The 72,089-nt window shown below is 37.2% G+C and overlaps 2 protein-coding genes across 3 annotated transcripts; both read right to left on the bottom strand.

The window, feature by feature from the left end:
• Window positions 1–5,623: 5,623 nt before the first annotated feature.
• LOC132124509 (gap junction delta-4 protein-like) lies at window positions 5,624–7,418 on the bottom strand. Its single transcript, XM_059535567.1, has 2 exons — window positions 7,225–7,418; window positions 5,624–6,798 (listed from the first exon to the last, which is right to left on the bottom strand). The coding sequence occupies exons 1-2, from the start codon at window positions 7,286–7,288 to the stop codon at window positions 5,624–5,626; spliced, it is 1,239 nt and encodes a 412-aa protein (XP_059391550.1). The 5' UTR covers window positions 7,289–7,418.
• A 9,753-nt stretch (window positions 7,419–17,171) lies between these two features.
• LOC132123941 (cyclin-Y) lies at window positions 17,172–69,898 on the bottom strand. Of its 2 annotated transcripts, XM_059534628.1 has the most exons (11): window positions 69,417–69,898; window positions 35,912–35,986; window positions 32,294–32,328; window positions 31,142–31,165; window positions 30,708–30,811; window positions 29,802–29,837; window positions 29,446–29,503; window positions 29,237–29,356; window positions 26,277–26,443; window positions 24,999–25,161; window positions 17,172–18,893 (listed from the first exon to the last, which is right to left on the bottom strand). In XM_059534628.1, exons 1-11 carry the CDS (start codon window positions 69,568–69,570, stop codon window positions 18,777–18,779), a joined length of 1,053 nt encoding a protein of 350 aa, XP_059390611.1. In that variant the 5' UTR covers window positions 69,571–69,898; the 3' UTR covers window positions 17,172–18,776. The 2 variants fall into 2 exon arrangements, with proteins under 2 accessions (XP_059390611.1, XP_059390612.1); XM_059534629.1 differs by lacking the exon at window positions 31,142–31,165 and having other exon boundaries at window positions 69,417–69,897.
• Window positions 69,899–72,089: the final 2,191 nt, after the last annotated feature.

Raw genomic sequence — 72,089 nt, 5'->3', positions numbered from 1 at the left:
ACCTCTGACAACAATAACTGTTTTTTTGTGCTATGTCTCTATCTAGCGGTCAATGTGAATAATTACAGATACTCTTTACAAAGTTAACTTGCAGGATTTTAAAGTCTAATTGTAAATATTGTAATAACTGCATATTATCAGATACTTTCTTAAGTTGTTTTCACCTAACAATTAGTTTGTAGCTGTATTTAATGTTTACATTTCTACACAAATCTGAGACATTGCTGAATCAGAAGCAACAAACTATATAAATACTGTTCAGTTTCTTGCACAGAATGATAGTTTTGTGTCTTCACACATCAATGTATCATAACGAGTCGCAGGGTTTAATTTTAATTTTTTATTATTATATTTATTAGACGTGATTCCCATCCACTTAGATTATAGAGTGATAGACTGCAACGGTTTGTGTTAAAATATCTTGGTTTGTGTTCTTCTCAAAAAACAAAGTCACCTACATCTTGGATGCCCTGTGAATAAGCAGATAAACATCAAATTAGATTTTTTGGGTGAACTTTCCCTTTAAGGTCACGAGACCGTAGGGTGTCTCATTTGTCATTTTAGCGTTCAGAAGGGTGCTCGCGAGCGCCCCCTCTGCGGCCGTCTCGATCCGCACTTCTACCGAGCGCGCACACGAGCGAGCTCCACAGAACACTTCTACCCGAAGGTCAAATGGGCATTACGTCACACAAGTGCAGACTCCGAGGAAGACCGTAGGTGCCATTTGGGACAAGGTCACAGTGATTTGCATTTAACTCAACAATGCTGAGAAAAGTAACAGATATCTCGTGGAAGTCATCCAGCTTTTTTCTTGAGCAGCTGTCTGGACAATAAATTACACATGAAAAAGAAGTCTGAGATGCTTAGCGATTTCATTAGAATATCCATTGAGGAGTTAAAAAATATTATTATTATTATTATTTATCCCAGTGTGACGTGATCAATCAAATACAACTCCCGGGGATCTACAACCCGAATTCCGGAAAAGTTGGGACGTTTTTTTAAATTTTAATAAAATGAAAACTAAAAGACTTTCAAATCACATGAGCCAATATTTTATTCACAATAGAACATAGATAACATAGCAAATGTTTAAACTGAGAAAGTTTACAATTTTATGCACAAAATGAGCTCATTTCAATTTTGATTTCTGCTACAGGTCTCAAAATAGTTGGGACGGGGCATGTTTACCATGGTGTAGCATCTCCTTTTCTTTTCAAAACAGTTTGAAGACGTCTGGGCATTGAGGCTATGAATGGCTGGAGTTTTGCTGTTGGAATTTGGTCCCATTCTTGCCTTATATAGATTTCCAGCTGCTGAAGAGTTCGTGGTCGTCTTTGACGTATTTTTCATTTAATAATGCGCCAAATGTTCTCTATAGGTGAAAGATCTGGACTGCAGGCAGGCCAGGTTAGCACCCGGACTCTTCTACGATGAAGCCATGCTGTTGTTATAGCTGCAGTATGTGGTTTTGCATTGTCCTGCTGAAATAAACAAGGCCTTCCCTGAAATAGGCGTTGTTTGGAGGGAAGCATATGTTGCTCTAAAACCTTTATATACCTTTCAGCATTCACAGAGCCTTCCAAAACATGCAAGCTGCCCATACCGTATGCACTTATGCACCCCCATACCATCAGAGATGCTGGCTTTTGAACTGAACGCTGATAACATGCTGGAAGGTCTCCCTCTTCTTTAGCCCGGAGGACACGGCGTCCGTGATTTCCAACAAGAATGTCAAATTTGGACTCGTCTGACCATAAAACACTATTCCACTTTGAAATAGTCCATTTTAAATGAGCCTTGGCCCACAGGACACGACGGCGCTTCTGGACCATGTTCACATATGGCTTCCTTTTTGCATGATAGGGCTTTAGTTGGCATCTGCTGATGGCACGGCGGATTGTGTTTACCGACAGTGGTTTCTGAAAGTATTCCTGGGCCCATTTAGTAATGTCATTGACACAATCATGCCGATGAGTGATGCAGTGTCGTCTGAGAGCCCGAAGACCACGGGCATCCAATAAAGGTCTCCGGCCTTGTCCCTTACGCACAGAGATTTCTCCAGTTTCTCTGAATCTTTTGATGATGTTATGCACTGTAGATGATGAGATTTGCAAAGCCTTTGCAATTTGACGTTGAGGAACATTGTTTATAAAGTTTTCCACAATTTTTTTACGCAGTCTTTCACAGATTGGAGAGCCTCTGCCCATCTTTACTTCTGAGAGACTCTGCTTCTCTAAGACAAAGCTTTTATAGCTAATCATGTTACAGACCTGATATCAATTAACTTAATTAATCACTAGATGTTCTCCCAGCTGAATCTTTTCAAAACTGCTTGCTTTTTTAGCCATTTGTTGCCCCCGTGCCAACTTTTTTGAGACCTGTAGCAGGCATTAAATTTTAAATGAGCTAATTAAGTGGATTAAAGTGTAAAATTTCTCAGTTTAAACATTTGCTACGTTATCTATGTTCTATTGTGAATAAAATATTGGCTCATGTGATTTGAAATTCCTTTAGTTTTCATTTTATTAAAATTTAAAAAAACGTCCCAACTTTTCCGGAATTCGGGTTGTACTACAATGCAACTGACCATTTCAATAAAGACTGATTGAAGCCAGAGGAGTGCAGTATCAACTCCTGGCAGCAGAGAGAGCAGTAACCTTAGTTACGAAAACATCTTTTATTTTAATATTAGATCTCACCGTGAATATTTCACATCAAGAACAAACTGAGTGTGCAATGTTCAAATAAAACTTTCATTTTTGTATTTATTTTAAAAACAAAATGTGCACTAAAATGTATTACTTTAGTTGCAATATGATAAACATTTATACAAATCTAAATCTCTTGCACTGTCTAACTTTACAGCAATAAGAGAACAATTCTCATACCCCAAAATAATCCTAATGATAATTGACAAACTGTAACTTTGTTGTAGTCTTTAAAAACACCATTAGCTTTCCTGTATGGTAATGATATGCAATGGTGTACAGTAAAAAGGTAAATTGTATTTTAGAATGATTACAATTACAGTGAAGTTCTAGTATTACAGTAGGCCTGCAGATACTTGCAGACAGTATATTTATATAAACAAATATATTAAAATACATTCCCCCAGTCTCCTGAAGAAATATCAAGAGACACTCAGTCTTGAAATAACTTAAATGTAAATGTAACAGGACACTGAAGTGCAAACATTTGCAGTAGTGAAGAATTGTCCATCTTCAGTCATGAGTTGTGTGCATGTCTGGCCACTAGAGGGAATGATCTGTCCATTTTTATTAGGATGTTACATATGTCACTCTATGGCAGGTTTTCCCAACCCTGTGTCTGGTGGCATACCGAAAATACAAATATTTCTAATCAAAAAACACCAGATTTGACTCCTCAGACCATTACTGGAATCTGAATGCCTTGCATTTTGAGATAAAGCAGTTCATGTTTCAAGATGTGTAATATATTAAATGTTAATAATAGTTCTCTGCCCTTTTAAGAGGAAGTGTGATTTGGTCAGGTAATGGAATTAAAACAATGCAAAAGAGTCAGTGACTTCCAAATCATTTGACATCAGAATAAAGATCCCTAGCTGCTTGCGGCAAAGGACAACAACAAATCATCATCAGCGATGTATAAGGAAACTTCGTAAATAGGCAATCCCAGAAGTCCCTGGTGTGTTTAATGAGACACATGACTTGAGGCATTGTGAGGACAGGAGGGCTGCAGTCTAGGTGACTGTCCAAAGCCAAAAGGACATATCATTTGCATGTAGCGGCTTGCTTCGTAGAGTCTGAAAGGCGCACCTCATCTTGCTCTCGTGTTACACCAGATTATTTTAAGTGTTTGTTCTAAAGCTCCGAACCATGCCCCAGTGGGTCCTTGAAATAGTGTTAAAAGCTACCTCCATAAATACGAAAGCAGCCTGGGCAGTAATTCCTTTATGATGGGGTCCAGTTGACTGACACTCGACAGTTCCTGAGATTTTGCAGGCTAGAGGATTTTGGAAGTCTTTTAAAGCACCTTCGTACCCTCTGGGTTGTTCTTGCTTGGCGGCCGGCCCTACTGAAGCAAAACGTATCTCAGTCTTGGCTTAACCTCAGAGACCCTGGGTGTTTTGCAACACACCTGTTTTTGGAAAGGCCTTCTGTGTCCCTTGATTGTAGCAGGGGGAAGGCAGGTCAAGGTCCGTCTGGTCTGTGAAAGAAAGACAGAATGCGCTAACACAAACATCAGTGGCAGGTGGATACTGATGGGTGTAGCTGATCCAAGTGTTAGCATTTATCCATGATGTTGACATCTAACAGGGGCGGACTGGGACCAAAAAGTGGCCCTGGAAATTCTGGCCCACAGCAGCCCACCACATCATAACGCATCTGCCCGTTTTGATGTCATTTATTAATTTAATATTTAAGTATACAGTTTGGGGATTTTAACCAATAGGGCAACTGATCCTCCGTTGAAAAAAATAAATAAATACCTGCGTGCAGCAGCTGTTCATTTAGCGACTCCTAGTGAGCCATATACTGTATGCTCATCATGACACAAACATTCTCCTAGAACTCACACCCAGTCAACAGATCCATACGAATCATGCATGAAATAGAAGTATATAAACTCAAATAATAGCTTCATGTGCTTTACAGATGAACTTGAAGTCTTTATTCATTCGAGATGTTCAATAATAGATCATCTTTGGCTCGGGAATATAACTTCATGATCGGATTAGTGAACCGATGATTCTTTTGGAGTCAATCTTTTAAAATAATAATTTATTTTGTTGAACGAAACCATTGTGGTAACTAATGGTTCACAAATTGGATAGATCTGAGTTGCACGGGTTCGTAAAACGATGGCTATCTTGAATAGTGATATAAAATTCCTAACTTGATTCGCGTTGTTCACTCACTCGAAGGGGTGAAATGGATCGTAGTAGATCATTTGCACTTGTTTCTAAATCTTGCCGATTCTAACATTTTAAACAATTTGCGCGCACTCATTCAAAGCACGCGCTGTGATCAGCGTTTCAGACAATGCGCATACACAGAATTAATTCATCTTTCGCGTATCGTAACTTCTGAATGATGACATACATAATTATCTCAAAATAATTGTCTCTGTAAATATTCTAGTAAACACAATCGGTTATGTTTTAAGTGAATGTATACAGTGGCCTGCTGCTCAGAGAAGTTCGCTGTACCGGATAAATCTGTCTCTCTCTCTCTGTAAATTTGACGACATGAAAGGGTGCATGTTTCAAGAGCAGACCAAACTAAACAGGGAGGGAGGTCAAAACACACTCCTTGTCGGCTGCACGATCGACTCACTCATCCATTTGCATGGAAAAGAGATGTAATATTATGATTTCCGTCATTTAAAAAAATATATAACTGTATTTGTGTACCGGGTGGGCCGGCCCACATTGGCCAGCGACCCACCAGGAAAAGTCCCGGTGCTCCAGATGGCCAGTCCGCCCCTGATATATAATAATACCTCTCATTTCACCTTGTTTCTCCAAGCAATCTATTCTAATCACGTCACTCCATTCCAGTCAACTCCCAATCAACTTTTCTTACAATGCTTCAAAATGAAAGCTAAAAGTCTAATTCTTAGTCATCTGGCAAGACAGTCAAACCCATTCCGACCTCTTCTCTTGTCCATCTCCATTGCAAGTTGGGATGTCCGCACCGGTGGTCATTTCTACCAGAGTATATTGCCCTAATCTTCTGGTGCACACAGCTGTTGCTCCCGAGACATCAATTGCAACTTGAGTAGCTAGTTTGTCTCTTCGTGGAGGCGGTGGAGGTTTGAGACGACTGCGTTTGCTAACTTTAATGGATCTAGGAGTCCCCAAAGGCTCTCTGGGGTACAGTGCCACTTCACTGCCCTCTCTTACCATCCCCTCTTCTTGGTTGGGTTGGTAGCTGTTGCTATCATCATTGTCGTTGGAACCAGGCATTCCTCCAAGAGGTGAGGTTGGTGGAGGGTCATCATCCAAAAAAATGGAAGCAGCTTCATAGCCACTTGATTTTCTGGTCCCTCTTTTGCTGTAACCTCCTGGTCCCATCACATCTTGAGTCGGCTGGATGCTGGCGTCCACTCCTTGATTTCCATTCCCTGACAAGTAGTACTGCTCCTCTGCGTACATCTTCTCTACTAGCATCTTTCCTTTGCTTTTTTGCTTCACGGAGCGCATGACGCCACAGATTAGGTCGCACACATTTAGCAACAAGGACAGAGTGGCTGCCCCCAACATGAAGTTCAACATGATGGTTTTCTCAGTGGGTCTAGAGATGTAGCAGTCCACTATTGTTGTGCAAGGTGACTGCTGACACATGAAGCGTTTGGGGATTTGAAAGCCAAACAAGTAATAATGTGCAGCTCCAAATCCAGCTTCTACAAGTATGCGAAGCAACAGATGCAAGATGTAGGCTCCTGTGAAGTACTGCACCCGGCCCTTCTCAGCTTTAACAACGGTCTTACAAAGAGATGATTTTCTGAATGGTTCTTGATGGATCTTATAGATAGAGTCCGCTTTTATGGACTCAGAAATTCCGCTATCAGCAGTCACTTTGTGGATCACATAGGTGACAAACATCACATAGGGAAGGCACAGGGTGATGAGCTGCACCAGCCAGAATCGGAAAAGGGAGAGACGGGCAAACATGTCGTAGCACACATTGGCACAACCAGGCTGAATGGTGTTACACACAAATCTTTCTTGCTCATCCTGGAAGAGCGGATAACCAGCAAACAGCAAGATCAGGATCCTTAGGAATATCACCAGGATGAGCCATGCTTTCCCTAAGGAGCAAAAACACACAGTTCTTTGTCAGTTTGACTTTATATTGGTCTAGAAATTTACTTAATGTCAAGTTAATTGAATAAACACTTAAAGTATTTTTTTTTGATGAATGGAACTTTGATATTACTTTAATGACAACATATAAGATATGCCCCAATGTTTTAGAGTATCTGTAGTAGAACATTGGCAGGATCATATCAGTTTTGCATTTGATTTTCAACTCTATATCTATTGTTTTAATATTTCAAATCTTACAGACGTTTCTGTGAAACGTTTTCAATGTACAGATGTGCTATCTTTAAAACAAATGTTTTGAAATTCAAATGCAATGTCGTTTAGACATTGAAGTTTTGCACTTAAGTGCTCAAATACTATCTTGAGCCACTATATGAATGCGTATTAAAATATCAGAAGCGTGCACATACCTATAAGGGTGACGTTGTGGTTCAGTGTTATGAAGATAATTTCAGATGCAGTCTGTTTAGCCATGCCAGCAGATTTAGGCCTCCAAGCCCGGAGACTACTGCACAGAATATCCTGGTCAACTCACACCCCACTTGATTCCACACAAGAAACAATATTTTGCAGTCTGTATTGAAATCAGTCCAAGCAGGCATTTAAAATAAGTGCTATTTACAAGCACTCAAATTCCTGGTCAGGTCCTACACAGCAGGTCAGCTGAAATCTGTAACTCACGCGTGTCCACCAACCTAGTTTCCCATCTTACCTCTGCTTCTGTCCTGACTCCTGACAACAACTGTTCTCAGACAACAGAAGGCGAGAGATGTGAACTCTATTGTGAGGCTATTCTTACCCACCAAAGGCATGTCAGTCTTGGTGTGGTGTTTGGGCTCTGTTTGTCCTTACAGGAGAATAACTAGCTGGATCAGATATCAAATTCAATTATCATGTCTGATGGAAAGCATTTCAATGACAGTTCAAAGTGAAGTGATGTGACATACAGCCAAGTACGGTGTTGGCGCAGTGGATAAGACACATGCCATTGGTGTGAGAGACCCAGGTTTGAATCCACTGTGAGACACCAATGTGTCCCTGATCAAGACACTTAACCCCTAGTTGCTCCAGAGGCATGCGACCTCTGACATATATAGCAATTGTAAGTTGCTTTGGATAAAAGCGTCAGCTAAATGAATAAATGTAATGTAATACTAAGAATTAGTGCTTTGCATTTAACCCATCAAAGTGCACACACACAGCAGTGAACACACACGGAGTAGTGGGCAGCCATTAATGCCCGAGACGCAAACCCACAACCTTAGGAGTCAAACTCTCTAACCATTAGGCCACGACTTCCCCTATGTCAGTCACATGAGGTCTTGGGCGGTAGAATCCTTAGGAATTTCAACATGGTGCATTTATTTGAACATTTGAGGATACTGAAGTCATTTACATACTTGTATCTAAGTGTTCTGTTGGGTGCTGAGGTCATGCAGCAAATTAATTAAACTTTTGATCTGAACTCTACAAGGACCTTTTTGGTTGGCTTCTATTAGTGATGCACTAGATTCTAATTCGAATGCATTATTTAAAAGAATCCCCTCTTTAGCCCTGTCCTTGAGGTGTTTGACATGACTGAATACCATGGGATCAGAAGAGATCATAGTGGAATCTCTAAAAGCTTTTAGCTCTGACTAAATGACTTCTGAATGAGGGACATCTGGACAGAGGGGTTGAAGGACTTGTTCTAATGAACAGAGGCTTAAGGGTACGCAAACTATACAGGCAGCTGCTTGGGTAGTGAACACTTACCGTAAAACTTTTTTGACATTAAATGAGAGTGAAATTGTAGTGGAGCTAAATTCAGTAAGTTAGAGAATTATTTTGCAATGAAAAAAAAAAAATGTAAATTTATTTTTTGACAAGAAATATTTGCAAAAATAAGGGCTACTTTGCATGCAGACTCTGGGTTCTGCATAAATATTATTATTAAACTGTCTTGGGAAGTCAAGTATGGACATTATTTCTTTTTTTTTGGATCATGTTTATAAGATTGATTACACTGGAGTACAGCAAATTGTATCCCGTTTTTAAAATTTGGTGGGCAAACAACATGATGCCTGGATGAAAGAGACAGCATTTGCAAGTCTAACCAAATATGTTTTTGGTTTTTAACAAATTACAGTTTTTCTCAGTCACTTTGGTGCATTTCTCAAATCAGAAATGAAATTCTCAAAACTACTTGTACAACCTCCACATCATCTAATCACTTGTGCACATCATAAAACCAGATTCTTGTTCTTTTGAACAAGTTGCGATTGCTTTTGTACATTCATGCAATTGATTACGCACATTTATCTGTGGTTTCCTACATTATCAGTTGCTAATGTCATGTTGCTCAAAATTTATTATATAGTTTTCTGTGCAACAGTCTTACCCCTCAGAACATCTAGTCTTTAGTTCATCGTATAGGTAATTAAATGCAAAATGGTTTATTTAGTCGTCATAAGATGCCAAGCACATATCTTTTTTATTATTATTATTTATTTTTTGGCAATTTGGCATGAATTGTGCAAGTGAATCTTGACTAATGAAGAGAATGTAGATGATAAACCAATGATAAACCATTTCTCTGAAATAGCTCAAAAGTCTTCAATCTTCAGTTGGAAGGCTTATACTGTATAGACAGAGGACAACACAAGAGTTACACATTCTGAAAATGGACTTATTTTCATCTTTGTGCCCATATTTTCTATATCACAATGACATTGTAAAGGGTTTTTTTATTGTTATTTTTTAGGTCTGACCACTTGAAAAATTGTAATTGGGAATTCTATCCAGTCTCTATCAATCAATATCCCACATACAGTAATGTGTAAATGTGTACTTTTAAATAGATATATGTCATGCATAAGCATATGTCATACTGTTCAATACAGTAACTGTCTTCTAAAATGTTGCCATAGTTTACATCAGAACATCTCTCCAGAGTACACTGTTATATTGACAACATGACTAAGCGATTTGACTCTCTTATCCGTAAACTATGACACAAGGACTTATTATTCTGATGGCACTGACATGTTCATTGACAGAGATATTTATTTTTGAGAGATGAAGGATTTTGAGCCAGAGACTGGCTTTTGCAGGTAATCCATGGTGTTTTGCTATTTGTACGAGTTGTTTTGAGAAATGCACTTACTGTTGATTCGAGAAATGTACCAAAGCGACTGAGAAAAACTGTAATACAGTTCCCACATTTGTGGTGATTGGCAACAGATACTGTATGTATGTAGACACTGTATGACCTATTACAGTCTAAAATATTTTAATAATTTTATCTTTTTCATCTCTGTATCCCTTTATCAGCCCCATGTCATCAAGCATATAACATACAGTATCAAACCAACTTGTATGCAACCCAGAAGGAAGTCAACACCACATTCACCTCCACTGAAGATTGTGGTTGTCCTGCTCTCCATTGGGGATTTCTGAGCTGCACTCGACTGATGACTACTGGGCAATGGAGACCAGGGACCCTCAAGTTGCAAACCTCATGTCGTCTAAGAGGCTGATCCGAGGGCTTGTCCACTTAAATGACAACACCCAGATCCCTGGCACCATCGACAGATTCTTCAAAGTCTGGCCACTGTTTAGCCTCCTGGTTACTGCCTTCAGGAGTGAGCCACAGACCCCCAAGCAGTCTGTGGGTCAGGTTATGTTTGCCTACAAAGGCAAGACAGCTGGCAACCCGAGGCAATACATCAAGAACAAGCCACCATTGTAACCCATTAAGGATATGGAAAACAACGCTGTTCTTCATGGTATAGATGAGTACGTCACCAGTGATGATGGGATCCTGGCCCTCAGGTGGAAGGACAACAGGGTCGTCACTCTGCTGTCACCATAGCCTCACCAAGAGGAAGGAACAGGGAAGCTGCGCTGCTGTCATTAAGAGCTACAATGCCAACATAGGGGGCAATGACAAGAGTGACATGCTGGTCCACCTCTACTGCACCACCATGAAATCCAAGAGGTGGTACATGTGGATGTTTGTATATGCAATAGATGTCAGCGAATGTCTGGATCATGTACAGACTGGACATCAAGCCTCTTGATGTGGATGGCCTGTCGTTAAAGAACTTCTGGATCCAGGTGTTCAGGAGTTGCAGCAGTCAGAAGCCAGTCAGGTCTCACCCCCGAAGGAGCACAGCACCTCTGCTGAAAGGTCCTGTAAGGTCCACCAGTGCCTCAATGCTGATCGCAACAGCTTAATCAAGTACCTTTATATATATATATATATATATATATATATATACAACCCGAATTCCGGAAAAGTTGGGACGTTTTTTAAATTTTAATAAAATGAAAACTAAAGGAATTTCAAATCACATGAGCCAATATTTTATTCACAATAGAACATAGATAACGTAGCAAATGTTTAAACTGAGAAATTTTACACTTTTATCCACTTAATTAGCTCATTTAAAATTTAATGCCTGCTACAGGTCTCAAAAAAGTTGGCACGGGGGCAACAAATGGCTGAAAAAGCAAGCAGTTTTGAAAAGATTCAGCTGGGAGAACATCTAGTGATTAATTAAGTTAATTGATATCAGGTCTGTAACATGATTAGCTATAAAAGCTTTGTCTTAGAGAAGCAGAGTCTCTCAGAAGTAAAGATGGGCAGAGGCTCTCCAATCTGTGAAAGACTGCGTAAAAAAATTGTGGAAAACTTTACAAACAATGTTCCTCAACGTCAAATTGCAAAGGCTTTGCAAATCTCATCATCTACAGTGCATAACATCATCAAAAGATTCAGAGAAACTGGAGAAATCTCTGTGCGTAAGGGACAAGGCCGGAGACCTTTATTGGATGCCGGTGGTCTTCGGGCTCTCAGACGACACTGCATCACTCATCGGCATGATTGTGTCAATGACATTACTAAATGGGCCCAGGAATACTTTCAGAAACCACTGTCGGTAAACACAATCCGCCGTGCCATCAGCAGATGCCAACTAAAGCTCTATCATGCAAAAAAGAAGCCATATGTGAACATGATCCAGAAGCGCTGTCGTGTCCTGTGGGCCAAGGCTCATTTAAAATGGACTATTTCAAAGTGGAATAGTGTTTTATGGTCAGACGAGTCCAAATTTGACATTCTTGTTGGAAATCACGGACGCCGTGTTATCCGGGCTAAAGAGGAGGGAGACCTTCCAGCATGTTATCAGCGTTCAGTTCAAAAGCCAGCATCTCTGATGGTGTGGGGGTGCATAAGTGCATACGGTATGGGCAGCTTGCATGTTTTGGAAGGCTCTGTGAATGCTGAAAGGTATATAAAGGTTTTAGAGCAACATATGCTTCCCTCCAAACAACGTCTATTTCAGGGAAGGCCTTGTTTATTTCAGCAGGACAATGCAAAACCACATACTGCAGCTATAACAACAGCATGGCTTCGTCGTAGAAGAGTCCGGGTGCTAACCTGGCCTGCCTGCAGTCCAGATCTTTCACCTATAGAGAACATTTGGCGCATCATTAAACGAAAAATACATCAAAGATGACCACGAACTCTTCAGCAGCTGGAAATCTATATAAGGCAAGAATGGGACCAAATTCCAACAGCAAAACTCCAGCAACTCATAGCCTCAATGCCCAGACGTCTTCAAACTGTTTTGAAAAGAAAAGGAGATGCTACACCATGGTAAAGATGCCCCGTCCCAACTATTTTGAGACCTGTAGCAGAAATCAAAATTGAAATGAGCTCATTTTGTGCATAAAATTGTAAACTTTCTCAGTTTAAACATTTGCTATGTTATCTATGTTCTATTGTGAATAAAATATTGGCTCATGTGATTTGAAAGTCTTTTAGTTTTCATTTTATTAAAATTTAAAAAACGTCCCAACTTTTTCGGAATTCGGGTTGTATATATTTATATATATAATTTATATTTTGTATATACCCACTTTTTGGAAAACAAATTACTGTTGTTCGTCAAAGTAGTTGCCTAAGTGACTTTGACGCATGAAAAAGAATCTTCCTAAATAAAAGAAAAAGAATATGATAAATATTCTATGCAGTTTATATAAGTTTTATGTATGTATTTACACTCACCTAAAGGATTATTAGGAACACCATACTAATACTGTGTTTGACCCCCTTTCACCTTCAGAACTGCCTTAATTCTACGTGGCATTGATTCAACAAGGTGCTGAAAGCATTCTTTAGAAATGTTGGCCCATATTGATAGGATAGCATCTTGCAGTTGATGGAGATTTGTGGGATGCACATCCAGGGCACGAAGCTCCCGTTCCACTACATCTCAAAGATGCTCTATTGGGTTGAGATCTGGTGACTGTGGGGGCCATTTGAGTACAGTGAACTCATTGTCATGTTCAAGAAACCAATTTGAAATGATTCGAGCTTTGTGACATGGTGCATTATCCTGCTGGAAGTAGCCATCAGAGGATGGGTACATGGTGGTCATAAAGGGATGGACATGGTCAGAAACAATGCTCAGGTACGCCGTGGAATTTAAATGAAAGTGAAAAGTGAAAGTGACGTGACATTCAGCCAAGTATAGTGACCCATACTCAGAATTTGTGCTCTGCATTTAACTCATCCGAAGTGCACACACACAGAGCAGTGAACACACACACACACTGTGAGCACACACCCAGAGCAGTGGGCAGCCATTTATGCTGCGGCGCCCGGGGAGCAGTTGGGGGTTCGGTGCCTTGCTCAAGGGCACCTCAGTCATGGTATTGCAGGTGGAGAGAGAACTGTACATGCACTCCCCCCACCCACAATTCCTGCCGGCCCAAGACTCGAACTCACAACCTTTCGATTGCCATTTCGACTCTCTAACCATTAGGCCACGACTTCCCTCCCAAATGATGCCCAAATGGCACTAAGGGGCCTAAAGTGTGCCAAGAAAACATCCCCCACACCATTACACCACCACCACCAGCCTGCACAGTGGTAACAAGGCATGATGGATCCATGTTCTCATTCTGTTTACGCCAAATTCCGACTCTACCATCTGAATGTCTCAACAGAAATCCAGACTCATCAGACCAGGCAACATTTTTCCAGTCTTCAACTGTCCAATTTTGGTGAGCTCGTGCAAATTGTAGCCTTTTTTTCCTATTTGTAGGAAATACTGGATGTTTTTCCGCATACTGGATGTTTTTCCCTTTTCACATCATTCTTTGTAAACCCTAGAAATGGTTGTGCGTGAAAATCCCAGTAACTGAGCAGATTGTTAAATACTCAGACCGGCCCGTCTGGCACCAACAACCATGCCACGCTCAAAATTGCTTAAATCACCTTTCTTACCCATTCTGACATTCATTTCGGAGTTCAGGAGGTTGTCTTGACCAGGACCACACCCCTAACTGCATTGAAGCAACTGCCATGTGATTGGTTGATTAGATAATTGCATTAATGAGAAATTGAACAGGGTTTTCTAATAATCCTTTAGGTTAGTGTATATTTATACGCATGTCTTATATTTTAAACATATATATACTTTTTGAAAGAAAAAAAAAAGACCTGTAGACCAAAAACATAGACCAGTGTGGAACCATATGGCAACTTCATTGACTTTGATTTGAAGCATAAAAATTATATATATATATATATATATATATATATATATATATATATATATATATATTAAGGCACAAAAGTTTAAAAGTCTTGTAACAACCTCCAATAACACTACAGGGTTGAAATTTGTAATTTCCACGTATTTGAATGAGTGAGCTATAAAGGGTCTGTAATAGGATTGGTATAGGCCGCTCTGCTGGATAAAGACATATTTTAAGGTAACTAGCATTGGTGTAGTTCACCAGGGACTTGGGATGGAAACACATGGAAACACCATATGCTCTCGGTTCAGAATGACTTGCTGGTATAGTTGATGCTTTAATTTTGGACGTCATTACTATTAATTTCATAAAATAGCATGCAATGCAGTTTATGACCGTATTAGTCGGGTTTTAAAGAAAATGCATCAAAACTTTCTAGCTCCAACATTTCATATCTACAAACAGTGAACAGTAAATTTGATTTTATATACAGTATTTATTGAATTCCATTCATAAAAAAATGAAACAATGGCTTATTTTCTGAATCACCCCGGGAAAGTTGACTGTTTCTAGAACATCTGTCAAAGCTTGTTTGGTTGTTTTTTTATTTTATTTTTTATAGTATCAATAAATACTATACTAAGTGTAAATTATATTAGAATTTTTATGGAAAAATAAACACCTTGAATAGTAAATTTATTTATGCGTGTATGTTTGTGCAGCTAATTTTGAAAATGAAAATATGTGGGTCAAACTACACCCCCCCCCCCCCCCAAGATGATAGAAATAACAATAAAAATAGTTGGGAACCATTCAATTTCTCACATATTTTATACTTATTAGTCTCTGATAAGCTTCAATAGAGATTTTCTGTTTTTACATTAATCTTCAGTGTCATCTTTTAAAAGATAACCTACCCTGAAGAAAACAAAACAACAACTATATATATATATAGAAATTCTTTAAATAAATTTAATACATTTTAAATTAATAAATTTTAATTCCAATTTAAAGGGTTCCTTTGGCTCAGTGGTAGAGCATTGCTTTAGAAACGCAAAGGGATGTGGGTTTGAACACGAGTTCCCCGAGAGATGCTTAGCACTTGTTGGCCCTTTTGCCTTCTGTCTGCGGTCCAGCTCACCCCTAAACCATCTCGATTGGGTTCAGGTCCGGTGACTGTGGAGGCCAGGTCATCTGGCGCAGCACCCCATCACTCTCCTTCTTGGTCAAATAGCCCTTGATGCCTTCAGTGTGACTCTACAATTTTCATAGTCATAAAAATAAAGAAAACTCTTTGAATGAGAAGGTGTGTCCAAACTTTTGGTCTGTACTGTATATATATATATGCTCCAGTCCTCTCTATACATCTTATATCATGTGATTGGACTCATTAAAAACACATCAAATCAGTTTTTATTGCAACTTTTAAAAGTTTATTCTTATGGCGGTCTCTAAACATTGCTTCTGAACTGGGAGCATCAGTTAAAATCATAAAAAAACAAAACAAAACCTGCATGCAACCACTGTAGCCTCCAGCTCCTGGACTGACTGGGTTCACTTAGTTAAACAAAGTAGAATCAAATAAGATAGGAGATAGGATTCAGCATTTGGCACACATTGAAAACAGATACTGAAGAAGGGTTTGACCTTCGGAACAGAAACAAATGACAAGAACAATGTATTATTTATAATAACAGGCATACAACCAGTGACCAAACATAGAAATAAAAAGTCACAACTAAAGCAATTTGCTTTCTTTTTACACAGGAAACCACTTATAGTATAAATGTTCTGAAAGATCTGAATTTGTAATTTCCTAGAAATTGCAATGAAAATGAGAAAGATTACAGAGAAACAGAGCAAGAGAGAGGTATTAAATAAGAAACAGACTCTATGAAGAGGTAGAGTTCAGTGCACACGGCTAAAACTCCTATCAGGACTCGAGTTTATAACACCGTCTTCAGATCCAACGCCGGGCCGCATCCTCACATGCTCACAGAAAATAAATAGAATAATACAATCTTCAAATGCTTTTTATCAGTCTTTTGATTCATGATTCCGTTTGTCTCCCCAAAGACACTTTTCTCGAAAGTTTTCCCTGATTTCAAACTATTTCCAACACTTAAAATGTGCAAAGGGAGTCTAAAGCACCACCATTTGCAAAGAACAGATCCTCCTTGAGAAGAACTTTGGTCGATATTCCTTAATCTTCAGGAAATAAACCAAAACAAACATCTGGGTTCACTGCCTTAGTTACATGTTTTGTATAGTATCACGTCTCTGACAAAAAGTTATCTAAACACGTGATTCACACAAAACACGTCTGGGTCATATTTCACCACAGAATCAAAAGGAAATTATATATTGGATATATTAGCATCACATAGCCTACACAAAAGACACAAAGTGTACACTACATTTAGATGAAACAATTTTAAGCAAATTGTTAAGACTTTTTTTGGGCATTGGAGATACAACAAAACAATGATTATAATTAATGCAATAATCAACATACTGCTTGAAAAAAAAATTGCCATATGGATGTTATCTTGAGTAAGTACTAAGAAAATTGTGTTTTTCATTGCTGCAAGAAAAATAAAATAATATTTTAACATTGTTAAATTGCTTTATGCAGAAAAAAATGTTTAAATCAACAGGAAATTCAATTGAAGACAAAAATTTACAATTAAAGAATGACACCGCTTAGAGACTTTTGGATCCCATGATTTACTTATTTCTGATAAAACAACTGACATTTTTATTTTTTAAAAATTGTGTCCATAATTTAGAAATTAGCTAAAGTAAATACCGGTCGCATATAAATATCTAAAGATTATAATTAAATTTATTTATGTATGTACAGTATACAACATCTATTTCTGGAAGTACTAATTCTCAAGGTGTTTCTGAATGAAGTGTCACAAAGGAAAAAGTCTCAGTTATTCTTAACAGAAAATATAACGAATCATCACATACATCTGATGGCATAATTAAACATAACTTTTACAACAGGGGAGAACTGATTTTAAAATTAACTTTGCTGTCTAAAAACATTATGTCTTAACGAGATTAATTTTAAATGTTGCTAATTTCATATTCTTCATCTAAGGCCATTTTCCCGCTAAATGCAGGCACCGCAGGTGATGGCAGTGGATACAGCAGGAATTCTTTTACTCTTTCAATTCAGTCTATGGTTTGATGCATTGTAATTGAGAAATAAAACGCTGCAAAACACTAAGAGCTTCACCTTTGTGTTTTGACTCAAAATCATCTAAAAGTTCGTTAGGAGCCTTTCAAATATTCACTTCAATCTTTCCAGCAGGTATTGTACGGAAAAGAGCACAGCGTATTGCTTTGAGAATTGGAAATGAGTGACACAGCATGTGTATATCTGGCATTCGAGGTTATATAAAAAAAAAAAAAAAAAATTTACGACAAGAATATGGAGCTTATACACGTTCATGGTCATTGATGATGGAATGTCAATGTTGGTTCTGCAGAAGAAAACCTTAGATTTCAGAATTAAAACTTCCAATTTCAGTCCATTTCAAGGCTCATCAAATCTTGTGTTTCAAAAGGAAAGTCCCAGGGACTTCATATCCCTGAAACCCTCCACAACACATTCCTTTTGGAAATACAAAGTTAACTTCAATTACTCTTGGATTATAAGACTAAATGGTGCAAACTGCCTTTATCGAGTATTACAAATTGGGAAAACAAAAACAACAACAACTACACAATAAAATATTCCAACTAAACAGAGAAGTCCAAAATGTATATTTTCCCATGATCTTGCATTGTTAGACTAATTTTAGATCAGTAAACCGTCATTAAGAATGTTTTAAATTTAAAATAAATCTTGAAGAGATAAAATGTTAAGCAACAGTTTGTAAGAACAGTGGTAATTTTATAGTTTAATCAGCTCACAGCCATTTGGAAAGAAATATTTTAAGGAATGGAGGAATATCTAGGGAATATCTTGAGAAATAGTTGATTTTGTCTCTTGATCTTGATACAACACATCCTTGAGCGTCCAAGTGGAATTTTTCTAACCATACAAAATCAATAAACAGTACGAATACTTCCTCACCTAGAATGGCAAACACATATGACAGAGCAGTTGGAATGTGGTTCCAGTCATTGGGCGTCTTTCTCCCTCGTTTTTCATCCTTTCATTCGCATCCTATAGTATTTCTGAACTGCAGTAGCAGTGTCCTCCTCTCTTTCCTCTAAGCCACAGGTTGGAAAGTGATCTTTGTGTGGGTGTCTTGTATATACAGCAGCCGTACGGCCAGCAAGAACACTCTTCTGACACACTCTGGCTCAAGAGTCTCATGGAGGTACTAAGCACATATGTGTCCTCTCAGAGAACGCTTCTTATGATAGTCTTTCTCTCTCAGTCTCTCGTGAAAGTCCTCAGTGTCCACCGTTATTAGGATATGATGGCCGGCGACCATCGGACCACTGTCAGGTTATCTGCGCTCACTGAGCGCTTCTTGGCAGCTTTTCTCAAGTCTTTATATTTGTCATCACAAAGCCTGGAGATTGCCTGTGAGAAACATGAGAAGGAGAGACAGACATTCACATTTTTTTGTGATTTATCTTTTTTACACTACCACTGGACTATTCAAAAAGTTTGGGATGAGTAAGATTTTTTATGTTTTTGAAAGAAGTCTCTTATGCTCACCAAGGCTGCATTTATACACTAAAAACAGTAATACTGTGAAATAGTGTTATAATATATATATATATATATATATATATATATATATATATATATATATATATATATATATATATATATATTTATTTATTTATTTATTTTTTAAGCTAATATATTCCTGTGATGGAAAGCTGAATTTTCAACATCAGTACTCCAGTCTTCAGTGGCACATGATCCTTCAGAAATCATTCTAATTTATGAAGAGTTTGGTTCCAAAACGTGATAAACGCCATAAAAAAAAAAAAAAAAAAAAAAAAAAAAAAAAGATCAGTATTGTATCTAGTTGGTCACTTTTTTTTTATTTTTCGCCAAAATGCGATATTCACAGAGTTATTAGGTCAAGGTTTCTACTATTTTTTTTTACGCGACAAACGCTAGCCTCCCTTTTTTGCAGAACGCGATATATCCGCTTAACCTATCAAAGCACACCATTCCACGCACTGTAAACGGTAACAACCAATCACAGCGAACCATGCCATTACCTCTAGACAGTAATGGTGGCACTTTGAATACACCTGGAATTCCTCATTTACTTTGTATTTTGTCTTCAACAAACAAGGGCTACATGATAAATCACATGTAATTGTCATGCACATTTCATCAGTAAAGCAGATTCTGTAATTAATAGTACCAGTAAATCTCCATCACGTGCTTTCAGATGGAAATTATTCAGATGCATTGAATACACAGAGCCGCAGATCACTGACAACCTACGCTATAACGCGTTCATTAGATGAATCGCATTCGGTTATGAACACAATATTGCGTAGCTTGTATTATATTAATGCCATTTATGTCATTAAATGGCATAAATAAAACTGAAAATAAAACTGAAAATAGGACTGGCCCCCCAACTGAGCCTGGTTTCTCCCAGAGTTTTGGTTCCTTGCCGCTGTCGCCTCTGACTTGCTTAGTTGGGGTCACTTAATTACCAGCGTTTTCGTTGACTTGATTGCACAGATACTATTTAAACTGAACTGAGCTGGATGTTGACATAATTGAATTCAATGATGAACTGCATTTTTGCTTTATTGACACACTATTTTCCTATTTAATGCTGTTCAGTTGCTTTGTTACAATCTATATTGTTAAAAGCGCTATATAAACAAAGGTGACTTGACTTAACTATGTTTTTGTGAATACAGCACACAGCACTAGTCACCTAAAGGAATGTAACATGGCAAAGATGAATGCACTTTTGGAAGTTGAATGTAAGGGAAATGTCATTTTGGAATTTCTGTGCTCTAATGTGATATTGTTGTTCATGTTCTTGTTCATGATGAAATAAAATTGTATTGCTGTAATTAATTTATAGCATTAACAAGATGACTCGTTGAATTCATTTAGGAAGCGATGACTGATGAATGTATTTTTAGTCCAGTGCCTGTATATAATATATATTGACCAAGTTAAGAGGCTGTCACATGTGGATCAAGTTACTATAGCCGCGTTTTCACAGCTGGAACTTTACCCAGGAACTAGGGACTTTGGGCTGGTACTCGGTGTGTTTCCATCGCAGGAACCAGGAACTAAAAGTTCTGGGTAAAAAAATGCCCCTCAGAAACTCCCTGCTGGTGAGGTAGTACTTTTTCAAAGTTCCAGAAATTCTGGGGGCGGGACTTGAGCGCTAAACATGCTGACTGGTTGAGTACACGCAGCATTGTGATTTCAATCACCATTTATTCGGATCATTTTCAAAATTTTACTGTTATTGTGGCATGAAATGTAATTGTAAAAGTATTTCAGGCAAGATTGTAGTTGTTTAAAACTCAAATCTTGCTTGTTTATTTATAATAATGTGTTTTTAAAAGTGTTTATCTATGTTGAAAACTGTGATTTTTTTAACAAGTTCAATGTAATGCACCCTTGCTAAATTTGTTTAATTTAAATGTAAAACCTGTTAAGCATTTTGTTCCAACCCTGCGCCAACACACATGCTCTCCTTACTTAAGGTGTTCCCCAGGGTTCTGTTCTTGGCCCTTTTCTACTTTATTTCTACATTATTATTGTTATTATTATCATTATTATTATTAAACTTATATTATATTATTAAGAGTTAACAATGTCATTGAGTAGATATAGATATAGCTAGATTCACATTTGATACAACTGAAAGTGTCACAGAAAGAGTATTGGGTAAACTTTTACTTTCTGATGCAAGAACCAAATTTCCAAGTCCCACCACCTCCAAAAAATGAGTGGTAAAAAGTTTAATTATTGAGATGATGCAACTTGTGTCCATTATTTTGAGAAGACAAATGATTGTTTGTGGGACCGTATAAAGAGGACCAGTGCAAGATGGCAGCAGGGGGGCTGGTCCTTATGAAAGAACTGGATCACAAACCACCGATCGACTGAGCTGTCCACCCAGACCACTGACTCTAAATGGGCTGGTGAGCTATTACACCACCAAAGGCAACTGTGTGCACAAACACACACAACTGAACTAACTAACATCATTATAGGCCTGGTCTTGTCAGGACTGTAATTGTGCAGCATGGAGGCTGAACGCTGGCATTAGACACACATTGGGATTCAGACAAGGTTATTATTCAGCCCTGCTGCTACTGAACCAATGGACCAATACAACATGTCACAATATTCTATGGCTGCAACTAACGATTATTTTGATAATCGATTAATCTGTCGATTATTTTTACGATTAATCGGTTTATGCACTTATATTTTAGTTTTTTTCCAATTTTTCCCCCCAAGTAAATTATTAATAAAGGGTCTTTATCATTCAGCATAGATTTTTAAGAGATTTTAACCATTTTGCATTGTCATATCCTCATCAAAAATATACCTGGAGTTGTTTTATTATGTGTTAGTAATCCTTTTGTTGAACTCTTCTGCAATCAAAACACTGACCCATACTCTAGCAAATTTCACAAGGAGATTTCAAATGTTTTCACCATGTCAGTCCTTAGGGCTCCTAAAGTAGTTTAACATCCCGAACAAAGCTTAAGGAATCTTTCAGAACATATTTTCACGAACAATAAGGATAAAACAGAATAAGATTGCAGTGCGTTGTATTTTATTATTTACTGGGAAACAGCTTTATAGCTTATGCTGTGAAATTGTAAACAATCATTCGAATAAAGTGACAATGGCATGAAACCTGAATGGAACTCAATATTTAAAGTCAAATTTATCAGAAGGTTGTCCAGAAAAAAAAAATCGGACACACACAAAAAACCTGCTGTGTGAAAAAGAGCAGTGAATACTTAGAAAAAAAGTGCATTTCAAATATCTTTAAACATTTACCTCTCTCATTCAGTCATAATTACAACCCGAATTCCGGAAAAGTTGGGACGTTTTTTAAATTTTAATAAAATGAAAACTAAAAGACTTTCAAATCACATGAGCCAATATTTTATTCACAATAGAACATAGATAACATAGCAAATGTTTAAACTGAGAAAGTTTACAATTTTATGCACAAAATGAGCTCATTTCAATTTTGATTTCTGCTACAGGTCTCAAAATAGTTGGGACGGGGCATGTTTACCATGGTGTAGCATCTCCTTTTCTTTTCAAAACAGTTTGAAGACGTCTGGGCATTGAGGCTATGAGTTGCTGGAGTTTTGCTGTTGGAATTTGGTCCCATTCTTGCCTTATATAGATTTCCAGCTGCTGAAGAGTTCGTGGTCGTCTTTGACGTATTTTTCGTTTAATGATGCGCCAAATGTTCTCTATAGGTGAAAGATCTGGACTGCAGGCAGGCCAGGTTAGCACCCGGACTCTTCTACGACGAAGCCATGCTGTTGTTATAGCTGCAGTATGTGGTTTTGCATTGTCCTGCTGAAATAAACAAGGCCTTCCCTGAAATAGACGTTGTTTGGAGGGAAGCATATGTTGCTCTAAAACCTTTATATACCTTTCAGCATTCACAGAGCCTTCCAAAACATGCAAGCTGCCCATACCGTATGCATTTATGCACCCCCACACCATCAGAGATGCTGGCTTTTGAACTGAACGCTGATAACATGCTGGAAGGTCTCCCTCTTCTTTAGCCCGGAGGACACGGCGTCCGTGATTTCCAACAAGAATGTCAAATTTGGACTCGTCTGACCATAAAACACTATTCCACTTTGAAATAGTCCATTTTAAATGAGCCTTGGCCCACAGGACACGACGGCGCTTCTGGACCATGTTCACATATGGCTTCCTTTTTGCATGATAGAGCTTTAGTTGGCATCTGCTGATGGCACGGCGGATTGTGTTTACCGACAGTGGTTTCTGAAAGTATTCCTGGGCCCATCTAGTAATGTCATTGACACAATCATGTCGATGAGTGATGCAGTGTCGTCTGAGAGCCCGAAGACCACGGGCATCCAATAAAGGTCTCCGGCCTTGTCACTTACGCACAGAGATTTCTCCAGTTTCTCTGAATCTTTTGATGATGTTATGCACTGTAGATGATGAGATTTGCAAAGCCTTTGCAATTTGATGTTGAGGAACATTGTTTTTAAAGTTTTCCACAATTTTTTTACGCAGTCTTTCACAGATTGGAGAGCCTCTGCCCATCTTTACTTCTGAGAGACTCTGCTTCTCTAAGACAAAGCTTTTATAGCTAATCATGTTACAGACCTGATATCAATTAACTAGATGTTCTCCCAGCTGAATCTTTTCAAAACTGCTTGCTTTTTTAGCCATTTGTTGCCCCCGTGCCAACTTTTTTGAAACCTGTAGCAGGCATTAAATTTTAAATGAGCTAATTAAGTGGATAAAAGTGTAAAATTTCTCAGTTTAAACATTTGCTACGTTATCTATGTTCTATTGTGAATAAAATATTGGCTCATGTGATTTGAAATTCCTTTAGTTTTCATTTTATTAAAATTTAAAAAACGTCCCAACTTTTCCGGAATTCGGGTTGTAGGCTGCACGACTGAATTATGAACTGGTAAACGACAAACTGATCACAGAACATGTTTGTAAAGCTTTAAATGTTAACTGTTAAAAAGCAATGTTATCAGCTTTCACGACTAAACATTTGCAAACAACATTGTAGTGGAGAATCTGCACAAATAAAAGTCTTAGGGGCCGTTCACATATCGCGCCTAAAAACGCGTGGAAAACGCTAGGCGCACAGCTTTCTCCTCCTTTCCAAAGCGCTCGGGCAGAAGCGCCCCTGAGGCGTCTGCCTTTGCTAAGCAACCATGACGTGCTCTCTCCTTGAAGACGCGGAAATTTCAGCAAAGGATAAATGGATTTGCAGCTCTAAAAATCGCTTGCAGTTGCTCTGCTACTAAATTTATTTCAAAATGGAAATCTATATACAGCTATGATCAGCTGTTCCTTCATCTTGGCTGAGCTTTAAACGTTGTTACGGGAAACGATGAAGCTGATTAGTTCTTGTCACATGACCCGCGGTGCGCTTGCCGCATTCTGAAAAGTTGAAATGTTTTTAACTCGATGCGGTGCGGACGCGCCTGGAAAAACGGACGCGTCGCAAACGCGTCGCTTACATTATGAGCGTGCATACTGCACGCCTACATTGGAAATAACGAACATGAGCGCGCAAAGGACGCGATATGTGAACGGCCCCTTAAACAGTTCAGTAGTGCAGAGTTTACAGGTTAATCTTCTTTTTTGAAGGCTCAAAGTAAAGTACTCCCACATCCCGCTGAATGCTGCAGAGACGCTGTTTCGGGAAGCACGTGACATAAAACGAGGCCAGCTATTGGCTATTCGCTGCTTCTCCTGCTGTACTGGCTGAGTAAAATCTCCGGTGGCTCATTACTGCCACACTTTGGTCACCGCAGATTTGAAATATGCACGAAATGAGCCGCTTACGGCAAATAAGTTATTTAGCAACGAATCGATGACTAAATTAGTTGACAACTATTTTAATAATCGATTTTAATCGATTACATCGATTCGTTGTTTCAGCTCTACAATATTCCTACTTAGTGAGAGACCACTCACCTCGAGCTTCTGGGCCTTGTCTCTGCTGAGAGGTTCCAGGGGAAAGCTAAGGTTGTTCGCCTCAGAAAGTGAACGCAAGTCAAAATAATACTTGGCATACACGCTTGATGGAACATTAATATTGAACTGCAGCAGCTCCAGAAACTGTCGCTCCAACTCATTCCTGGTGGGAGAGAGAAAGCAAAAAGAAGTAGCTTTGCGTATATTCCTTTTGACATTTGTCACTGGGCGGAAGTAACTGAAAAGAAAACCTTGAAAGTTAAGCTATTCAAAGAAATTCTGATTTTGCATGTTTAAAACTAAAATCCTGACAATATGAATAACTTTATTTATCCACAAATTTCTTATCACCAAAGACAACTCCTGAAAGTTAAAGATAAACTATCTCTTGTCACCCCTTCCTACCAACTGCATAATTTTTCCAACACATGCAGAAACCTACCAGCTAAATATAACAGTGAAGCCTCTGACAACAAAAAAAAGCAACCAAAAACCACAAACCCACACTCTGTGGTCCTCCATTCTGTTTGTGATGTGCTTTGAGAACAATAATACTGCCTCAGTCACTGAATCTTTAGTCAGGATGGCCTTTAAAATAACTGTGCTTAACTGTACTCAGCAGGAGTTTAAAGGGCAGATGTGACATGCTGGAAGTGTCAAGTTTTTGGTACCTTACATTTAGGGATATTATATATGGTACCTTAAGCTCTATAGGATATAGTTTCCAAAAAATGTCACAAAAACATCATAAACACCAATTCTACAAATGCTTAGAACCATAGACTAACTAAATTTAGTCTAACCTTAGACTAACTTAACCTCTGTGTTCAACATAAAATTAAAACAGACCCTACATACAATTAAAACATGTTCCGTATTTGTTAGTGATTATCCGGCTTCATTCAGAAACCAATTTTATCATGAAAGAAAAATTAGTTGTGAATAGAGTTTTACATAAACTTCAAGATAGAATATATCTTAGAAATGTTTGAAGACTGAGCATCAAATTAATGTTTCCATTCATAGTTGCAAAATAAAAATTTGTATGGAAAATTTGAATATTGCATAAAACATTTACAAGTACAGCACAGTTTTTATTACATGTTCAAGATACTGGTTGCTTCCTGGGAAACTGGTGCTAATTATCAATAATAAAAATGGAAGTTGTTGAAACCGACAACTTTGTTGTAGCCATTTATTCCTACATATTGAATTACTTGCACTTCAGAGTGTTGTCATGTTATCTTGAATTCAGAGGCGCAAGAGACACACACTTACATGTCTTCCACGGTGATGTCTTTGAGGATCTGGCAGTAGTCAACATTCCATACGGCCTGATCATCCCACACTTTTGACGCCAACAGGATGGCACCCAAAACAATCCTCTTCCAGTTAGCAGGACAAATATCAATCTCTGCATATGTTAACAATCTCTCCAGATACACCTGAGCGAGAGAAAAAAAGAGAAAATGCATTCTTTTAAAAATAAAAAATAAAAATCATAACTAAGTTAAACATAAATTAGATTTTTCTAATTGGTATCATTCAATATCGATATCAAGCATCTTGACAATCAAGTCAACTGTAAAGATTCTGGTGACTGAACCTTGCATTTCTGTTTTTGGAACAAGGTTACTGCAGCATCATTGCAAATATGTAATTATTGTGCAAGACTGACATGCAGGTCAGGGGCATGAAAAACGGAAGACAAACACATCTGCTCAGCCAACCAACAAAAACACCTGATGCCTTACTGGTAACAAACTGCAAACGAACAACGTTCAGTTTTAACAGCACAAATATAATTTTATTTTATCTTTTTATTCTGACATTTACCATGAATCATTTTAAAAAAAACTGGAGTGCTATGTAAATATAAAGTTTACTAAGAATTTCAGTCAGGTTTCAGGGCCTATCATAGAACAGAGACAGCATTTAGAATTACAAATGACTTCTTTCTGGTATATGATCAAGACTGCATTTCACTACATTTTTACTAGATCTTAGTGCTGCTTTTGAAACTATTGATCATGATATACTCTTACATGAAACTAGAAAATTGCATTGCTTTAAACTGGTTTTGAATTGACCACTAGCAATTTGTTTGTTTAAATGTGGAACTAGCAACTCTAACACTGGCAAGTATGGGGTGTCACACGGATCTGTGTTAGGCCCCCTGGTGTTTTCAATATATTATCTGCCCCTTGGAAAAAAAAAAACTATAAAAAAATATTTTGGATTAGATGAGTCTGTTTCTCTTTAAGTTTTTTTTTTTTCCTCTCCAACACCTCACCTCATTAACATGGTCACCTGGACTGTTCACTGGGCCACAGTTTGATTAAATGTAAGATTCTTGTTCATAAGAAGCCAAACAACATTGCAATATCGCAACATGCATTTTCTATAAAGCTAGGCGGGAGGTAAACAAAGGCCTCCTGTAGAGAATCAATGTGTTTTTGTAAGAAAAATATCCATATTTAAAATGTAATAATGAGACACTTTTCTTTTCTTTCTTTTTTTGCATGGCCGCTTTTTATTAAACTTCTTTTGGACTGATGCATGCAACACATGCTGAGTGGCATTAAACAGCTTGAAAGATCAAAGACATTTTTTTATATATTTTTTATAAACATTTTGGCAAATCTTAAAGATAGGAAGCTCTGGAATTTTGCTATATTTTATGATTTTAAAAATCTAATACATAAAAAATAAATGAAGGCAGAAATGCAAACTAAATTTTCAAAAAATACACTCTGTACTATTGACTCCTTAATCACATGGATACATTATTTCTCTAAACATGTAGGCATTGCAATTTTATACCATATAGATGAGAGAAAAAAAAACATACTCTGATCAAACTGCTTACTGAGGCACATTTATAAATTTTCTATGTCTCTTTAAAAGTTCTCCGTTATGTGTCTGTACAAGGTTGAAACAAACTGTTCAACACCACATTAATATTGAAGCAGAACAGGTAGATGCATGAGCCCTCACTTTGGTTTTATCCACTGATGAAAGCAAAAAACAGCACACCTCTTTTTAACATGCCACATGATTCAAGGTAATCTTCCTGTCTGTTGGACAAGTAAATTGTAAAAGGCTATTGCTATGTTTAGTGGCAAAGAATAAGTATGAACACTATCAATAGTGATGGTTTCTTAAGTAACTCTTATAATACTTCTTTGTGTACTTCTAAAGGAACGTTATAACCATTACTTCTTGAATGGTTGAATCATAAGTCTGTTCTCTGTTGACATGGTTTATGACAGTATGCAGCATTCATAAACACTGCTGATGGATGTAGGCGAACAAAGATGTCCTTATGAAATGAAAAAACACTCATACACACTCAATAGAGGACAACAATGTCAAATAATATACGTTTTTCCACAGTGAGAAATAAATCTAATAAGAGCTCAACTTTGTTTGTAGAAAGTATAAGACATAAATTGCACTTTTAATTGGTTCCACTGCATCGGCGGACTCCTCTGGTGGGCAGCTGTGCTTTAAATATGTGCTTATTAGAGTATGCTTATGTTCATAGCCTGTTAAAGGCTATGAAAACAAATGAAGTTGATGTAAGCCTTTATAATGTGCAAAAAAGGGTTAAAATCACATCTCATTCTAAAATTGTAACATTACAATCTTAAAACAAAAATAAGGCTTTTAAAGCAGAAGTTAAATTCACTAAACTAAAAATTATGAATTATTAAAAATAAATGAGAACAAAACACAGATTTGTGTTAGGCTATTTTGATTATTATAGATTATAACTCTTTTAAACGCACACACACACACACACACACACACACACACACACACACACACACACACACACACACACACACACACACACACACACACACACACACACACACACACACACACACACACACACACACACACACACACACACACACACACACACACACACACTTTCATTTAAGCCCATCTCAAACATTCACAGCACCTTGTATGTCTACAACTTGTTTCATGACACCTCATGAAGGTATTTGGTTGTAAAAGTGAGAAGGGATGAGCCTTCAAAATAAGGATTTTATCATAGAGGAGGAACAGTCACACCTTAGACAGCTGCTGAGCTTAGGCACTAAGAGGGATGGGAAATCCACTTCACTGATGGTAAACCCTATTTTAACTTGTTCTACCAGCCAATCCAAATAGACAAGGATTCATTTGTATTGGTCCACGATCAAGTCACGTGACCTTTCACTCACCAGAGTAACTACGGCACACTCAGCCGTGAGCTGGGCGGCACTGAAGAGCGTACGGACGAATCTGTAGATCTGTTTCTGTTCCGGGTCGTGCTTGTCATAGTCTGACGGCACCTCTAATTTCTGTGGAAAGAGGACGTTTTAGAACATTCAGGCATGTTCAGGATGCAATTAAACATCTTATAAATGAGCTGCAGAAATGAAACACTTACTGACAGTGGATGAAGTTTTTCATCAAATATGTCTAACAGCATTCGCCCGTCCACATTTCTGAAAGGAGAAGGGTGAACTGAAATTAGATTAGGGAAGACTAGTACTTATTCTAAGCTGTATTCATAGAAAGAATTAAAGAACTAGGAAAGAGTGCTGTGTTACCAAAAACTTGTGTAAAATTTAGATTTCAATTGATCTGAAGCCTTGGAGTTTGAAGGTTATAAATCATTAAAGGTTTATATGCTATTCCAGTTTAAGACACAAAGTCAGAGACAGAGCAGACGATGGAGATAAAAGTACTTAGACACACAGATAGATAGAAGACCTGATCTGATGAGAGAATTGAAAAACATACCTGTTCTTTATGTGGTAGTAAATTGCGAGGGCAACACTGCAAACAGAAGAGATAGCAGAAAGAAGTTGATATAACGGTAGTCAACAAGATGAAGCAGCATTAAATTCAAGCTGAAGGAGAAGTAGTATATAGTAGTATATATCCAATATTGGATGTGTGATTAATCATGCTCAATTGTTTTTTTTTTTTACCTTTGCTGACATCTAATGCATCACTCATCTTTAAAAAAACACTTATAATTTATTAACATTGTTGAAACTTTAGCAAATATATCATACTGTACTGTAATGTTGTGACATCATTGATTTTCCATTTTAGTTTGATGATGATGATGATTATTATTATATAGATTTTATTTTATATTAATGAAAATAGTTATTGGCTTACTACCTAACATACACCTAACATACTTAAATTCATAATGTGCTGTGATGAATATGATCAGTGGAACTGATACGACTGATACGATACGAAATATTCAGAATCAAAAATGGGGGTACATTTTTTGAATCATGGACTTAATGATTTAGACGACTCCCTTCCACACTCAATCCATTCACGGGAAGTCATGGCCTAGTGGTTAGAGAGTTTGTCTTCTAACCCTAAGGTTGTGGGTTCGAGTCTCGGGCCGGCAATGACACAAGCAAGGCACCGAAACCCCAACTGCTCCCTGTGTGTGTGTGCACTTCTGATGGGTTAAATGCAGAGCACGAATTCGGAGTACTTGGTTTTATGTCACGTCACTTTTATTTATCAATGACACAATGTAACATGTTGTTAGGCCCAATTTCCAAAGGCTCCAGCCATGCTTTTGAAAACCCAATTCTCTTTCCACACCCTCATTTAGATATCCATCTTAAACCAGTCATGCACATTTCGATCAGTTTACAATGAGGGTTCAAGTACCATTTAATGGTGTATTTGAGGTTGGGTTGGCTGACGGTGCTGTCGTCCAGGAATATTGTCGAACAGGAGCTGTACTTGCGTCTCATCGGACCAGATGGATGTTGCTGAAACACAAGGATACGCAGAGTGCAAACTAAAACATCAGTTATTCTTAAAACACACACAGACTTTCAGCAAACAGGATGAAAATTAGGCCCCCTGCAGCCTCAGAGAAGCTATTATCATCTCATTTATACCGGAGTGATTCTCACTTAATGTGTGTGGAGTACACGTTAGTATCCCAATCCAGTACAGCAGAAACACAGTCATGTATCATACAGGATTTCAAAAACTGATAAGCAACATTAATATTGGAAATAAATCATTACAATGTTAAAACAGACACAATATCATAAGTTTAAAGAAAATAAATAGAGCAATGGGCAAATATTTACCTTTGACTCCGCAATGTGTGTTAACTTGCAAAGTAATAAAATACATTAAAACAGGAACAAAACATATGCTATTCATTACAGTTCGAGTATGAATAGCATGCGGCAATGAAATGGAGAAAGTTATGCACATTAGAGGAACGGGTCACCCCAAAATAAAAATTTGCTGAAAATGTATTCACCCATTTTTGTTTTTTTTATCAGAACATGTTTCGAGAAATGAAGCATTACATTACCTGCTCAACAATGGATCCTCTGCAGTGAATGGGTGCCATCAGAATGAGAGTTCAAACAGTAAAAAAAAAAAAAAAATATTCACAATAATCCACACCACCCCAGTCCATCAGTTGATATCTTGTAATGCGAAATGATGCATGTTTGTAAGAAACAAATACACCATTACCTCAACCATCACTTTTGGCCAAAATACCAGTCAATTATCCATATTATCGCTTCTTTACAGTGACAAAGTCCATCCCCTGTTGACCTTTCACTTCAAAATCCACCGGCATGTTTGTTTAGAACAATGTTGGACCGTTTTAGCTTGTAAACAGTGCTTGATCTGTGCATATTTCTCTCCTGATTCAGACTTTTATTTACTGAATAAAGCATTATTATGGATTATGAACTATGGAATTTAACTGAAAGCATTAGTCTGACAAAAAAAGAAAAAGAAAAAGAAAACCTTAATGATGGATCTGTTTTGTACAAGCATGCAGCTTTTCACAAGACATTAATTGATGGACTGGCTTCGTGAGGATTACTTTGGGGACTTTTGTGATGTTTTTAGCAGCTCTCATTCCGACAGCACCCATTCACTGCAGAGGATCCATTGCTGATGCTACATTTCTCTAAAACTGTTCTGACGAAATAAACTCATCAACATCTTAGATGACCTCAGGGTAAATGTTCAGCAAAGGATGGTGAATTATTCCTTTAAAACATTTATATAGAAAGAAAGCGTTGATCAGAAAAGCAGTGCTGTTAGCTCAGAGACTCATGCGATACTGGTTCCTGCATTCTCATGTGGCTGAGTGTGGGATTTGATTAGTTCTGTGGGTGTTGTGACACATGAAGGGATGTCTTTATTGTAGACACAAGCATTATGAGAAACAGAAAACACAATCAATTGATGACATGGCTGCTGCTACTTACATGGTTGACGTACAGACTTTTCCGTTTTTCCCGAACTGTGAAGAGAAACATAATCAGTAACACTAGCACAACAGTCAGTGCAGTTCATTAGACAGAGACAAAAAGACAAGGGCGACAATTAAAGGAATGTCAGTAATATAAAGTCGACGGTCTTAAACTGTTGGATATATTTCATTAACTGTAATTAAACGTTCCATGTAGCACCGTTGCACTTCGTGCGTCCTAAATTCGAGTCCTGGCTTGCAAACCTTTTCTAATCCAACCCGCCGCTCTCTCACCCACTTTGCTTCCTGTCGACCTACTGTCCTATCTTAAAAAAATAAAATGCATAAAATGCCAAAAATAAAGCTAAGATAATAATAAAAACGGGTTAATTTCTTATAGAGATACTTCTGAATGTTAGCATAAAGTCTGGTCCACTTTGGAGATTAATTTAGTGAAGAACTGCCTGAAGTGTTCTTTCGTTTTGACGCAAACGATTAGCATCAAGTGAACACAGCCTTTTATAACATAATGAATTTGTATAATGTCTGTGCTAATTCTCTCAGGAAAGTTATAAACAATAAAAATAATTTACGTGTTTTTAGCTAGAGTTGTGTATGTCCAAAAATATATCCATCTTGGGCCCAAATTAATAATATGTGCCCATGAATTAAGAATGCATTCCCTCATTTTATCAACTTGTTCTCAAATTTTAGTTAAATCGCGGCCATGAATTAAGAGAACGAAAGGGTACGAATTAGTACATGTCCATGATTTACTGAAACAAGGGAATTAATTCTTAAATCATGGCCATGATTTAACTAAAACGAGGCAAAAAATATTAAGTCATGAGAATGGCCATGAAATGTGTAGTTTTTATCTCTTATGTCATGTACGTAGGGATCTACTGTTTTTGCATTTACAGTAGTTTGTTGTTTTTCTCTTGCATTCATTTTTTGACTGTAAAACAACAGTTTAGCTCGGTGTTGGACAAACTAATTAGTGCAATATAACTCAAGCAGCATATGCAGTCTGTGCGTACATAGTATGAGCAGTTAGAAAAAATAAAATAAAATAAATCTGGTACACTTGACCAACTGACTGTAAAGCAACCAATCAGAGTTTGATATATTGTGCAATTTAGGCGTGAGTAAATCTATCAATGACATCACAATAGCACATCCAAATTTTATCACGGAGCAGTTGCACAAGCTATTAAACAGTGCTGGTGATGTTTGCCATGGATTTAGACTTTCAAATGTTGTTTGCTCAGTCAAAGCTTCATAAACCTCTCTATTTATTTGCCATTGCTGGTCTCTGTAGAACAAAGTTCAATGCACACATACTGTATATACTACTCCATAAACATACTGTAACATTTCTCACAAAGCTATTAAAAAACACAAAAGTGTGCTTTAGAAATTGTTATGGTATTAACATTACAACCATAAGCATATGAACGTACGCCTACAAGCATTTATAGATTAACATTTGTCTCCATGAAGTTAACCAATCATAACAGAGTTCATTTACATATAGAAGGCTGTGACACACCAAGCCAACAGCCAGTCGCTAGACAATGTTGGGTTGTTGTTTAGGCCCTGTCAGACTATTTTTTGCAGTTTGTTTCACACCATTGGCAGTAGTCTGACTAACACAGAGTGACTTTCTGATGATTAAACATGCCAAATTGGCAGCTGAGCCCGTTTGTGAGAGAGATCACTCTGATTGGATGATCAGCATAAGCCGTGTTTCCACCGCAGGAACTACTAGGAACTAGAGACTTTGGGCCAGTACTCTGTGTGTTTCCATCGCAAGCCCAAATTAGCGTACTTTGAGAAACGCACGCAGACCTACGTCACCAGACTATTTGCCTAATCTTCCCGGTACTAGGGCGGTGAAAAAAATAGAGTGCGTTCAAATCAGGGTTGCCAGGTTTTCACAACAAATCCTTCCCAGTTGCTTCTCAAAACTAGTCCAAAACTAGCCCAATCGCGTTTACAGGAGGTTCTCCGATAGAAATTGCTTCCGGGGGTTAAAATATACATTTCTTGGAAGGGTTGCCTTGGTAAAATTTGCATTTTAGGGGCTAAATATCACGTTATTGGTATTGGGGTTGCTTCAAACCGCGGATATGAAAAACAATCGCAGACTTGGCAACACTGGTTCAGGTGGAGCGACAGTTACTACACAGAGCCATAGTCTACCGACAACTGACACAAAATCGTTTTCAAAATCGACAAAGAATTGCCTGCGATTTTAACATCGATTTTGTGTAGATTGTCAGTGAATTACGGCTCGGTGTAGTAAATGCCAACCAGTGTTGCCAAGTCTGTGGTTGTTTTTCATGTCCGCGGGTCGAAGCGACCCCAATACAAATAACGTGATATTTAGCACTTAAAATGTGAATTTTACCAAGGCAACCCTGCTAAAAAAAAACTGATATTGTAACCCCGGGAAGCAATTTTTATCAGGGAACCTCCTGGAAGCACGATTGGACTAGTTTTGGAATAGGTTTAAGAAGCAACTGGGCAGGATTTGTTGTGAAAACCTGGCAACCCTGATCCGAACGCATGTGCTGGAGATATACTTCTAATTACAGGAGCGTCTTTACTGATGAGATGTGCATGAAAATTGCATTCGATTTTTTGCACAGCCCTACCCGGTACTTTAGACCGTGGTGGAAATGCAGATAGCAACAGTTCTGGGGGAAAAATGTTCTGGGTAATTTCGTTGAAAACGCGGCATTAGCGAACCGGAGCATGAGAAGAAAATCCAAACGACAAAAGCAAGTGGTCAGGTATGGAGAGTTATCTTTGATATTGTTTTGGCATTTTATCTCAGTCCCTGGAATCTGTTGGCCCTCATGCATACAGACACAAATATGAAAGCTACTGTATGTCTCATGACTCACATATTATTCTCACATATTAGCAGTCTGACTATTTTCATCCATCCATATTATAACTTAATCTAAAACTACAGATGACAGCACAGCGTGCATGAATCTAAACAAACAGCTGCCTAGCCAGAAAAATGGGACAGATTCACAGACACTGTCAACATGCATATCCCCTTAATGCCATTAAACTGTGTAAATGACTGCAAATACTGCCGTGATTGTATTTAATGACACTAATCTGTTGCCCCATTAAGCAGTTTCAATGTACAGTAGTACTTTTTGTTAGCCTGAATCTATAAAGCTTCAGCACAACACATCAGCACACTAACAAACAGACTGAGATCAAACCTACTTCTCTTGTTGGGTAAAAGAACTGAAAAACAAGAAGGTATCTAAATTAAATCTGAGCATGGATAGCAAGGCAGACAGAGCAGAGTCACAAAACATTACGTTAGCAGTTCACTGAGAAACAAGGAGAATATCATAACATTAGCCTGGGCAGAAATATCACCCACTGAGAAGAGCTGACATTTAACAAAATATCATCACCCAGGGGTATTCTGTTAAATCAAACTATTATTACAACTCTTCTCTGAGGAGATGCTTGGTCTGACTAAGTCAGGGCTATCTGTGCGGTCGCCTCCTGATTTGTTTGGTTTCTTTTAATTAACGTTCCCCTCGAGCCTCCAGGCTTAAGAGGAGAGCGTCCCACTCATCCACATGGAGTCTCTCACCGTCTGTCTGAGACTTGCTGAGAAAGATGGTGCTGGCGCGAGGGTGGTCCGAAGGATTGTACTCCATGTTGAGCTCTGAGGAGTGAAAAAGAGAGAGATGATTTATTATTCAAGACTGAGGCTTCCGTTCCTCTACTATTAATAGAACATCCCCAAAAAATAATAATATATTTCTGACAGGATGACGTGAAACATTTAGTCAGACAAGTAACAACACGGAGTGGCTGTAATGTGAACACAGCATTGAGAATACAGAGATATATGAAATAATTAGATGGAGCAAAATTCTGATGTTGAGAACAGTGTAATTTATGCATCACTTTTATACTATCACAGTATTCATTATTATTTTGATTAACCTTCCATATTTTCATTTTACATTTCGATTTTATTTAAGGTTTAATTTAATGAGATTTTATATATATATATATATATATATATATATATATATATATATATATATATAAGCTTTTTAGCTTTTTTTAGTACTTCTACTTAAAATTAATTTAATTTCAGTTGATTGACAAAGTATTAATGTAACTATTATATCTAATATAACTATAATACATATATACATATATATATATGTATATATATATATATATATATACACACAATAAATACTGCATAACAATTATATAAATATATTGTAAAAATGGTGGTATGTTATAACCATGCTCTGTGTGTTCATGCTCATTAGTTTTTATTTAATTTCACAGTAATATATACTACAATATACATAATATATTTGTTTTTATATTTGCATTTATATTATAGTATTATGTATCATTTTATTTCATTTCATTTCTCAGCCAGCAATTCTCATCAACTCATCACTGATCTTCAGAATGTATGAATTTATTATTATTATTATTATTTCATGTCATGTCATGTCTGCTACAATTCCCCTTATACCAAAACAGAGACTTGAAACTTCCTTTTTGCTCAGTTTTCCAACCCACATCTTCAGGCAGATATATAGTAATATTCAGAATATTTAGAATAATTTAATTTTTATTTTATTTTTGGTTTGTCTACATAAATAAAGAGACTTGAAACTTCCTTTCTTCTCAGTTTTCCCACAAATTCCCACCTTGAACTTGCATCAACTAACACACACACACACACACACACACACACAATGTCATCAGAGCAAAAAGAGCAAAGGCACACACCCTGACCAGGAAACAAGGAACCCAGAGTTCACAGCCTCTAAACCCCGAAACAGCCGATCCTAGAGTAGCTGTCAGCTGCAACATGCGTGCTGAGATTTGCTAAATGTGAGTGTAACCTGGTTCAGAAACGGCCTCTACGTGAGCAAGCCACTGGATTGTGCTTTAAGTCTTTTGAAGCGGCGTCTTTTATGCGAAAGAGCCACCTGAATCTCAAAAGAACCTCGACAGTGAGACGTATGGGGCACTCTGGGGTGCAGGGGAAAGACTGATTAATAAAAGATGGAGCTGTGTGGGAGAGAAAGATGGAAGATGGATGAAAAAAGGAGAGAAGAGCAGAGAACGGTGACTATGTTGCCGGTCTCAGAGAAGCTGGACACATGCGCTCTAATATAAATGTGTCTTATTGAAAAAAAAATGTGCACACTCATGGGAGAACGTGTTGTAAATTAGGGCTGTGCAAAAAATCGAAAGCGATTTTCATGCACATCTCACCAGTAAAGACACTCCTGTGATTAGAAGTATATCTCCAGCATGTGCGTTCAGATCAGGGTTGCCAGGTTTTCACAACAAATCCTTCCCAGTTGATTCTCAAAACTAGTCCAAAACTAGCCCAATCGCGTTTCCAGGAGGTTCCCCGATAAAAATTGCTTCCCGGGGTTAAAATATACATTTCTTGGAAGGGTTGCCTTGGTAAAATAAGCATTTTAGGGGCTAAATATCACGTTATTGGTAGTGGGGTTGCTTCAAACCGCGGATATGAAAAACAATCGCAGACTTGGCAACACTGGTTCAGGTGGAGCGGCAGTTACTACACAGAGCCGTAGTCTACCGACAACTGACACAAAATCGACAAAGAATCGCCTGCGATTTTAACATCGATTTTGTGTAGATTGTCAGTGAATTACGGCTCGGTGTAGTAAATGGCAACCAGTGTTGCCAAGTCTGTGGTTGTTTTTTTATGTCCGCAGGTCGAAGCGACCCCAATACAAATAACGTGATATTTAGCCCCTAAAATGCGAATTTTTACCAAGGCAACCCTGCTAAAAAACGTATATTTTAACCCCCGGGAAGCAATTTTTATCGGGGAACCACCTCGAAGTCCGATTGGGCTAGTTTTGGACTAGTTTTGAGAAGCAACTGGGCAGGATTTGTTGTAAAAACCTGGCAACCCTGATCTGAACGCATGTGCTGGAGATATACTTCTAATTACAGGAGCGTCTTTACTGGTGAGATGTGCATGAAAATCGCATTCGATTTTTTGCACAGTCCTAGTTGTAATAGTAGAGTTTTCAATGGGATTGAGTCATTTCCTCTCATCCTGTGCCCCACCCTCTGTATATTGTGAAAAGGGGCTCGAGTGTTTGGAGGGGGTCTGATCTGAACACCACTTCCTCACATTCAGGAAAGAGCTTCTTTCAACAAACACACTACAGCTTTCACAACCCCCCGTGAAGAACATCTTTCATGCATGTGCAAAACTGTTTAGGGCCCAAATCTGGCCATGATTCAATACAAAATTATTTTCAAAAATTATTGTAATCAAATGACCACATAATTCAGTTATAATAATTTTAAAATGTTAATCATATTAAATTTTACCCATTCCTTTCATTTTTGGCAAACAAACTTAAAAAATGATGAAAAATTGTGTGATATTCCTGAAAATGATATTTTAATAAAACATATTATTATTGTTATTACTTTGAGAGATAAATTATATTCTGTATAATAGTAATATATTTGTCAAATTCCGTCTGCCTTATCCACATTAAATTCGATATGGAGTCGGACCTGATGAAAGCCTGTGTTTACACAGTGCTCTCTCTGGTATTTTACATTCTATTAATGTTTCAGTAAAAACAAAGTGGATAAAGTTAAATATGTATCAATGAGGTCAGTAGATGTTTCTAAGCTGAACGACGGCAGCAGCAGCAGCAGCTGTAGTCTGCCTGCCATCAGCTCCCACAGCTCTCAACATTCACCCTGCGGAGACTGACAAACCAGAGCGTGTGTGTGTGTGTGTGTAAACAACACACTCAAGAAACAGCAGAGAAAAGCAAAGCCACATGAAGAGGATGTCCAATGGCTGCTCACTTACAAATCACAGTTTTTGTCATCATAGACAGAACGTTCTACACACAAACATCTACTTGTTTCTAAGAAGATTTGTGGCAGAATCAGACAAATGCTTTGGTTTTCTTGTAATACGAGTTTCCTGAACTTCAGACATTCTACCCATGTTGACACAAGCACATTTGTTATACATTTGCAATAAGGGGTGATCAATATAAGCACATCATAATGTGTTTTAGTATCATTTGAGTTTTCGTAATGGTTTAAAATAGTGCTTATTATTATTTATTTTTTTTTTACTATTTTTATTATTTTTTGTTTCTATACTATGTATGTGTGTTAGGGCTTGCATAGACTAGTCGAGTAGTCGAGTGATCGACTACTTCAACCACTAGTCGGCGCTTTAGAAAACAATCGACTACTCGAGCATGCATTAACCATAATGCGCACAAAGAGTTTGCAAGTACGACGTGAATTTTAGGATTACAATATTGTGTGTAGCTGTTACTTTCTATGAACTTATCTATGTTGCATGTAAAATTAGAATATGTAAATAGGGGTGTGCCTGAAGCCGAACGGTGCCTGAAAACCAATGAGAGCTTTATCAAATGTCTCTAGAACAGACATAAGTCAAAATAATCACTAAGTAAAGATGTCAAACAAAATGTCTAGACATATGTAAAAAATAAATAAATAAATAAAACCGTGTTCAGGGATTTTTAATTTTTTCTGCTATTTGTATGTTTCTGCAAGGTCAGCAGACAGTGAGGCTCGGGTTTGTTCCGATCAGAGCTCGTGAGCGGAGAGTGCATTTCTGAATATCCCGATCCGCTCGCTCATTCCGTGGGGTCTTCCTCAACCCAGAATGGCCTGCTGGTTCGAAAATATGCAAGGAGTCATTTTATTGTTTAGTAAAACACTGGTGTTTTCTGTGTCGCTGCAAAGATGAAGTTGACAATGCAGACTCGCCATGAACGCCAGAGAGAAATGCACATTTCATATGGATTACATCATCAGAGAGTAGCCCATTTATTTTGGCTTTTTTATTTTAAGCTTTCTGTAATATATAGCCTATATTTCTCAAATCGGTGAGGCACACGCTGAGTTTAGTTCACATGCAATGCAAGTGATCCTGCCGGCGCATATTATTACATTTTCTGCTAGGCTATATATTTGCTTCTTATTTAATAAATACGGGCAACTGATTGATAAAACATTGATCAAAATTGAGATACAATTTATACAAAATGACAATCTTTTAAAAAGGGTTTTCTATAAAACAAAACTTAATGAAGTCATCAAAATCATGTTTAACCAAAAACAGTGCCGTTGCTCACCAGATGCGCGTGCTCAGATCATAGACTGTATAAGGCTCAGATATATGCTGCCTTACAACGTGTCTCCTCTCGCTCAACCTGTGTCCTGTCCACACTCACAACTCTCTCTGTGCTCACGTACAAGATATTAAATCTTTTTGCACCTTTCGATTTATAACCTTTTCTGTTCTCATCTTTTTACTGTGTGCTGTGGGAACGTTCTGTTCCATTAACATGGGCTCGAAAAAAAAGGCTATGCATCACAGACAGAGTGTGTGAACCTGGAGTAAGGCATATGCCCAGTCTGCTCTGTTCTCGCGCTCCGCTTAGGCGCGCTGCATCCTGATTGGTTCAGATAACATACTGCGGGAGGTTGGGGCTGCGGAAAATCGTGCTATAAAGCGATTTAGAAATCGCGCACACTCAAATCTTGATTTTATTTCGATTTCGATTAATCGCACAGCTCTAATTAGTGCTGTGTTCAATATATAGATATGACGATGTATAGTAATAATCTGATAATGGAGTTTGACAATAAACACATTTTAACCATGCTTGGGAGGGTTCACATAAATGAGCAAAAATGCTTTAAATGTCTTGAAATGATAACTTCTAAACATTAAACATTGACTGTCAGTCTTTATTCACCTGTTTCTCGTTGTTTCTAATTCAAATAAAAAGTAAATAGTATAAATTACATACCTAATGTCTATAACACATTGTAGCACTGTATAAGTGTTACAAATAATAAATAACAGATTGGAGATTAAAATAATAGCAGATTTGTTTCATTTTAAATAAAAAAAAAACCGGAGATGAAAAATCTACTTAAGCCAGATTTTTACCATTGTAAAATAAATGTGTGTTAAAACTAATCCCACATTACTTTGTGCCCCACTCCCCTATATTATGACCCACTACACAGTTTTCTAGGAAGTTTCGTCTGTGTGTGAAGAGAGTACAGCAAATCCGTTCCTAAGTGAAATAAACGTCAATGGAATAAAGTTAAATGGAATTGAATTGAATTAAATTTGAATGAACTTAAACTTCACTGTTCAATGCACTGATGTCAAACTCATTTTGGATAGTAAAGTTTATTGTTAAATGGCCTGCCTCCATTACATATCTCTTTCATGTCATTATAAGTGTTTGATCACCAAATTTGTGTGATCATTGCAGAAAATTTGTTTATGTATATATAGATTATGTAAATTCTGTATTCTATATAGCAGTCCCTCCAGGATTTAGCGATTTTGAGATCGCTGAATTTATCGCGAAATCAGGCAAAGTTTGTAATTTTCGCAAAATCTCGCAAACTTTCAGAATTGCCACTGATTTTGGGCTTAGACACGTCCCATAACGTCATTGCAATGCACATTCAGACAAAGAAAGGTTGTTTCTCAGTTCCAAAAATGGAATGAAAAGCCTTGCATTCTCACAATGACTGATTTACAAGAGCTACTTTGGATAAATGAACTGAAAGCTGAACGATTCTGCACTACTCGTTTGGGCTACACAGCGCGAGCTGATCTCGATCACGCGACACCATTATACACAGCGCTGGAAGACACAGTGAAGAAAGCAGTTGAATTCACCACAGAATCAATAACAATAAATGTGCTGTCAGAACTTATTTTTACAGCACATTTTTATTTTGGTCATGCATACGGACCACTTATGTGCAACACTTACTATAGTATGAAGTGTTTAATAAACAGCTGTTTTACTAAATTCTTCTGAGGTGAAATTCAGTGCAGTCATGTATCATGATATGTATCATATCGTGACCTCTGTATCGTGATATGATATGACTTTACTGGTGATACACAGCCCTAGGCATCATGCCCACATCATTTAGCACAAACACATCACAATGGAAAGTGTCACCTGGACATTGTATGGAATTTCCAAACACTGACACAAAGCCACATGATAAGATCAAAAAAAATCCACTTGTCACATGAGCTACTCAGGGGAGTTTTGGAATATATACTTCCTTTTTTATGAAGACATAACTGCTCTTTTTCATTGACATTCTTTTCTTCCACAGTGTTGAGTTCTGTTACATTTACACAATTCTCAGAACATTTTCAGTCAGTTGCATGGTGTCAGTTAGAAAATCAGATCATCTTTTCCATTAACTTAAAATATAAAAATATAAAAAAGCAAAACAATTGTTCAACATGACGCAACACACTACGGTTGTGTATTAACAATAGAGATATCTCCCGTGGCTGATGCTTTTGACGATAGAGAGTAGTCAAGCAGCAAGTAGTCAAGTGTACATTTACATTACATTTACATTACATTTATTCATTTAGCTGACGCTTTTATCCAAAGCGACTTACAATTGCTATATATGTCAGAGGTCGCACGCCTCTGGAGCAACTAGGGGTTAAGTGTCTTGCTCAGGGACACACTGGCGGTTCACAGTGGATTCGAACCCAGGTCTCCCACACCACAGGCATGCGTCTTATCCACTGCGCTAACACCACCCCCAACTACTACAAGTGTAGTTGTAGTAGTATTACTAGCTGCTTTTAGGATTACCCTGGAGTTGGTTCACTCTCCAGCTATTAAACTATAAGTAAATAATTACATTATTTAGCATGATAATATCATGTATTGGCGATCTTACAGACTATTGATAACACAATAAGACTATGGATCACATCGCCCAACACTACAACACATCATGATAAACGTTAAAATTATCGCTGAAAATGGTGTATATACATGTTTTAAAGGGGTAATATGATGCGATTTCAACTTTGTAGTGTTACAAGCTCTTGGTGCATAAAAAATATTTGTGAAGTTCCAAAGACTGAAGTCTCAAATCTAAAGAGATATTCTTTATTAAAGTTAAGACTTGTCCACACCCACTTTCTATAAAGAGGGGCAATTCCAACTTTGCAAGGACAGTCTGGCACTTTTGACTCACAGCCAGTCAGTACATGTTTTATATTTAAAGAATTTGCCACTGATGATTCAAAGTCGAGTTTCGAGCAGTGTAGAGTAGAGCTTGTTGTTTGACGCTTCTCCGAACACAAAAGGCAGACAAGGTTTTATGTTTATGCAGCGCGATATGCAACGTAACACATAATAATCAGTATATTAAATAATCAGTAATTTTGTCCCCACCGGATGCAACAAATGCTTCGTTTGTAATGGGTTTTGTCTCGTCATGCTGGGAGATGGTAAGGTGCTTAACATTTCTGTCACATGCTTGAGGACTCAGCCAATCACAAAGCCAAATACACAACATAATATTCTTTTTAGCAACATCAAATGACCCCTTTAACTGATTATTGCGGTTTACTGTAATTAATCACAAACAATCCTAATATTTTTACATGAATTCTAACATTAAAACTTGTCATCATTAATATATTTACACAATTCTCTAATAATGTGGAATCAAAATTAAATAAATTATTTTTAGATACTATTTCTTTAATGACATATTTACCAAGTTCTCTATTAAATGATTTACCACAATAACCACAATATAAAAAAATAAATATTGTTAACGATATAATAACAATATATAGCTTAATATATAGCCATTAACACTCATTATTAATATTAGCACTTATAAAATGCCTATTTCTGCTTTTAACCCTCTTAAATGCTTTGCATCCATTGTAAGGAATGGTTTTTTTTGTTAACACCATTGCGAATTGCTTTTAAAATGGACGGTCTTTCCCTTTTTTGTTACCAAAATGTTTCTCTGCACTCTAAAGTCTCCAGGGTGTGAGATTTCTAAGAAAACAGCATTTGAGAGCACAAGCAGCATAACAGAGGTGTTAAGTGAGCTGTGCTGATGCTGACAGACGTCTCACTCAACTCTCTCATTTAGCCTACCTTTAAATTATATTTATTTTTCATTTTTAGTAATTTTTTAGTTAACCTTTAACATCAATGTGTGAATCAATTTGAAACATTTATTGTTGCGTGCAGTTTCTCAAGTTATTTTTCCCCATTTTAAGTAGTATAGTCTGCACAGCATTCAGTATTCCAGTTAAATCATAGCCATATCCATTTGGATCCCTGTCATGAAGACAAGAAATTAAATTGTCTTTGTTTCTTGATTTCTTTTTCTCCTGGCTGGTACAGAGGAAAAACTTGATTTGCTTCCCAGCCCCTGAAACGATGAGGGCAGTTAATGAAACTAAATGAGAAGTTCCTGAAACACAGCAAAGACTAAATAAGGCCAATAACAGCAATAAAGCGTTAACAGCGTTAAAGGTGAGGTGTATATTTCTACACCACTACAGGCACAGAATGAAACCGGGGCAACATTTGAAAAGTTTTTTTTATAAAGTTTTTTTTTTTTTTAGTTTTTCCATTGAATATATATATTTTATTTCCACTGCATTTTAATTTTAGAGATTACATTTTGGTTAACAATGGTGCTCAACATGCTAAAATGGACACATACAAGCACAAAGGGTGGTCACTCAACACAAACAGCGAACAACATCCTCAGACGACAGGAAGTGACATAGGAGATCAAGAGCTTCCTCACTGAACCTTTACACACTGCACAGACAGTTCTTTCAGTGCATGCCTGTAAGGACTGACAATAAATCAAGTATGATAACAAATATTTAAGATTCCATCTGCATCTTCAATCAACCCTTGAGCCCAAAGTCTAATGGGAAAACAGTTGGATGGTGATGGTATTTCTGTTTGAGTCATTATCTGGTTCAAATGAGCCATCTGTGGCCTGCCACATGCCCCAATCACTCTTCCTGTGAGCCCAATTCCTCTCGTGAGACGACATCATATCCTCTAGGTCACTAAAAGCTGTTGTGTAAACAATGGCGCTCTGCATAAAAGAAAACATGGCTCAATTGTCTGCACAGTGAATGGTTTGGGAAGTCTTAAATTGAAGAAAGGCAGTATAGCAGATTGGTCAAAAACTCAATTTTATCTTGCAGACTGCATGGAATTAATAATTTTAATAATCATTAAGTACATAGATTTCTGTCATTATTTGTTAACCCAAATATGTTGTTGCCAACTTGTTTTGTGTTACACAAAAGGAAAAGTTTTGCTGAAGGTCCAATAGGGGTGCACGATATATATCGGCCGATGATTAATGCGCATCTCATTAGTAAAGCCGGTTCTCTAATCAGCGGTAAATACCATCAGGTGCGTGATTTCACATAGAGCAGCTGTTACTACACGGAGCCATTGTTAACTGACAAGCAGCACAAATTCACGTTCATTATCAGCTTGGATTTGCGCAGCTTGTCAGTTAACAACGGCTCTTAAGGCTCTGTCAGATTATCAATTGCATATTGTCATATTTTCAAGCAGCAAAACCACAACTGAAATCTTTATTTACCAAACATCTTACCATCCACGATAATGCTTAAATTTTCATTCAAGATTTTTAGTAAGTGATAACTTCAATTTTGATCTTTTTACCCCCTTTTCTTGGAGTTTGATGGTGGTAACACAAAAATGTTAAATTTAACAATGATTTTATTTTACAGTGATTTAATGATTTTAACAAAAAATATTTTTTTTTTCTTGAAAAACATTTATTTTACAGTGTAATTAAAATAAGTTTAAGTACTAAACTACTCAAATTAAATTAAATAGAAATAAAAGATATAAAAAAAATTACTTCAACTAGATTTGGCAGCCTGTGGTAACTGTATGTTCTCATTGTATGGAAAAAAAAGCAGCTTGAACATTCTGCTAAACTTCTGTCCTCAACAGAAAAAGGAAAAGTTAACCTTCGTTCAAACAGCTCTTCTGCATAAACGTTATAGTCTGTAATTCACAAGATGTAAGTCTCTTATACATTTATTGTAAATCCAAAGAGGTCATCATTCTTTTAAAAACTAAGATATTCATAAGCTATAACATGGATTATGAAACAGAGGTGTGTTTGTGTGTTCAGCAGGGTGGAGAGCAGTAATTAGCCTGTGTTAATAGTTAGTTTTGTCTTGTCGCCGGTCGCCTGGGCAGCAGCACCATGGAAGCGCCAGATAGGATAGCGGACCTTCTGAATATGCCATGGTCAACTGTAAGTGGAAATATGGAGAAGTGAAGACGTTTAGAAATAGCAGCAACTCAGCAATGTAGCGGAAGAGCATGTCAAGTGACAGAGCGGGGCGTCCGAGTGTTAAGGCGCATGACATGTAAAAGTCACCAATATGTGGAGTAGAGTTGTGTGTTATGTGGAGTGACAAATCAAGCTTTTCTGTTTGGCAGTCTGACGGGTGAGTTTGGGTTTGATGGATGTCAGGAGAATATCACCTGTTTGCATGGCACCAACTGTAAAGTTTATTGGAGAAGGGATAATGCCGTGGGGATGTTTTTTTTCCAGAGTTGGTCTCGGCCCAATACTTCTAGTGAAGGGAAACAAGGCCCGAGTGAACAAAGCAAATTCCACAAAGACTATGTTTGGATGAGTTTGGTGTGGAAGAACTTGAAATGACCTAACCCCATCAAACACCTTCAGGATGACTTGGACATTGTGAGCCAACATCAATGCCTGAATTCACAAATGCTCTCCTGGATGAATGAGCAAAAATACCCACAGAAACACTCCAAAATTGTTTGGAAAGATTACCCAAAAGAGTGGAAGCTCTTATAGCTGCAAATGAGGGACCAACTATGTATTTGTAATGTATATGTATTTAGAAAGAGATGCCATTAAAGTCCCTGTTAGTGTAATGGTCACGCGTCACAATTATTTTTGTGCATATAGTATAAGCAAAAATTAAATGCAGTGCGTGATATGATTTTATTCATCAGGGTTTGATTGAGACAAGTTTTGATTGGATCATAGATAACAATAGACAGATATGAAATAGTTGGTTAATTGTTGCGTATTGTATCTTGGTTATATTAGCAGAAAAGTCATTTCACACACGAAGAAAACAGTTATTGCACGAAGGTGTATGTGAGGAAAGTATGCACCCGGAGGTCACTCATAAATGAGATCATATGATGAGGTAGGTTTAGGGTTCACAGCCCCACCAGGAAACATCACAACATGTTTTGTGGCTGTTTCAGAAACATGCTTTCCCGGGATAAACACACTGTTTTTGTTATATATGCAATTCTGTGTGCTGAAACGTCCAAAAAAATAAACAAATAACTAAATAAATAAAAAAAGGCATCGGCGTATCTGGTGGCTTGGAAGACGTGGCCAATATGGTTTATCCATTTTGCAACGTGAACTGGAGGTAAACAGTCATTTTCTTCCCTCTTTTATTTTTATTTATCTTTGCCATAACTCCACAAGTTTTCCCTCCATCACTTCAGTCCAACCTACACGCCGTGTCACCATGGTTTTGTTTATGGTTTCGCACATGCGCAGTGAGGGAAACACAAAAAATCGTTTCGTAGCCCTGCTTCAATAGTGCGATACCTAACGAGAGGCGACCAAAATTTCTGACATGTCAGAAATCCATCCGACCAACCAATTGCCGGTCGGGAGAGGTTAATCGCCTCTTGTTTCCCCTTGAACACTGCACGAACACTGCATGACAAACGACGCACAAAAATGCTGTAAATCGGCCCGACCCGAAAAAGAGTCAGACGAGTCAGAATTCGGCTCAAAATCAGATGAAAATTGCAGTGTATGCCCGGCCTAAGGGGCACTTTAGACTAGGGCTGCAACTAACGATTATTTTGATAATCGATTAATCTGTCGATTATTTTCACCATTAATCGATTAATCGGTTTATGTACTTATATTTTCGTTTTTTCCATTTTTTCCCCAAGTATATTATTAATAAATGGTCTTTATCCTTCAGCATAGATTTTTAAGAGATTTTAACCATTTTGCACTATCATATCTTCATCAAAAATATACCTGGAGTTGTTTTATTGTGTTAGTAATCCTTTTTCGAACTCTTCTGCAATCAAAACACTGACCCATACTCTAGCAAATTTCACAAGTAGATTTCAAATAATGTTTTCACCATGGCAGTCCTTAGAGCTCCTAGAGTAGTTTAACATCCCGAACAAAGCTTATTAAGGAATCTTTCAGAACATATTTTCACAAAGAATAAGGATAAAACAGAATAAAATTGCAGTGCATTGTATTTTATTATTTACTGGGAAACAGCTTTATAGCTTTTGCTGTGAAATTGTAAACAATCCTTCGAAAAAAGTGCCAATGGCATGAAACCTAAATGGAACTCACAATTGAAAGTAAAATCCATTAGAAGGTTGTCCAGAAAAAAAAAATTGAACACACACAAAAAACCTGCTGTGTGAAAAAGAGCAGTGAATATTTAGAAAAAAGGTGCATTTCAAATATCTTTAAACATTTACCTCTCTCATTCAGTCATAATTAGGCTGCACGACTGAATTTTGAACTGGTAAACGACAAACTGATCACAGAACATGTTTGTAAAGCTTTAAATGTTAACTGTTAAAAAGCAATGTTATCAGCTTTTACGACTAAACATTTGCAAACAACATTATACTGGAGAATCTGGACAAATGAAAGTCTTAAGGGCCGTTCACAAATCGCGCCTAAAAACGCGTGGAAAACGCTAGGTGCACCGATTTCTCCTCCTTTCCAAAGCGCTCGGGCTAAGCAACCATGACGTGCTCTCTCCTTGAAGACGAGGATAAATGGATTTGCAGCTCAAAAAAATCACTTGCAGTAGCTCTGCTACTAAATTTATTTCAAAATGGAAATCCATATACAACTATGATCAGCTGTTCCTTTCATCTTGACTGAGCTTTTAACGTTGTTACGGGAAAGGATGAAGCTGATTGGTTAGTTCTTGTCACATGACCCGCGGTGCGCTTGCGGCATTCTGAAAAGTTGAAATGTTTTTAACTCGATGCGGTGCTGGAAATAACAAACTTGAGCGCGCAAAAGACGCGATATGTGAACGTCCCCTTAAACAGTTCAGTAGTGCAGAGTTTACAGGTTAATCTTCTTTTTTGAAGGCTCAAAGTAAAGTTCTCCCACATCACGCTGAATGCTGCAGAAACGCTGTTCGGGAAGCACTTGACATAAAACGAGGCCAGCTATTGGCTATTCGCTACTTCTCCTGCTGTACTGGCTGAGTAAAACCTCCGGTGGCTCATTACTGCCACACTTTGGTCACCACAGATTTGAAATATGCACGAAATGAGCCGCTTACGGCAAATAAAAGTTATTTAGCAACGAATCGATGACTAAATTAGTTGACAACTATTTTAATAATCGATTTTAATCGATTAAATCGATTCGTTGTTTCAGCTCTACTTTAGACCCTTTAAAATTAGCTGAAGATCTGGGTAACTCAGCCATCAAAGAATAGAAACTAGGGATGCACCAATATATATCGGCCGATGATTAATGCGCATCTCGTCAGTAAAGCTGGTTATCTAATCAGCAGTAAATTCCATCAGGTGCGTGATTCCACAAAGAGCAGCTGTTATTACAAAGAACCGTTGTTCACTGAGAAGCTGTGCAAATCGATGGTCATAATGAACGTAGATTTGCGCAGCTTCTCAGTAAACAATGGCTCCGTGTAGTAACAGCTGCTCTATGTGAAATCACGCACCTGATGGAATTTACTGCTGATTAGATAACCTGCTTTACTGACGAAATGCGCATTAATCATCGGCCGATATATATCGGTGCATCCCTAATAGAAACTGTTACAATCTCACACACTTCCAGCCAAAATGTGATGAAAAAGGCACTCATTAATCTACACAGCTCATATCAGAGAGCTTCCTCTGCATTATGGTGAGCAAGCTGTCCAAACACCAGTAGTGTGTGCCAGTGCAGTGTGGCAGCTGCGAGTCGTGTTAGTGTGTGGGCAGAAAACAGGCCAGTGGCACCTGCTGAGGGCATTAGAGCCCAGATCAGAATCTGTGCAGTGCTGAGGTGTTAACAGGTTAACAACACACGCTCAATGAAGCTTCACACATATACTGTGTGTGTGTGTGTGTGTGTGTGTCAATGAAGAAAGGTTAGCTTACGGCATATTTAATAAATGTAATATTTAATAGGCAGTAGGAAGCTTATCAATACGAACAGAAAGACAACGTAAAAATAAATAAAACAAATTATATATATATAATTTGGGGTCGGGGGTATAAGTCATTCTACGAAAGCACTGTATAACTGATATAGGCTTATTTTTTTTATTTTTTTTCCTTTTTATTCAAAACAATTCCAAACATGCTTAATATATCAGGAAATATCTCGTTTCTCAAATATGTGTAGGTAAACGCGTTTTGCACCTTTATAGATTGCTATTTGATCAATATATGGAAATGTAGTGTAATCTATTAACTACACATAAAAACCTGACTTTTTACTTAAGTGCCATATCATGCCATAAAATATTTTTAATACGACTGAATTTGCATTTAATGTAAATTTTAATAACAATATTGTAAGATACTTATTTTAACACTTTCATTTTACAGAGAGTAAAGAACATTTACATTATCAAAAAACATTTTCATTCAGTCTAGCCAGAGTTCAGGCACTCTCAAAAACTCCCATTAAAATCACTGAAGCACTTTACATTATGAAACGACTATCTTACTTACATTCGTACGCACATCTGCACTTTTTGTTGTTTCTGATGAGAGAATTCGCTAAATAATTCAGTCAGCGAGCAAGTGAACAAAACACCGCGTTTCAGTGATGACTCTTCTGGACGTCTCTGATTGGCCATTGCATCCATAAGCGCAACAGAATAGTTTCTGATTGGTTATCATGAAGCGTTGTACGAACGCGTCTGTCTCTGGCTCAGCGCCAGCCAGCGAACGCAGATTTGAATTTAGCAGCTGATGCTGTGCACTGAACGATCTAATCACACCGCTGTGATTGTATCAAATATATAATAAATATTATTCTGCAATTTTTTTTTTCGTTTGGAAGCTGCATTTAAAATCCACTTGGGTCAGAAATCTGAGGGGGCACGTGCCCCCTCACTTCTAATGGGCACGACGCCTCTGCACACACACACACTGTGTGTGTGTGTGTCTGGGGGTAAACGTAATAACATATTACTTATTAGTATTTAACTAGATGAGTAAAGTTTGATGACAAACTTTGTTGTTGGCTTGGCAAAGCCTTGTCTGAAAATGTTAAATAATTCTAAAAAGATTTAAGTTTGAAGATTTTGCTAGCATGCTGTTAACATTGCTAGCATGCTGTTAACATGATTTAACATTTTGTCAGCATGTTTCAAACATGATTTAACACATTGCTAACATGTTTTACCATGTTGTTAACACGATTGTACATGTTGCAAGCATGGTTTAGCACACTACTAATGTTTCTAATATGTATTAACATGATGCTAACGTGTTTATAATATTTTAAACATATTCATAGCATGAGTTAACATTAATGACATTTTTATGTGGTGCTAACATGATGTAACATTGTTAACATGTTTTACAATGTTGCTAGCATGACTTAACGTGTTGCTAGCATGCTTTAACATGTTGCTAACATGATTAGCACACTGCTAGAATGCTCTGAGATGCTATCTAAGGATAGCGTTGCTTGTGACTGATAGCTTACATACTACATACATATGATTGTACAAAATTATTGAACCCCCTCAATGAAAGTCTCTAGAACTTTTTTATATATAATTTTGATCATCTGTTTAAAAAAAAAAATCATAAGCCCAATCAGTTAGAAAATATAAGCAACTGAGTCAAATGTCTGAGCCAAGTTTGCTGGTTGTAGCTTAAAAACAGTTTAAAAATTTAGTCTCATAAAAAGGAGGAGAAAAAGAACATTATTTTATGCTATCAGCTGACAAAAACTAAGGTGTTAAGCAAGTAGCACATATCATCCTGATAAAGTTACTATGTTGTTTTAGTGAAGGATCAGCTAATGGTAACCATGTCTGATCTGGGACACCTTGAGTGAATCCTGGAGGCTTTATTTTCAGATACTCAAGTAACTTGAGGAATGGTCGTCCTATTGCAGTATGAATGTAAGAATGTGTGTTTGTGTGTGTGTGTGTGTGTGTGTCATGCTGGTAAGGAAGCAGGTCTGACTGTGATGCCATCTGTGCCAGCGCCACCCTACCTCCCTGTCATTTACACTTGGCAACACAATATGTACACTACACTACACATTACACAGTTTATCCAATCTGATATCCGAATCAGTTATGATTTCCACACTGGAGGACGACATGTACAACAGAGATAACCTAGCTTTCAACTAATCAATAAATTATTTAATAACACAAACAAACATACACAGGTAAGATTTTTCAAACGTTTTAAAAATAATTCCCTTCTGCTCACCAAGGTTGCATTTATGTGATCAAAAAATACAGTAAAAATAGCAATATTAAAGTTTTTCTAAATTAATATATTATAAAATGTAATTTATTTCTAAGTCAAAGCTTAATTTTCATAAATTCAAAAAATAAACATTTTATTATTAAATACGCTAAACACTATGCTGCTTCATATTTTTGTTGTAACTGGGGTACACTAGTTGTAGTTATTTATTTTTAATAAAAATAATTAAGAACTGAATATTTTTATTTAAATTATAACATTAATGTAAATAAATTAAATATAAAACAAGCTATTTGTCACTGCCAGGACATTAAGGTCTTTTTAAATAAATGAATAAATAAATATACACACAGCGGGTACAGAAAGTATTCATACCCCCTTAAAATTTTCACTCTGTTATATTGCAGCCATTTGCTAAAATAATTTAAGTTCTTTTTTTTCTCATTAATGTACACACGGCACCCCATATTCACAGAAAAACACAGAATTGTTGACATTTTTGCACATTTATTAAAAAAGAAAAACTGAAATATCACACGGTCCTAAGTATTCAGACCCTTTGCTGTGACACTCATATATTTAACTCAGGTGCTGTCCATTTCTTCTGATCATCCTTGAGATGGTTCTACACCTTGATTTGAGTCCAGCTGTGTTTGATTATACTGATTGGACTTGATTAGGAAAGCCACACACCTGTCTATATAAGACCTTCCAGCTCACAGTGCATGTCAGAGCAAATGAGAGTCATGAGGTCAAAGGACCTGCCTGAAGAGCTCAGAGACAGAATTGTGACAAGGCACAGATCTGGCCAAGGTTACCAAAAAAAGATTTCTGCTGCACTTAAGGTTCCTAAGAGCACAGTGGCCTCCATAATCCTTAAATGAAAGACGTTTGGGACGACCAGAACCCTTCCTAGAGCTGACCGTCTGGCCAAACTGAGCTATCGGGGGAGAAGAACCTTGGTGAGAGAGGTAAAGAAGAACCCAAAGATCACTGTGGCTGAGCTCCAGAGATGCAGTCCGGAGATGGGAGAAAGTTGTAGAAAGTCAACCATCACTGCAGCCCTCCACCAGTCTGGGCTTTATGGCAGAGTGGCCCGACGGAAGCCTCTCCTCAGTGCAAGAGAAATGAAAGCCCCCATGGAGTTTGCTAAAAAAAAAACCTGAAGGATTCTCTGGTCTGCACTTTTTGGCCTTAATTCTAAGCGGTATGTGTGGAGAAAACCAGGCACTGCTCATCACCTGTCCAATACAGTCCCAACAGTGAAGCATGGTGGTGGCAGCATCATGCTGTGGGGGTGTTTTTCAGCTACAGGACGACTGGTTGCAATCGAGAGAAAGATGAATGCGGCCAAGTACAGGGATATCCTGGACACAAACCTTCTCCAGAGTGCTCAGGACCTCAGACTGGGCCGAAGGTTCACCTTCCAACAAGACAATGACCCTAAGAACACAGCTAAAATAACGAAGGAGTGGCTTCACAAAAACTCTGTGACTGTTCTTGAAGAGCCAGAGCCCTGACTTAAACCCAATTGAGCATCTCTGGAGAGACCTGAAAATGGCTGTCCACCAACTTTTACCATCCAACCTGACAGAACTGGAGAGGATCTGCAAGGAGGAATGGCAGAGGATTCCCAAATCCAGGTGTGAAAACCTTGTTGCATCTTTCCCAAAAAGACTCATGGCTGTATTAGATCAAAAGGGTGCTTCTCCTGAATACTTATGACCATGTGATATTTCAGTTTTTTTTTTAATAAATGTGCAAAGATGTCAACAATTCTGTGTTTTTCTGTTAATATGGGATGCTGAGTGTACATTAATGAGGAAAAGAATTACCTAAATGATTTTAGCAAGTGGCTGTAATATAAAAAAGATTGAAAAATTTAAGGGGGTCTGAATACTTTCCGTACCCACTTTATATAGTTTGTTGTAGAAATAAGTTATGCTCAGAGTCCAGAGCCTCGATCATAATATTATAACAGGTTCCTTCCTATTAGAGACCTGCATGATCGCAGGACCCATCGCAGCAGAGTGTGGTGCAGGACAACACTTGATGGGTGGGTAGACACTTGTGTTACTGGATGTGGGAGAATAATTAGGGTGTGCTCACACAAGGCAATCTTAACCCCCAAAGCCTGGTTTGTTTGACTAGCATGATTACTCTGTTTAGCAGTCCCTGGCCCGTTGTAAAGAGGTGAGCAAGATCGCGGTTCAGTTATATTTAGATCAGTGAGTGAAAGCGCTAACCACGCCGGAGCGCAGATCTTCTGATGCGTGCTGCATGATTGCGTGAATATTTCTGAGTGGCAATAGCAATATATCTGTACAGCAATATATTGTGAGAGGGCCGTGTGCTACTGCGTCCCATACGACTCAAAATAATAAACCACAAAGTTAACAAAACAATGCACTTCACTGTGTTGAGCAAGCGCTTCACTGCGGTCTTCACATGCTATCGGAAACGTATTATTTCCCATCTATGAAGTATTTTTTTTTTTATTAATAAATACAATTTAATTCCAATCTCAATTCATCAGAGCTGATCCAAACATGTTCAGGAGCCACACTCATAAGGGTTTCCCTTTCATATGGATGCAGTGATGTCCTGGGAATATTTCCTGCTCGCCTTGACTGCCTAAAAACTTGAATCATCTGAGAACGTGTTTTTTTTTTTTTTTGATAAATGTAATCTATTACTAACACCTCTCCATGCTTGACATTCAAGTGGCTTTAATTTAAACATCTGACGAATAGCCTTTGTGTGTCACTGTAGAATATCAGACTTGAGCTAGACAGGCTGAAGAGTTTAAAGACGGTAAATGTGTTAAAACACTGAGAGCAAATATTGAGGCAAAAACTGCTGGGAGCGAGACAATTTTAGCTGCCTGTTGTCTTCCTGCTTTAATGAAAGGGTTGTGAGATATTTATGCACAGCTCTAAAAGCCAGTCTATAACTCCTAAACTCACTGAACAATAGCCCCTGTGGATTCAGCCTTCAGGCATTAGATACAGTCGGCCGCCTGTTTTCAAATTCATCAAGGATATTAAATTCAAACAGTCTCTTCTAGACAAAATATGAGTTCATAATTCATAACACTTCATCCAGCAAAAAAGGAAAAGGTGTCTATTCCCTGCTGCCCTTTCATATAAAAAATAAAAATAATTAAAAATTAAATTCCACCGACATATTTGTTTAAAACTGTTTTGGACCGTTTTTTTTCTTCTAAAAAGGTGATTTGTCTGTGTATATTTCTCTCCTGATTCAGACAAGCTTTTCACTTCACAAGATGTTAACTGATGGACTGGAGTGGTGTGGATTACTTGTGGATTATTGTGATGTTTTTATCATCTGTTTGGACTCTCATTCTGACGGCACCCATTCACTGCAGAGGATCAATTTGTGAGCAAGTGATGCAATGCTACATTTCTCCAAATCCATTCTGACCATGTTCTAATCGGATGGCCTAAGGGCAAGTAAATCATAAAAAATGTTCATTTTGGGGTAGCCTATTCCTTTAATTACAATAGAGATTTGCAGATCAGCACAAATGGCCTATACGTCTAATGTTCACTGTGCAGATTAGAAGAGCTGTTGCTAAAAAACATTTCTCCTTCATTCAGCTCATTACGTTGGTCATCTGGCTTCACAAATCCAAGAGAGAGGTTTGAGAGGATTTATTTGTTTATAGCACATTGGCTCTTTTGAAGTAGATCACATTAGCATAATGATTATGCATACAAACAACCTGATTCTGATTCAATTCGGATTCATCTGGCCCTCAGTGGTGGGTCCTTTGCCTAAACAACTACATCAGTGTCTCTCCAGAGAGGAGAAAACTAAATAAAAAGATAGAAAACAGATAGTTCTAACTCTACATATCAACAGCATCCTCTAAATTGGGCTAACATGATATGATATGATATGATATGATATAATATAATATATGTTTGGACAGTGTAAAACGTTATATTGAGATCTATTACAATTTACAATAACTTTGTAATGTATTCCTGTGATCAAAGCTGAATTTTCAGAATCATTAATCCAGTCTTTACTGTCACATGCTCCTTCAGAAATCATTGTAATATGCTACTTTGCTGCTCAAGAAACATTTTTTTTTCTAATAATGTTGAAAACAGTTTTTACTGCTTCATATTTTTGCAGTGCATTTTTTCAGGATTCTTCACTCAAAAGAATAGCATTTGGTTTATTTTTCCTAACATTGTCTTTTCTGTCACTTTTGACCCGTTTAATGCATCTTCGCTTTGCATCTGTTTTTCAAACAATGGTATACTCTCACACACACACACACACACGATAAATATTAAATTATTTAGTGAGATCTCTAACCTTGGTAAAATCTCAAATATGGTTTTGACAGCTGATATTATCATAGTGTCAGTTCTGACCACAAGGTTTCCCAAAAAAGATCAAATACAGTTTCAGATTATCTGGCAGTATTTCAAGAGTCAGACTCCTCAAATCAGGATATAGCTTTACAGGAGGATCTCACACAACTCATCCTCATGCAGCGCAGTGACGAGTCTTTAACAAAGCCGCCCGACACCCCAGGCTTCCTTCCACCTGCTGATCACACTTTTACATCGCATATCCATTCCCACAATCATTTTCAAATGCTGAAGTTTCATGTGTTTCCTGTAAAGGCCAATTTTTTTATCTTTTTGCAACATTTTCTGAGAGCAGGAAATCAGATTTAAGATGCTTTCCTGCAGCAAAACAGGTCTAGTCAGAGCAAAAGTATGATAAAATTATAGAGGAAATGTGATCGTGAGGACTATGATACAGTATGTCATGATTCACTCAAACCAAAGTGGGAGGTAAAACAAGTGGTTTCGAAAGAGGTCAGCTGCCAAAGTTCAGGCCAGACTGTCTACAGACCTACAGTACTTACAAAATTAGGCAAAGAAAATCAAGCATGGATGTGGGTAGAACCGACTCCACATGAAACACAAGATAACCCATTTGTGAAAAAAAAAAAACCCGGTAAAGAAATACAAAGCAAAGCTGCGGGGGAAGTAGAAGTGTGTGATTTATGACGTACACCAATTGTTACTGCCACTTATGTTATGAATTTAGAGAACCCCAATACATATCTTTTTAAATTGTTTTAAGAAAAAAAAAAAAAACTTTTACTAAATTAAAAAATAAGTAAATAAATAAATAAAATGGTAATAAAAAAAATAAATAAAAATCATAATAATAAATGATTCAGAATCTTGTATAATGGCTGAAGATGAATCATTTTTTTGGCTCAATGTCCCAGTCCTGGTGAGAAGGACTTCTGAATATTTCACGAAGCCTCATCAAACCCGCTCATTTCTGCAGCTCCTACGTGAAACAATGTAGCACACAACACACGGACGTGGCTGAGGAAGGGAAACCAATGCACTTCCTGTGTGTCATTTCCTTCAGAGGACAAAAATCACAGTGAGAAAATGTCAAATGTCAAACATGACTCGGGTTCATTCATGACTGAGACTGACAGTGATTAAGAACGATTAGAGAGCGTCTTCACAGCCGACTCATTTTATGTAGATGCACTTTAGATTCAGCTGAGGTTTGTCATCAGCTCAGCAGTCTTTCCACATACACGGCCCGTCTCATATTCACTCTCTAGTCTAGCTTAGGTGCACTCATCCTTTCCTACGGAAGCCCGTTTCTGCCACTGAAAAAAAAAAAGGTTTTCTCACAATTCTGACTTTTTCTTCAAAGAATTGTGAGATACTGTATACATTTTTAGTTGCGAGAGAAAAGTCACAATTCGAGATACAAACTCACAATTCTGACTTTTTTTTTCCTAAGAATTGCGTGATACAAACTCATAATTGCGAGTTATAAAGTCATAATTGTGAGATATAAAGTCATATATGCAAGATAAAAACTCATAATTCAGATTTGTTTCTCGCAGCTGAGATTTTATCTCTCGCAATTCTGACTTTTTATCTTGCAATTGCGAGTTTATATCATGCAATTCTGAGAAAAAAAGTCTGTCCATACTTTCCTCCCCTAAATTCATTTGAAGCAAACTGCAACAAAATCTCACACTGGAATTCGGCTGGATTAAATCATATTCTCTGTTTTAAACCTCAGTAGCAAAACTGTGCACAGACTTTTGGATAAATTCTTTCAATAGTCTATGACAAACGTACATAGTAGTCGTTGCATGCCATTGTATATGCTTTAAACATGTTTTGAATGCCCATGAAAGAGTTTGCATCGAAACTGAAGTCTACTTTGGGCTTAACCCTCTCATTGTTCCCTTCCCGTATGGTGCATCCTGAACTGCCTGTGTCTCTGTGCTAATCCAGAGGGATTTTAAAACATCTCCAGACCTGGGCTCTGGTGCAATAGCAGGAATCAACACAAATCTCCCTATCATTTCTGCCAGAGCAAATATGAGCCCTGAATGTTAGCTAAAATTAGGCTCGTTTGAGCTCACTCCCATCATGTGACATCAGATGATTTAGAACGGAATCTTCAAATAGAATGTGTTTGTCACTTCTCTATTGTCACCTTCTGGAGTTTTATGTTGGTTTCCTTTCAGCTATTTTGGCGTCAGTATACGAATAGATTTTCAAAAGTCAACAAATGTTAACAAATGTAAGTCAACGAATGTAAAAACTTTTGACAAGCCGAATATGTCAGTTTCATTCATTCCCTATAATAGGTATAAAGAACTACACACACAAAATATATATATATATATATATTTTTTTTTATCATCTCCAGCACATAATATAATTAACCAAGAATCAAACAATTGGAATGATCAGCAAAACAGAGTGAAATACTTCACACTGCATGTTAAAGAGTTGAAAAACTTGGCTGAGTTAGTTAACATTAGGGATGCACCGGTTGACCAGCCATAAATCGGAACAGGCCGGTTTTTGCTTAAAATACGCGATCGGCAATCGGCCGGTTTTTGGTCTTTTTTCGGTCGATTTTTCCGGAAGTGCGCTTGCGTGCACAGACTACATTGTAATCGTTCAATGTCATTTGTGTGGAAGAGTATTTCGAAATCTGTGCGCAGGACACAGGCAGCCGATCAGCACTGGAAGTGCAGAGCTTCCTGTCTGAGGCACAGATAGCAGGAAGCGATCCGCCGTTGGTGTACTGGCGCACAAATAAGAGACCCTTTCCTGCGCATTAAAGCCCTGAACACGAGTAGACCGTGAAGAGATGTTCAGATCAACTTCTCACGTGTTGGATGAGAAACGAAACGGACTAAACGGTGACAAAACTGAAATGTTTTTTTTTAGAACTTGCATACACGTTTGAAAAGCCAGAAATAAACGTCAGTTCTGCATTAGGATGATTATTCTTATTTTACCTTAAAATTACATCGACTTAATTTGATTTAAAAATCACCTGCTGTAGCACACTGAAAAAAGTGGTTTCATTCATCCAATTAAAACATTTTAGGGTAATGATTCACATCTATATTTTTTTTACTTGAGACAATAAGTTATTTATTTTTCATTTGCTCAAGTAAAAAAAAAAAATATAGACGTGAATCATTACCCTATTTTTTTTTTTTAATTGGATGAATGAAACACTTTGCATCTTTGTTTTATTCGCAACCAACATTATTTGATTTTAACATTTTGGAAAATGTATTTATATAGCATAATTTTATTTAGTCTCACTGGTAAAGACCTTTTTTTTTATTTAAAACCAAATGTAAAAACTAAAATACTGAATGCTGATTAAGAACCTCTTATTGAATGTGTGTTGATTGTGTTGTTTGGATTGTAGAACTATGCAGTTATTGCCTTTAATTTCACATGGTTACAGTAAATCTTTTATTTAAAGCCAGTTCTCTGTAGTTTCAACCCAATTCAAAAAAAAAAGCTGAATGCTGATGTCTGTACCATCTGTGTTTGTATTGAATGTAAGCTACTTAATGTGCAGTTACTGCTGTTAATTTCAGATGGTTACAGTTATTGTTTCCAATAGCCAAAAGCCAGTTTGGCCTATTAAATACCAAAGAAACATCTTGTTTATGCACACTTTCCTTCTTTCTTGTTTGTTGCTTAAAAGATTAAAAAAATAAAATAAAATCGGTATCGGTATCGGAATCGGCCAGTTTGCTTGTAAAAAATCGGTATCGGGATCGGCCATGAAAAATCATGATCGTGCATCCCTAGTTAACATCATACAAAACGTGTTGGTTCTGACTGACTTTTTTATGCCCAAACTGCACATTTAGACTTTGATTCTGAGATTGCTGATGTGCATTTTTTTTTTTTCATAATTGTGGAAATAGATGCATACATTCATATATATATATATATACACACATACATACATATGCATTACCAGTCAAAAGTTTGAGATCAGAACAATTTTATTTATTGGAGTTTCTTTTGCTCATCAAGGCTGCATTAATTTGATCAAAAATACAGGAAAATATGTAATATTGTGAAATATTATTATGATGTAAAACAACGTTTTTCTATTTTAATGTACAGTAAAATGTAATTTATTCCTGTGATGCAAAGCTGTATTTTCAGCATCATTACTCCAGTCTATAGTCACATGATCTTCAGAAATCATTCTAATATGTTGATTTATCATCAGTGATGGAAACTGTTGTGCTGGTTAATATTTTTTGGAACCTGTGATACTTTTTTTCAGGATTCTTTGATTAATAAAAAGTTTGAAAGAAGAGCATTTATTTAAAATAGAAATATTTTCTAACAATATACACTACAGTCCAAAAGTTTGGGGCTAGTCAATTTTTTATTCTTTCTTCACTTATTTTTTTGAAAGAAATTAAAACTTGTATTCTGCAAAGATGTGTTAAATTGTTAAGATATAGCAAAGATTTATACTGTTAGAAAATATTTGCATTTTGAATAAATGCTGTTATTTATTTTTACATTTTATTCATCAAAGAATTCTGAAAAAAAGTATTGCAGTTTCCCAAAAAATATTTGGCAGCACAACTGTTGCCAACATTGATAATCCTAATAATAAATCAGCATATTAGAATGATTTCTTAAGGGTCATGTGACATTTTATACTGGAGTAATGGCTGATGGAAATTCAGCTTTGCATCACAGAAATAACTTATATTTTAAAAGATATTAAAATAGAAACCATTAGTTTATATTGTAATAACATTTTGCCAGATTGCTTTTTGATCAAAAAATGCAGCCTTGATGAGCATAAGAGACTTCTTTAAAAAAACATTAAAGGTCCCGTTTTTCATGCTTTTTTGAAGCTTTGATTGTGTTTACAGTGTGCAATATAACATGTGTTCATGTTTCGTGTGTAAAAAAAACATAGTATTTTTCACACAATTCACTTATCTGTATACCGCTGTTTTCACTGTCACAAAAACGGGCTGATGACTTCCTTGTTCTATGAAGTCCCTCCTTCAGAAATACGTAACGAGTTCTGATTGGGCCAGCGGTTCCTGTGTTGTGATTCGACAGCAGCTGAGCGCAGGCTGCCCTCCTGGTAACGTGATTGGACTAGTTTTGAGAAGCAAGTGGGCAGGAGCATGTGCTGGAGATGTACTTATAATCACAGGAGCGTTTTACTAACGAGAAGCGCATGAAAATCGCATTTGTTTTTTTGCACAGCCCTAACATCTAATAACAAAGCTAAACAGCGTTGCCCTTTGTGTAGTAAGTTACAGAAACTGTTAAACGCACCAACTTAAATAATAAAATACACCGGTTGTGGTCCATAAACAACGCCTTCTCCAGACAAAGAGGGAACTGCTCCATCTTTCAAGAATAATCTTTGTGCGAATCCGGCATTAAACTGATTGAGATTGAGGAAGTTGTCCTCAGCAAGCTGTCCTCAGCAAAATGTGCTGCACATAGTTTTACATGTGGATTATAATTTTCGGGAACCGAGTTAAACATAAATTGTAACCATTAATCTCCAAGTACAGCGTCCCTGGGAAGCCCAAACAAAGATGATTGGACTGAAAATAACAGCGTTTCAACGACATGGCAAACACAAACGCAGCTCTTCCTTCTTCTCTGTCGGAGCGCAACAAGACCACGCCCCTTATTTGTTAATTCATGTGGGCGGAGGTTAGTCAAAAAACTGTTTTAGTGACGTCATTACTGCAGGAACTAGAGGGATGTAGTCCAAACGGGTCGTTTTTTGTAGGCGAATTCTGTTAAATAAAATATCTAAAACTTTTACAGATATTATTTATACTCTAACGACAACATTACACACTAACTAAAGTTTAAAACATGGGATCACGAAGAACGGGACCTTTAAACTAAACTTCTGAACGGTATATATGGCTACAAATGTGATCTTGCATTTACTTCTCAAAAAGTTACAAAAATAAAATAAAAAATAAGATAAAATCAGGAGCACCTTTCGATCAATGATCAAAAATTCTGATCAAAAATTTGCCTTCCCGTTAAGAGGTGATATTTGATTCCTTAAAGTAATTAACAGGGGTATTTATTTATTTTATTTTTATCTTCGTAATGGTGTAATTTTCTAATTTTATTAAATGTCAAATTAATTTTTATTATTTATATTTATAATATTTTCTAAAATGTATAAAACAATAGAATAAGAAGAAGAATAAGTTGCCAATCGTATGAAATCAGTATTAACAAAATCAATTTGTACTACAGAGATGGCAGAGAAGACAAAAGTGGCATGCAGTTATATTTACATCCGTTTAATGAGGCTCAGAGGTGGCATGAGTACAATTACATTCATAAATTCATGTTGAGATGTTTTAAATAAAACATATAGAAATATGCAATGATTTAAATAACTGAACTACTACTTAAAAATATAACTAAAACTGGCAGTAAATGGCGGCAAGTCACTGATTCGATCACTGAATCATTCATTCACTTGATTCGTTCAAAAGGCTGATTCATTTAGGAATAAAGCAAGTGGCTGTCTTTATGAATGGAATCACTGGCTCACTATATAAATTTATTTAAAGTGGCCCTATTATGGGTTATGAAAGGTTCATATTTTGGTTCTGGGAGTGCCCAACAACAGGTTGACATGCATGCAAGGTCAAAAACACTTTCATTGTCTTATAATATGCATTTATTTTTACCTTATTTGCTCAACGACTTCCAAACAATTCGTTCAACGATTTATTTTTCCAAACACCCCCTTTGCATGATGCTAATCTGCGGTGATTGCTCTAATTTTCATTTCATCGTGTCGGTGATGCCTGATAAAGCACCGTTTGTGAGCGCAGTGCTACTTTGTGTACAGGGTTTCCGGGGAAACTGCTATTTTTACTGCTCCAAAAGCAGCACCTAGTGACAAAGAATACATTTGCATTTTCATTCAGACCAATGAGAAAAGACCAACAAGTGGGCAGGCAATTTGCTAATATTTTGTGTTGAAGTCAACATGAAACGGCTTAGAATTCATTTTAAAACGACTCGTTTCAATGATTCTGAGTTGACTCTTTCATTTGAGAGACAATAAATAAAATGAAATTTACAAACTCAATCCTTAAAAGCTGCCACTCTTCTTAGTTCATCGCAATCTCACAAAATTCCATTATAATCAACCGATCTCCCCACAATGAATCTATTAGGCCTAAAAAAAAAAAAAGTTTGGTTCCGGTTGGTTGTCAGTTGAGGTCATTGGTCGTTAGGGATTTTTTTTTTTATTTATTTATTTATTTTTTTCTTTCTCCAGTGGCAGTTTTACACACACACACACGCGCGCTGATTTTAAATGTGTGTACCGGTACTTTTACGTGATTCTGTATTCCCGTTTAAAGTCTGTTGTTGCCATAGACACGCAAAACGCACACACACACACAAAAAGCCTTCGCGGGAGTTTGACAGGCGATCTCATAGTAGATTAACATGGAGGATTTGAACTTGAAAAACGGAGTGTACATCTTTTTGTAGTCAAACAACATTCTTTGTTATGTTCATTTATGTGGTTTATTTGATTTTGATGCTATAAATTAACTAGAAGCAAGAGACGATCAGTTAGTTTTAACTGATGATCTAACTTACAGCGATCTGTTCGACACATTCAAGAGCCACAAAACGGTATTTATTGTTTACATTTCTTAAAAAAATGACCACATTTGAAAGGTGAAATAACCAAATGAGACTTTGTTTCATATTAAAAGTAAGCTGGTAATGTTAATGTCCTGTCTGTCAGCATGTTGTCAGTGCCCTCTCTGTTCCGCGATATATTGTTTACTCCCCCCTCCCCCCGTGTTTCTCTTAATGTTACGATTTCCAAACCTTAAGTTATAGCTCACTTTAGGAATTGACAGTTAAAGGGTTTTGATGCAATACTTAATGGTTTTTAACGGATTACTTAAGTGTAAAACAGCATTTAAAGGAAACTGTAATTTAATTAACGATGTGTGAAAGACCGTTCTTCCCCAGTCTCATAAAATAAATTTGGGTCGCACATAAATTGACAGGGTCGGTCGGAAACCGGAACCAAACAAATTTTTTTTTTAGGCCTTACTTAAACCCTGTCCACAATTTGTTTGTAATAATGAGATGATTCGTGAGCTGAACAACTGAGCTGAACTCACTGAACAAAACGCTGTTGTTTTGAATGATGAGTGGATTCTGATTAAATCCACAGTTATGTTTGGTCAGGTCAATCGCGCTGGTCCTCCAAATATTCTTTCATAGTAGGGCTGCAGGATGTGTCATTTAAGCATCGATATCGCGATGTACGAATCCACGATAGTCACATCGCAGGATGTGCGATGTAGGCTGTTGTAGTTGTTCCGTTACTCATTAACCGTACGGGCCAGCTGCTTCCCGGCCCTTGACAAATGTGATTTGCGGATTAATTGCACAGTTTAACCATCATAGAGTGAAAGTTTATCAATTGCATGTGTTTTTAAGTCCTGTCAGTTTAACAGGGTGCATATAAGAACGGGGAGCGAGAGAGAAAGAGAGAGAAAGAGAAAGCGCGAGAGAGAAAGAGAGAGCGCGCAAGAGAGAAAGAGAGAGCCCGCGAGAGAGAGAGAGAGAGAGAGAGAGAGAGAGAGAGAGAGAGAGAGAGAGAGAGAGAGAGAGAGAGCGAGATTAATAAATATAGTAACAAAAGTATTGCTCGTGGTAAGTTCAAGTTAGTTTAAATGTTAACAATTCAAACCATATCCTAAAGTTACAAACAAATAATTTACTCTAATTTAAATAATACTATAATCAATTATAAATAATAATCATTTAAAATGAGAATGTAAGTGTGCGCACCCCATTTTTGTTTGTAAGAAAAAATTAGATTAGATTTCATATCGCAGAAAAGTAAAATATCGCAATGTCATTTATTCCCAATATCGTGCAGCCCTATTTCATAGTCGCAGTAGTTTGACTACTGAAGTGGCCGACTGTAGAGCCCTGTAATGTCTGACTTCAAGTCACACATTTGGAGGGTCACAGTGTAATTGCAAACAAATGCCTCACTGTACTGCACTCTCAATCATGCCAGAGTCACATTGCACTGCAGGCAACAGAATAGATGTTGTACAGCATCATGTTAATGAGTAAAAGCATGTGGAAAGGTGCAAACCAAAGATATTGATATTGCATAGCTCATGATCCATGTGGGGTGACCGGGGCCAATTAATTAAATGACCTGGAAATAGTAGCAACACTGCAATTTGGTTTTAATATGTCCAACACTCACAGCTACAGTACATCAGTATGGTCATTCATCAAAACAGTCAAAAAGTCTATATAATTACTTTTAATTTCCAAATAGAATGTTTTCACATTCTTGTTGTCATGCACTAATCAGTTAAAAAAAAATATCTGCATATCAGTTTATATTTGCATGGTGCTCTGATTCACAAAGCAGCTGTCTGAATCACAATGGACCGTGTTAATCATAGTACAGCTCTCTCATCACAGGAGACAGACACAGACTGACCCTGAACCATCTGCAGTGTATCACACGAGTGTGCAATAGAAGCATTTCTATGTCAATGTACTTAAGGATGTACTTATGTGTCTTCATCCTCAGAAGTGTACCTGAGATATATTTAGAAGCGCACATGTGGACAGACATTTGTAATTACTGGATAATTATTTAATATGAATTTCTGGGGCAAAGACATATTTTATAGCTAAACAGGGCTATCAAAGTTAAATACTAAAACCATAAAAAAAGCAATCCTTACACTTTTGTTACTTGTAAAAAAATAAAATAAAAACAAGCCAAAAAAAAAAAAACACTTGAAAGAAAATAAAATATTTCAGCCAACTGCAAGGAAAATAAGTTTTGTTTAGTTTAAAGGTACAATTTGTAAGACATTTGCAGTAAAATATCCAAAAAACCACTAGGCTAGTGTTATATATTTTGTCCAGCTGATTACTAACAATATCTCTAATGTTTTCAACTACTTGTAAATCATGAGAAAATTCCCATTCTAAACAGTGACACGGGGCAGAGTAGTCGCCCGTCAGTGACGTTAGTTACCCTTTGTTACCGTCTTTACTGACGTAGAAACCACATGACAACAGTGTCGTGGACAAATGCGGAAGTAGTGTCTAGCGTCCATCAAACCAGCTTACTTCAAGCTGTTCCTTATTTACTACTCCTTGCACGTTTTATGGTGGATTGTGTTACTCCTTTATGGAACATAATTACGGTTACCGTCTGCCGCTGGTTCTGTCGACAAGGACAGCTCCCGTAAACGTAAGCGTACGATCCATAGTCTGATCGCGTCTTTGCATTGACTTTGTATGTAATCTACTCGAGCAAATCGTTGAACTCGCCTTTGCTATTATTGTTTTTTGAATGTACACGAGTGTATATATTTGTTGAACAAGTGATAATCGTTTTCATATTGTCTGATTGATGGCCGTCAGCGGTTGGGTAGAAGATAATAAATCCCATCATTCCACGCTCCTCCTTAGCGTCATCAAACCACGCGATTGTTATTGTTTTGATAGTGCGCCCTCTAGTGCCAGGTCCTACAACCTGTACCTTTAACTTGTGTACTAAAATACATAAAACTAAACAGGAAATAAAAATAAAATGTATAGCTAATAAAATATAACAAAAAAATTAAATTACTAAAAATGATTGAAAATGAAAATATTAAATTAAAAAAATATATAAATATAAATAAAAGATAATAGTTCTACAAAACAACAACAAAAAAAAAAGTGCAGTTTATTTCCAGTTATTAAGTACTGCATGAGAATTAAAAATAAATAAATAAATATATAAGTTTGTCATCACAAAGACCAATAACTAGAACGATAAATAGCATCAGATCGATTAAAATGCATGAATTAAGCGTTAATTGTTCCTTTATTAAATTATGGAAATGTCATGAAATCAAAAAATCTAACAGTTCAAACAAACCAATAAATAAAGACTTTTCATGGCGCCTACCTACAGTATGAGTATGTTGGTTTTACAAGTTGCATATCTAGATGAATATCATGTGATAGTGAGCATAACTGTTCCTGGATCAGCTTTACCTCGTATATATGAGCTCTGCCTGCGATCGCATGACACTCTCATCAGCCTCTGTCTTCTGCTAGATGTTAAATCACATTAGAACATGGCTGGGTCCACTCTCCACGTCAACAGATCAAATCTACCGTCAGTTTCAGCAAGCTAATAAACATGTGAGTTAGCACTATGGTGGTACTACGGTAAAGTTAGATGGAAAAGCTTCTATGAAGCACATAAATGCTAAAGGGTCCCACTTTAAATTAAGTGGCACTTACATAAAAAATAAGTATGTATGTACTTGCTGTGCTCATATTATATTGCAAAACACTTTTTTTGCTTTTGATAAGTGTACGGTTAGGGACGGTTGGGTGGTATGTGTAAGTGTGAGTTAAGGTTTATGGGATGGGTCAATAGTGTAATTATAAATCTAACTACAGATGTAATTACATGCAGGTATTGTTATATATATATATATATATATATATATATATATATATATATACACACACACACACACACACACAAGTGCAATGTAAAAACATGTATGCACACAATAAATGCATGGTACCCAATGATTCATTTAAATGTAAGTTAAGGCTACTTAATTTAAAGTGGGATCTGCATCATTACATGGCACATGTCCAAGATTGTACACTGTGGTAATAGTGACGCATCATGTAGTAGACTAAATACTGTGGTAATAAGCATAGTAAAGTCCTTAGTTTTTGTAGATCACACTGTAAGGTATATAAATCCGTGACAGTGATGGTTAAAACCAAGTTTCGAGAGTTTTAAACTAACAGTAACTATGGTATTGTTGTAATACACTGACAAGACGTCTGTTAATATAACACTGTTTGATTACCTTAACAGAGTGTAAGGTGTTACCATAGTACAGAGGGGTAATACCATGGTAGTTCCACCTACAGTAAGGATAATGGTGTTCACGTGGTACTTCAATAAACTCTAAAAACTGTTGGGTCGTTTCAACCCAACAGCTGGGTCAAATATGGACAAACCGAACAGTTAGGTTCTATCTTTACATTACATTTACATTTTTAACCCAAAAGTTGAGTTAGTCCATATTTGGCCCAAAGTTGGGTTGAAACAAGAGTGTGTGGTAAACTCTCCAAAAAGCACATAACCCTCACGAGCAGTTTTCTCTTCAGTGAGCGTTATTCCACCAACACGGTTAATAAATGTGTAACGTGTATGATGCTGGACACGCACCGTCGATGTTCTCTCTGTCGCTGATGTGCTGCAGGTTGCAGCCCGTGTCCTCGCGGCTCAGCTCCGGTTCGGGCCGGTACGACTCCAGCCTCGAGTGCGCGTTCCGCCGGAGCTTCGGGCTGGACGACACGCAGCAGGACGTGCTGTTCCCCATGAGTCCCGGTGTGTGCGGATCAACGAGCGGCACTGATCGACGGAGCCCTGCCGCAGATGATGGGCGTAACAGCCGCGGACAACGGGAGGAAACACGGGCTCTGCGATCCGCGAGAAGATCACGCCCGCGCGAAACGCTCGTGTGGAGACATCAGCGGGTCACGATCACGAGCATCCCCCTCAAATCAACACATAATCCACGCGGACTGCTCTCGGGGAGGTCACTGTTACATCGTATCGTTCAGCTGTCAGTGTATCACCCAGCTCTCAGTCACAAACACACACACACAGACAGAGAAGACGAAACAGCTTCCGGTTCAGCGCCTGACGTCACTCAGAACGATACATTTTGTATCTGCTTGCACGAGATTGTAATATTAATACGATATGATGAGTGCCTGGAGATTTGATCTGGCATATTTGTCTCTTGTTATTGGTTGTTTGGAACTACGTTGATTTGGTTAAATATTAATCAATGAATGGAACCATTCGCATTAAACAGTCTGTTGAATGTTAACATAATATAGATTGTGTTTATATTTTGAAGGTTTATATGCTGTATATAAAGTACTCTATACAGATATACAAAAAAATAATATATATATATATATATATATATATATATATATATATATATATATATATATATATATATATATATATATATATATATATATATATATATATATATATATATATATACATTTGCTTAATCCTACAAACCCCTGACTTATGAAATATTAGTCAGATTTTTAATAGATCATATTTCGATTTTAACATAAGTTTAACATAAGTAACAAAAAAAATTGCTTAAATTTAACCAGTTTCATAATATTATAGACTGTTTCATATTTTTTTTCAACATCAACAAAAGCCATCATAAACTGCAAAGTGTGCCGCTCAAGTACGTTTACACACACACACACACACACACACACACACACACACACACACACAAAAGGCATGATATAAATAGCACATAAAAGAAACAAAACAAAAACAAAACACTTTATTTTAATGTGTCCATATTACAGTGTAAGTATACATGTACAGTAAGTATTGAGTATATGAATTAACTGGTTATGGTCAGGATTAGGGTGTGGCTCACGGTTACTTGCATGTGATTATGCATGATTTATTGATATTATAATAGTAAGTATATGTAACATATGTAACGAGGACACCTTAAAACAAAGTGTTAAAAAATGAGAATATTAAAAATATAAAAACAACAACGCTTGTTACAGGGTATGGCAATGATTATTAATGCTAATTAATATAAAGTTTTGTGGGGGGGGGGGGTTATATTGTGTTCAGGCTACATGCAAAACAAGAACCATTTGCAAATTTGTTTATTGGTTTTTACGGATTAAAAAAATCATGATCAATCACATTGGTTATTTTAGTAGCATGTGTAAAAAGAAACCTGATGCTACTCTAATGCAGAAATCAACATGTTTCATTCATTTCACTTTTTACTTTGCTAGTGATAGCTGTAATGGGGCTAGATTTGTTATGCAGATGCTAAAAATGTGTGAGGGGTAGGTTTAGGGCCGGTTAGGTTCACAAGTTTTCTGTGAGAGTTTTTGTGGCGTTAGGAAATAGACAATATGATTCAGTATAAAACTCGGAGAGTCCTTTTAAAACAATTATTACTGTGTGTGTGTGTGTGTGTGTGTGTGTGTGTTTGTAAATCTATAAAAGCTATTGAATTTCACCTACACCAACATCTCTGTAAACAAGACACAGTCATTTAGAATGTAAGTTTTGTGACATTTAGGCTACACCAAAAGACTCTTTAAGTTTCACATAAAAAGGCCTTAATGAAAGGTTTGAGTTGGCCAGCATTGTGTTTATGTTATCAGAGCTTAGTTTGATTTAATGTCATTGACGTCATGGACACGTCATTAAATCACAAGTTCAAACCTCTTTGCTCCAAAGGAAAATTAAAATAAATAAATAGCAGCAGCGCCCTCTAGTGGTTCAACATGATATCTGCACTTGTTACATAGAACAAATCTAATACAATCATTGTATGGCCACCCGGGAGTTTTATAGGAAACGAAAATGCTGACATTTTAAAAGAAGAGTCAAATAATGATTTTCATTTAAAAGCAGGAAGGTCAGAGATCAAGTAATTTGCATGTGCAAGTAAAGTCAAAGCAGCTTTACAGTGTCAAACAGGAAAATAGATGGTCAGTAAAGCAAGAAGACAATAACAGAGACTTTGTTGCCAGCTGAAGTCAGTTCATGTGCAAATGATGTGCAGTGGAGCCTGTCCAAACTCAGAGTCTTAAACATCCAACACGACTGTCCAACATGACCTTCACTGACAGGAGGCGCTTTTGACTTACAGTAACGGGAGAAGATGAATCCACGCCGACAGGAATTGCATAGCTAATAATAATAATAATAATGATAATAATAATAATAAATCAGATTAATGACATTAGTTTAACAGGCAATCTTTAAAAAAAGTCATAATAAATTATTTAATCTCTCTCTCTCTCTCTCTCTCTC

The sequence above is a fragment of the Carassius carassius genome, chromosome 42, assembly GCF_963082965.1.
Source record: "Carassius carassius chromosome 42, fCarCar2.1, whole genome shotgun sequence".
Lineage (NCBI taxonomy): Eukaryota > Metazoa > Chordata > Actinopteri > Cypriniformes > Cyprinidae > Carassius > Carassius carassius.
This window is presented reverse-complemented; position numbering and strand designations above follow the sequence as displayed.

Excerpts from the sequence above, each read along its gene's own strand:
- LOC132124509 (XM_059535567.1), bottom strand. The coding sequence starts at position 7,288 with ATGGCTAAACAGACTGCATCTGAAATTATCTTCATAACACTGAACCAC. Across the intron at positions 6,799-7,224 it reads CCACAACGTCACCCTTATAG|GGAAAGCATGGCTCATCCTG; the intron begins GTATGTGCACGC and ends TTTGCTCCTTAG.
- LOC132123941 (XM_059534628.1), bottom strand. The coding sequence starts at position 69,570 with ATGGGGAACAGCACGTCCTGCTGCGTGTCGTCCAGCCCGAAGCTCCGG. Across the intron at positions 30,812-31,141 it reads CACACATTGCGGAGTCAAAG|CAACATCCATCTGGTCCGAT; the intron begins GTAAATATTTGC and ends CTTGTGTTTCAG. Across the intron at positions 25,162-26,276 it reads GACATCACCGTGGAAGACAT|GAATGAGTTGGAGCGACAGT; the intron begins GTAAGTGTGTGT and ends CTCTCCCACCAG.